At 40.8% G+C, this 66,904-nt stretch overlaps 1 protein-coding gene across 2 annotated transcripts; it reads left to right on the forward strand.

The window, feature by feature from the left end:
• Positions 1 to 39,734: 39,734 nt before the first annotated feature.
• Positions 39,735 to 58,394, forward strand: LOC138851003 (uncharacterized). Of its 2 annotated transcripts, none has more exons than XR_011391409.1 (5): positions 39,735 to 39,782; positions 41,986 to 42,115; positions 47,076 to 48,637; positions 52,748 to 52,889; positions 57,619 to 57,657. XR_011391409.1 is itself a non-coding variant. In XM_070081276.1 (5 exons), exons 3-5 carry the CDS (start codon positions 47,107 to 47,109, stop codon positions 57,818 to 57,820), a joined length of 1,167 nt encoding a protein of 388 aa, XP_069937377.1. In that variant the 5' UTR covers positions 39,735 to 39,782; positions 41,986 to 42,115; positions 47,076 to 47,106; the 3' UTR covers positions 57,821 to 58,394. The 2 variants fall into 2 exon arrangements, 1 of the variants encoding a protein (XP_069937377.1); XM_070081276.1 differs by having other exon boundaries at positions 47,076 to 47,929; positions 57,619 to 58,394.
• The last annotated feature ends 8,510 nt before the right edge of the window (positions 58,395 to 66,904 follow it).

The raw sequence follows: 66,904 nt of genomic DNA on the forward strand, positions 1-66,904 counted from the left end.
CCTGGTCCTCATCAGATTTAATTCTCCTCATCAACTTCACATCATCTGCAAACAGGGACACTTCTGAGTCTAACCCTTCCGTCATGTCGTTCACATATACCAAAAATAGCACTGGTCCTAGGACCGACCCCTGTGGGACCCCGCTCGTCACAGGTGCCCACTGTGATACATCATTACGTACCATGACTCGTTGTTGCCTCCCTGTCAGGTATTCTCTGATCCATTGCAGTGCCCTTCCTGTTATATGCGCCTGATGCTCTAGCTTCTGCACTAATCTCTTGTGAGGAACTGTGTCAAAGGCCTTCTTGCAGTCCAAGAAGATGCAATCAACCCACCCCTCTCTCTCTTGTCTTACTTCTGTTATTTTATCATAAAACTCCAGAAGGTTTGTGACACAGGATTTGCCTTCCGTGAATCCGTGCTGGTTGGCATTTATACTCCTGTTCCGTTCCAGGTGCTCCACCACTCTCCTCCTGATAATCTTCTCCATAATTTTGCATACTATACACGTCAATGACACAGGTCTATAGTTTAGTGCCTCTTTTCTGTCTCCTTTTTTGAAAATGGGAACTACATTTGCTGTCTTCCATACCTCAGGTAGTTGCCCAGTTTCCAGGGATGTGTTGAAGATTGTGGTAAGTGGTACGCACAACATATCTGCTCCCTCTCTAAGGACCCATGGAGAGATGTTGTCCGGTCCCATTGCCTTTGAGGTATCGATGTCCCTTAGCAGTTTCTTCACCTCCTCCTCATCTGTATGTATGTCGTCCAACACTTGTTGGTGTATTCCTTGTTGGTGTCCCCATCTGGTCTGTCCCCCCAGAGTCCTTCCTGTCTCTACTGTAAATACTTCCTTAAATCTCGTGTTGAGCTCCTCACATACCTCTTGATCGTTTCTTGTGAGTTCTCCACCTTCTTTCCTCAGCCTTATCACCTGGTCCTTGACTGTTGTCTTCTTCCTAATGTGGCTATACAGCAGTTTCGGGTCAGATTTGACTTTCGATGCTATGTCGTTTTCATACTGTCGCTGGGCCTCCCTCCTTATCTGCGCATACTCGTTTCTGGCTCTTCTACTAATCTCCTTGTTTTCCTGGGTCCTATGCCTCCTGTACCTTTTCCATTCTCTGTTGCACTTAGTTTTTGCCTCCCTACACCTTCGGGTAAACCAAGGACTCGTCTTGGTCTTCCTATTATTTCTGTTTCCCTTGGGAACAAAACTTTCCTCTGCCTCCTTGCACTTTGTTGCCACATATTCCATCATCTCGTTTACTGATTTTCCTACCATTTCTCTGTCCCACTGAACCTCCTGCAGGAAGTTTCTCATGCCTGTGTAGTCCCCCCTTTTATAGTTTGGCCTGTCCCCTTCAGTTCCTGTTACCTTCTCCACTTGTAACTCTACTATATAGTCAAAACTCAGAACCACATGATCGCTAGCTCCAAGGGGCCTCTCGTAAGTGATGTCCTCGATGTCTGAACTGCTCAGGGTGAACACAAGATCCAGTCTTGCTGTGTGTGTGTGTGTGTGTGTGTGTGTGTGTGTGTGTGTGTGTGTGTGTGTGTGTGTGTGTGTGTGTTGTGTGTGTGTGTGTGTGTGTGTGTGTGTGTGTGTGTGTGTGTGTGTGTGTGTGTGTGTGTGTGTGTGTGTGTGTGTGTGTGTGTGCGTCTGTACTCACCTAGTTGTGGTTACAGGGGTAGAGTCACAGCTCCTGGCCCCACCTCTTCACTGGTCACTACTAGGTCCACTCTCTCCCTGCTCCATGAGCTTTATCATACCTCTTCTTAAAGCTATGTATGGATCCTGCCTCCACTACATCACTCCAGATTGTTCCACTTCCTGACAACTCTGTGACTGAAGAAATACTTCCTAACATCCCTGTGGCTCATCTGAGTCTTCAACTTCCAATTGTGACCCCTTGTTGCTGTGTCACATCTCTGGAACATCTTGTCTCTGTCCACCTTGTCTATTCCACGCAGTATTTTATATGTCGTTATCATGTCTCCCCTATCCCTCCTGTCCTCCAGTGTCGTCAGTCCGATTTCCCTCAACCTTACCTCGTAGGACATTCCCCTGAGCTCTGGAACTAACCTTGTCGCAAACCTTTGTACTTTCTCTAGTTTCTTGGCGTGCTTTATCAAGTGCGGGTTCCAAACAGGTGTTGCATACTCTAGTATGGGCCTGACATACACGGTGTACAGTGTCTTGAACGATTCCTTACTACGGTATCGGAATGCTGTTCTCAGGTTTGCCAGGCGCCCATATGCTGCAGCAGTTATCTGATTGATGTGTGCTTCCGGAGACATGCTTGGTGTTATACTCACCCCAAGATCTTTCTCCTTGAGTGAGGTTTGCAGTCTTTGGCCACCTAGCCTATACTCTGTCTGTGGTCTTCTGTGCCCTTCCCCTATCTTCATGACTTTGCATTTGGCAGGATTAAATTCGAGAAGCCATTTGCTGGACCAGGTGTCCAGTCTGTCCAGGTCTCTTTGAAGTCCTGCCTGGTCCTCATCTGATTTAATTCTCCTCATTAACTTCACATCATCTGCAAACAGGGACACTTCTGAGTCTAACCCTTCCGTCATGTCGTTCACATATACCAAAAATAGCACTGGTCCTAGGACCGACCCCTGTGGGACCCCGCTCGTCACAGGTGCCCACTGTGATACATCATTACGTACCATGACTCGTTGTTGCCTCCCTGTCAGGTATTCTCTGATCCATTGCAGTGCCCTTCCTGTTATATGCGCCTGATGCTCTAGCTTCTGCACTAATCTCTTGTGAGGAACTGTGTCAAAGGCCTTCGTATGTGTGTGTGTGTGTGTGTGTGTGTGTGTGTGTGTGTGTGTGTGTGTGTGTGTGTGTGTGTGTGTGTGTGTGTGTGTGTGGTGTGTGTATGTGTGTATGTGTGTGTGTGTGTGTGTGTGTGTGTGTGTGTGTGTGTGTATGTGTGTATGTATGCATAGTCACCTACATTTGGTTACAGCTCCTGGCCCCGCCTCTTAACTGGTCACTACTAGATCCACTCCTTTCTCCAAAAGCCTTCTCATACCTCTTCTTAAAGCTATGTAAGCATCATATATACTCACCTATTTGTGGTTGCAGGGGTCGATTCATAGCTCCCGTGTATGTATACACCAACTTAACCTCCCACACACACAATATACACCCAGATATACACAGTATACATATCACCTAACATCACCACACACACACACTCACAATTTACGACAATATAACCCGTAAATACCCGAATATTTATCAAATATTCTTCTCCACATATACATTATTTTCCGTTAAATATATTTTATTGTTCAAAAAAAACTTGTGATTTTAACTTAAATAGCAACACTCTTCTTGCCGAATAAATCAAGCAAAAATTTGTGTATGCCATAATTTCCCCAAAAAAACCATTCTGAACCTAACCAAAAAAAATATATATTATCTTTATTGATTACTAAAATATTATAAACTTACCTAAAATAGATTTACACGGATTAAACTAAATTACGCGTGTTATAATAAGGTCAGGTAAGTTTCCTAAGGTGCTTTTGGTACAAAATTAATAATAATATAGACGAGTTCTTAATAAATAATCAGTTTTACCTATCCGGCACGACATACATACATATATATATATATATATATATATATATATATATATACACACATATATATATATATATATATATATATATATATATATATATATATATATATATATATATATATATATATATTGTTTCTGTTCCTTGAACAAAGACATAATATTTTTAGGAGGATTTAGGTCAGGTCAAGTGACCTTTAGAGTCGTACCATCTTCTCTGTGACCTTCAGGAAGGTCATAAATTTTGATTTCTCGTCTTATGTGGCCAGAATTTGCCTTTTGTCAGGCGGGAAGCTCTCTTCTGGAGCTCTATGTGTGTGTGTGTGTGTATTCAGCTCTCTTTAGAGCTCTGTATGCTGTCACTCCTCTTATAAAGATCCTTGATATAGAGTCAGCTGTCTTATGAAGCTTTATATGGCGTCACGAGAGAGCTTTATAACAGAGCTGACTCTATCAAGAGCTTTATAAGGAAGCTGACTCTATAAAGAACTTTATAAGAAAGCTGACTCTATCTAGAGCTTTATAAGAAAGCTGACTCTATCTAGAGCTTTATAAGAAAGCTGACTCTATCTAGAGCTTTATAACAAAGCTGACTCTATCTAGAGCTTTATAAGAAAGCTGACTCTATCTAGAGCTTTATAAGAAAGCTGACTCTATCTAGAGCTTTATAAGAGAACTAACTCTATCTAAGAACATAAGAACATAAGAAAGGAGGAACACTGCAGGAGGCCTGCTGGCCCATACTAGGCAGGTCCTTTACAATTCATCCCACTAACAAAACATTTACCCAACCCAATTTTCAATGTTACCCAAGAAATAAGCTCTGATGTGCAAGTCCCACTCAAATCCAACCCCTCCCACTCATAAGAACATAAGAACATAAGAAAGGAGGAACACTGCAGAAGGCCTGTTGGCCCATACTAGGCAGGTCCTTTACAATTCATCCCACTAACAAAACATTTGCCCAACCCAATTTTCAATGCCACCCAAGAAACAAGCTCCGATGTGCAAGTCCCACTCAAATCCAACCCCTCCCACTCATGTACTTATCCAACCTAAATTTGAAACTACCCAAAGTCCTAGCCTCAATAACCCAACTAGGTAGACTGTTCCACTCATCAACTACCCTTTTTCCAAACCAATACTTTCCTATGTCCTTTCTAAATCTAAACTTATCTAATTTAAATCCATTACTGCGGGTTCTCTCTTGGAGAGATATTCTCAAGACCTTGTTAATATCCCCTTTATTAATACCTATCTTCCACTTATACACTTCGATCAGGTCTCCCCTCATTCTTCGTCTAACAAGTGAATGTAACTTAAGAGTCTTCAATCTTTCTTCATAAGGAAGATTTCTAATGCTATGTATTAATTTAGTCATCCTACGCTGAATGTTTTCTAACGAATTTATGTCCATTCTGTAATATGGAGACCAGAACTGAGCTGCATAATCTAGGTGAGGCCTTACTAATGATGTATAAAGCTGCAGTATGACCTCTGGACTTCTGTTGCTTACACTTCTTGATATAAATCCCAGTAATCTATTTGCCTTATTACGTACGCTTAGGCATTGCTGTCTTGGTTTAAGGTTGCTGCTTACCATAACCCCCAAGTCCTTTTCGCAATCTGTATGGCTAAGTTCTACATTGTTAGGTAAGACACATATGCAACAGTTAGGTATCTTTATTTTGAAACGTTTCGCCTACACAGTAGGCTTCTTCAGTCGAGTACAGAAAAGTTGATAGAAGCAGAAGATACTTGAAGACGATGTAATCAGTCCATCACCCTTAAAGTTTTGAGGTGGTCAGTCCCTCAGTCTGGAGAAGAGCATTGTTCCGTTGTCTGAAACAATATGAAGTTGAAGTGACAGAATCGGGCCTTATATAGTGCCAGGAGGTGAGACGTAGGTTGATTTGGGAGGGCAGGTCCTTCTCAAACCCAGCCGTTCTCACTAGTAGAGGTTGTCGAAGTAGATGGTCTGTACCAAGATACCCTTGTGTTGCAGTGTCTGACAGGATGAACATTAAAATGGTATAAAATACCGACAGATTGTTAGGTAAGACACATATGCAACAGTTAGGTATCTTTATTTTGAAACGTTTCGCCTACACAGTAGGCTTCTTCAGTCGAGTACAGAAAAGTTGATAGAAGCAGAAGATACTTGAAGACGATGTAATCAGTCCATCACCCTTAAAGTTTTGAGGTGGTCAGTCCCTCAGTCTGGAGAAGAGCATTGTTCCGTTGTCTGAAACAATATGAAGTTGAAGTGACAGAATCGGGCCTTATATAGTGCCAGGAGGTGAGACGTAGGTTGATTTGGGAGGGCAGGTCCTTCTCAAACCCAGCCGTTCTCACTAGTAGAGGTTGTCGAAGTAGATGGTCTGTACCAAGATACCCTTGTGTTGCAGTGTCTGACAGGATGAACATTAAAATGGTATAAAATACCGACAGATTGTTAGGTAAGACACATATGCAACAGTTAGGTATCTTTATTTTGAAACGTTTCGCCTACACAGTAGGCTTCTTCAGTCGAGTACAGAAAAGTTGATAGAAGCAGAAGATACTTGAAGACGATGTAATCAGTCCATCACCCTTAAAGTTTTGAGGTGGTCAGTCCCTCAGTCTGGAGAAGAGCATTGTTCCGTTGTCTGAAACAATATGAAGTTGAAGTGACAGAATCGGGCCTTATATAGTGCCAGGAGGTGAGACGTAGGTTGATTTGGGAGGGCAGGTCCTTCTCAAACCCAGCCGTTCTCACTAGTAGAGGTTGTCGAAGTAGATGGTCTGTACCAAGATACCCTTGTGTTGCAGTGTCTGACAGGATGAACATTAAAATGGTATAAAATACCGACAGATTGTTAGGTAAGACACATATGCAACAGTTAAGTATCTTTATTTTGAAACGTTTCGCCTACACAGTAGGCTTCTTCAGTCGAGTACAGAAAAGTTGATAGAAGCAGAAGATACTTGAAGACGATGTAATCAGTCCATCACCCTTAAAGTTTTGAGGTGGTCAGTCCCTCAGTCTGGAGAAGAGCATTGTTCCGTTGTCTGAAACAATATGAAGTTGAAGTGACAGAATCGGGCCTTATATAGTGCCAGGAGGTGAGACGTATTGTTTCAGACAACGGAACAATGCTCTTCTCCAGACTGAGGGACTGACCACCTCAAAACTTTAAGGGTGATGGACTGATTACATCGTCTTCAAGTATCTTCTGCTTCTATCAACTTTTCTGTACTCGACTGAAGAAGCCTACTGTGTAGGCGAAACGTTTCAAAATAAAGATACCTAACTGTTGCATATGTGTCTTACCTAACAATCTGTCGGTATTTTATACCATTTTAATGTTCATCCTGTCAGACACTGCAACACAAGGGTATCTTGGTACAGACCATCTACTTCGACAACCTCTACTAGTGAGAACGGCTGGGTTTGAGAAGGACCTGCCCTCCCAAATCAACCTACGTCTCACCTCCTGGCACTATATAAGGCCCGATTCTGTCACTTCAACTTCATATTGTTTCAGACAACGGAACAATGCTCTTCTCCAGACTGAGGGACTGACCACCTCAAAACTTTAAGGGTGATGGACTGATTACATCGTCTTCAAGTATCTTCTGCTTCTATCAACTTTTCTGTACTCGACTGAAGAAGCCTACTGTGTAGGCGAAACGTTTCAAAATAAAGATACCTAACTGTTGCATATGTGTCTTACCTAACAATCTGTCGGTATTTTATACCATTTTAATGTTCATCCTGTCAGACACTGCAACACAAGGGTATCTTGGTACAGACCATCTACTTCGACAACCTCTACTAGTGAGAACGGCTGGGTTTGAGAAGGACCTGCCCTCCCAAATCAACCTACGTCTCACCTCCTGGCACTATATAAGGCCCGATTCTGTCACTTCAACTTCATATTGTTTCAGACAACGGAACAATGCTCTTCTCCAGACTGAGGGACTGACCACCTCAAAACTTTAAGGGTGATGGACTGATTACATCGTCTTCAAGTATCTTCTGCTTCTATCAACTTTTCTGTACTCGACTGAAGAAGCCTACTGTGTAGGCGAAAAGTTTCAAAATAAAGATACCTAACTGTTGCATATGTGTCTTACCTAACAATCTGTCGGTATTTTATACCATTTTAATGTTCATCCTGTCAGACACTGCAACACAAGGGTATCTTGGTACAGACCATCTACTTCGACAACCTCTACTAGTGAGAACGGCTGGGTTTGAGAAGGACCTGCCCTCCCAAATCAACCTACGTCTCACCTCCTGGCACTATATAAGGCCCGATTCTGTCACTTCAACTTCATATTGTTTCAGACAACGGAACAATGCTCTTCTCCAGACTGAGGGACTGACCACCTCAAAACTTTAAGGGTGATGGACTGATTACATCGTCTTCAAGTATCTTCTGCTTCTATCAACTTTTCTGTACTCGACTGAAGAAGCCTACTGTGTAGGCGAAACGTTTCAAAATAAAGATACCTAACTGTTGCATATGTGTCTTACCTAACAATCTGTCGGTATTTTATACCATTTTAATGTTCATCCTGTCAGACACTGCAACACAAGGGTATCTTGGTACAGACCATCTACTTCGACAACCTCTACTAGTGAGAACGGCTGGGTTTGAGAAGGACCTGCCCTCCCAAATCAACCTACGTCTCACCTCCTGGCACTATATAAGGCCCGATTCTGTCACTTCAACTTCATATTGTTTCAGACAACGGAACAATGCTCTTCTCCAGACTGAGGGACTGACCACCTCAAAACTTTAAGGGTGATGGACTGATTACATCGTCTTCAAGTATCTTCTGCTTCTATCAACTTTTCTGTACTCGACTGAAGAAGCCTACTGTGTAGGCGAAACGTTTCAAAATAAAGATACCTAACTGTTGCATATGTGTCTTACCTAACAATCTGTCGGTATTTTATACCATTTTAATGTTCATTAAGTTCTACATTATTTAACTTATAAGTTCTAGGGTTATGGGCACTCCCAAGCTTCAGAACCTTGCACTTATCTACATTGAACTGCATCTGCCACTTTTCTGACCAAGAGTAGAGTTTGTCTAAATCCTCCTGAAGTTCCCTAACATCTACGTTTGAATCAATTATCCTACCTATCTTCGTGTCATCGGCGAATTTGCTCATATCACTAGCAATTCCTTCATCAAGATCATTGATATATATTATAAACAACAACGGGCCCAAGACTGATCCCTGTGGAACGCCACTTGTTACTGATCCCCACTCGGATTTAACCCCATTTATGGACACTCTCTGCTTCCTGTCTGTGAGCCATGACTCGATCCACGAGAGCACCCTTCCCCCAATGCCATGAGCTGCTACTTTCTTCAACAGTCTTTGGTGCGGAACTCTATCAAATGCCTTACTAAAATCTAAGTAAACAATATCAAATTCTTTATCGTGGTCAACAGCCTCAAAAGCTTTACTGAAGAAAGTTAATAAATTAGTTAGACAAGACCGGCCTCTTGTGAATCCATGCTGAGTATCATTAATCAAGCTATGCTTATCGAGATGGCTTCTTATAATCTCAGCTATAATTGACTCTAGTAATTTGCCTACAATTGAGGTCAGGCTTATTGGGCGGTAATTTGACGGTAACGACTTGTCCCCTGTTTTAAAAATAGGAATTACATTAGCCATCTTCCACATATCAGACACTGCACCTGTTTGAAGAGATAAATTAAAAATATTAGTTAATGGTTCACAGACTTCCATTTTGCATTCCTTAAGAACCCTTGAAAAAACCTCATCAGGACCCGGCGACTTATTTTGCTTCAGTCTGTCTATCTGCTTCACAACCATTTCACTAGTGACTATGATGTTACATAATTTATCTTCTTCTAGCCCACTGTAAAAATTAATTACTGGAATATTGTTAGTGTCTTCCTGTGTAAAAACTGAGAGAAAATAATTATTTAAAATCGAGCACATTTCATTCTCTTTGTCAGTAAGATGCCCATAGTTATTTTTAAGGGGACCTATCTTATCTCTGACTTTTGTTCTATATACCTGGAAAAAACTTTTTGGGTTAGTTTTAGAATCCCTAGCAACTTTAATTTCATCGTCCCTTTTAGCTTTTCTTATCCCCTTTTTAATGTCCCTCTTAATGTCAATATACTGATTCATAAGATGACCCTCGCCTCTTTTGATACGCCTATAAATTCCTTTCTTATGCCCTAGTAGATATTTCAGCCTATTATTCATCCATTTTGGGTCATTTCTATTTGATCTAATTTCCTTATAAGGGATAAACGTTCTTTGAGCAGCATGTATTGTGTTCAGAAAACTGTCATATTGATAGCTCTCTTCGTTACTCCAGTCAACAGATGATAAGTGTTCTCTAAGCCCATCGTAATCTGCTAAGCGAAAATCTGGGACTGTTACTGAGTTATCCCTACTATCATACTTCCATTCAATTCTAAATGTAATTGATTTGTGGTCGCTAGCACCCAGTTCCTCTGAAACTTCTAAATTATTAACAAGGGATTCATTGAAGATTGAGACACTTATGCAGCATATGGGAATCTTTATTCAGGAAACGTTTCGCCACACAGTGGCTTCATCAGTCCAATACAAAGAGGAAGGCGTAAGGAGAGTAGGAGAATGAGGTAATCAGTCCCTCAACCTGGAGTCGATGTGTTCAGTCCATCAATCTTGTAGAATGTACATTCTACAAGATTGATGGACTGAACACATCGACTCCAGGTTGAGGGACTGATTACCTCATTCTCCTACTCTCCTTACGCCTTCCTCTTTGTATTGGACTGATGAAGCCACTGTGTGGCGAAACGTTTCCTGAATAAAGATTCCCATATGCTGCATAAGTGTCTCAATCTTCAACTTGTCGGTTTTTCAAACCATTCATCACAAGGGATTCATTGTTTGCCAGAACTAAGTCAAGCAGGTTATTACCCCTTGTAGGTTCTGTCACAAACTGCTTCAAAAAACAATCCTGAACTACTTCTAAGAAATCGTATGATTCTAAATTCCCAGTCAAGAAATTCCAATCAATATGACTAAAGTTAAAGTCTCCTAGAATTACTACATTATCGTGCCTTGTGGCCCTAACAATTTCCTCCAATAGTTGTCTCCCTTGGTCCCTATCTAAGTTTGGGGGACGGTATATCACACCTAAAATTAATTTTTCATGCCCCTCTGAAAATTCTATCCAAACAGACTCTGTATGTGTTACTTCAGACTTAATACCCGTTTTTATGCAACAGTTCAAGCGATCTCGGACATACAATGCCACCCCACCCCCCTTCCCGATACTTCTATCTACTTGGAACAATTTAAAACCCTGAATGTGACATTCTGCAGGCATGTCCCGACTTTTTGAATTAAACCACGTCTCAGTAATGGCAAATACATCTATGTCACCTGCACTAGCAACTAGTCTCAACTCGCCCATCTTATTCCTAGCACTGCGACTATTTGTGTAATAAACTTTTAATGACCCTCCTCTCTCTTTACCCTTCCTGCTTTTTTCTATTATTCCACTAAACCTATTACTGTCCTTGTCAATTAGTGCCACTGGCTTTCCAATATCCACCTCATTTTGCCTATTACTAGTTCTCCTAGTACTCATATTACTATCCTGCGACTTCACAGTTTTCCTGCAAAAACCCATACCTCTAACTAATCCTAGTTTAAAGTCCTAACAACCCCCTCAACTGAGTTAGCAAGAAAACCCACACCTGCCCTGGATAAGTGAACCCCATCCCTGGCATACATGTCATTTCGGCCATAGAAGTTGTCCCAGTTGTCAATGAATGGTACTGCATTATCCTTACAGTGTTTATCCAGCCAACAATTAATACCAATTGCTCTGGACAACCATTCATTACCAACACCTCTTCTTGGCAAAATGCCACATATAACAGGGCGCCCCCCCTTCTTCCTAATCATGTCTATAGCTGTCCTGAACTTTCTAACTAAATCCTCACTTCTACGCTTGCCAACATCATTGCCTCCAGCACTGAGGCAAATAATAGGATTGATCCCATTACCGTTCATGATGTTGTCAAGCCGGCTAACAATGTCCTCCATCCCAGCCCCAGGAAAGCATACCCTTTGTCTCCTACTCCTGTCCTTCAAGCAGAATGCCCTATCCATGTATCTAACCTGGCTATCCCCAACAACAACAATATTCTTACCTTCCTTGTTGTCGTTCGTCGTGACGATCCCAGTAGTAGACTCACATTCGTCGGGTAGCACCGAGAATGCGTTGGAGGTTTCCACGGGAGTTTCCACAGCAGTCTCTTTCTTCTTCATCGTTTCTGGCTTTCCATTCGTCTTCTTGATCGTCAACTTCGTCGTCCCCTGCTGTCCAGCCACTGACCACGATCCCTTCTTGACCTGAGGACTCGAAACAGGAGGACTACTACGAATCCTCTTGTTTTCTTCGGTCAGTCGCCGTATCTCCATCTTCGCTGCCCTCAATTCTTCCTTAAGTTGCTGGTAAAGTTGCTCGATGGAGGGCATCTTGGTTCAGTCCACGGGAGCAAACAAGACACTTCTTCACAGAGTTAAGTATAGGTCAGCACTCAATGTACAGGTCACCACTCAAGAGCACACAAACAGGTCTTCACAGAGCTAAGTACACGTCTTATGTATTTATCCAACCTAAATTTCAAACTACCCAAGGTTTTAGCCTCAATAACCCAATTAGGTAGACTGTTCCACTCATCGACTACCCTATTTCCAAACCAATACTTTCCTATGTCCTTTCTAAGTAAGTACTGGTTTTCTAACAGAGTTGTAGATGCGTGGAACAGTCTTCCCAGTGGGGTGATAGAGGCTAGGACCTTAGGTAGCTTTAAGAAGAGACTGGACAAATATATGAGCGGGAGGGGCTGGGTTTGATTGGTGTTGGGGGGTGCAGGAGTTGTTTCTTCAGTAGCTTTAGGTAGATGTCGTTTTGATAAGGACCTGCCTCGTATGGGCCAGTAGGCCTTCTGCAGTGTTCCTACATTCTTATGTTCTTATGTTCTTATTACTGCGGGTTCTCTCTTGGAGAGACATCCTCAAGACCTTATTAATATCCCCTTTATTAATACCTATCTTCCACTTATACACTTCGATCAGGTCTCCCCTCATTCTTCGTCTAACAAGTGAATGTAACTTAAGAGTCTTCAATCTTTCTTCATAAGGAAGATTTCTGATGCTATGTATTAATTTAGTCATCCTACGCTGAATGTTTTCTAACGAATTTATGTCCATTTTGTAATACGGAGACCAAAACTGAGCTGCATAATCAAGGTGAGGCCTTACTAATGATGTATAAAGCTGCAGTATGACCTCTGGACTTCTGTTGCTTACACTTCTTGATATAAATCCCAGTAATCTATTTGCCTTATTACGTACGCTTAGGCATTGCTGTCTTGGTTTAAGGTTGCTGCTCACCATAACCCCCAAGTCCTTTTCGCAATCTGTATGGCTAAGTTCTACATCATTTAATTTATAAGTACTAGGGTTATGGGCACTCCCAAGCTTCAGAACCTTGCACTTATCTACATTGAACTGCATCTGCCACTTTTTTGACCAAGAATAGAGTTTGTTTAAATCCTCCTGAAGTTCCCTAACATCTACGTTTGAATCAATTATCCTACCTATCTTTGTGTCATCGGCGAATTTGCTCATATCACTAGTAATTCCCTCATCAAGATCATTGATATATATTATAAACAACAACGGGCCCAAGACTGATCCCTGTGGAACGCCACTTGTTACAGATCCCCACTCGGATTTAACCCCATTTATGGACACTCTGCTTCCTGTCAGTGAGCCATGACTCGATCCACGAGAGCACTTTTCCCCCAATGCCATGAGCTGCCACTTTCTTTAACAGTCTATGGTGCGGAACTCTATCAAAAGCCTTACTAAAATCTAAGTAAATAATATCAAATTCTTTATTGTGGTCAACAGCCTCAAAAGCTTTACTGAAGAAAGTTAATAAATTAGTTAGACAAGACCGGCCTCTTGTGAATCCATGCTGAGTATCATTAATCAAGCTATGCTTATCGAGATGGCTTCTTATAATCTCAGCTATAATTGACTCTAGTAATTTGCCTACAATTGAGGTCAGGCTTATTGGGCGGTAATTTGACGGTAACGACTTGTCCCCTGTTTTAAAAATAGGAGTTACATTAGCCATCTTCCACATATCAGACATTACACCTGTTTGAAGAGATAAATTAAAAATATTAGTTAATGGTTCACAGAGTTCCATTTTGCATTCCTTAAGAACCCTTGAAAAAACCTCATCAGGACCCGGTGACTTATTTTGCTTCAGTCTGTCTATCTGCCTCACAACCATCTCACTAGTGACTGTGATGTTACATAATTTATCTTCTTCTAGCCCACTGTAAAAATTAATTACTGGAATATTGTTAGTGTCTTCCTGTGTAAAAACTGAGAGAAAATAATTATTTAAAATCGAGCACATTTCATTCTCATTGTCAGTAAGGTGCCCATAGTTATTTTTAAGGGGACCTATCTCTGTGAAGACCTGTTCGTGTGCTCTTGAGTGGTGACCTGTACTTTGAGTGCTGACCTGTACTTAACTCTGTGAAGAAGTGTCTTGTTTGCTCCCGTGGACTGAACCAAGATGCCCTCCATCGAGCAACTTTACCAGCAACTTAAGGAAGAACTGAAGGCAGCGAAGATGGAGATACGGCGACTGACCGAAGAAAACAAGAGGATTCGTAGTAGTCCTCCTGTTTCGAGTCCTCAGGTCAAGAAGGGATCGTGGTCAGTGGCTGGACAGCAGGGGACGACGAAGTTGACGATCAAGAAGACGAATGGAAAGCCAGAAACGATGAAGAAGAAAGAGACTGCTGTGGAAACTCCCGTGGAAACCTCCAACGCATTCTCGGTGCTACCCGACGAATGTGAGTCTACTACTGGGATCGTCACGACGAACGACAACAAGGAAGGTAAGAATATTGTTGTTGTTGGGGATAGCCAGGTTAGATACATGGATAGGGCATTCTGCTTGAAGGACAGGAGTAGGAGACAAAGGGTATGCTTTCCTGGGGCTGGGATGGAGGACATTGTTAGCCGGCTTGACAACATCATGAACGGTAATGGGATCAATCCTATTATTTGCCTCAGTGCTGGAGGCAATGATGTTGGCAAGCGTAGAAGTGAGGATTTAGTTAGAAAGTTCAGGACAGCTATAGACATGATTAGGAAGAAGGGGGGGCGCCCTGTTATATGTGGCATTTTGCCAAGAAGAGGTGTTGGTAATGAATGGTTGTCCAGAGCAATTGGTATTAATTGTTGGCTGGATAAACACTGTAAGGATAATGCAGTACCATTCATTGACAACTGGGACAACTTCTATGGCCGAAATGACATGTATGCCAGGGATGGGGTTCACTTATCCAGGGCAGGTGTGGGTTTTCTTGCTAACTCAGTTGAGGGGGTTGTTAGGACTTTAAACTAGGATTAGTTAGAGGTATGGGTTTAGAAATGATTAATAATGAGTATGGATATATTGACTTATGCTCTGATATTAAGAATCTTAATAGTAACTGTCATGGAGTAACTCTGGGTAATGATAATTTCAGAAATTGTGTAAAAACAAAGATGAATAGGAAAAATGTGCAGAAGAAAAAACATATGATGGTATTTTATGCTAACAGTAGAAGTGCAAGAAATAAAATTAATGAACTACGTTTGGTAGCATGTGCTGGGAACTTTGATATCATTGCATTAACTGAAACGTGGTATGATTTAAAGAGTCGGGATATGACTGCTGAGTGTAATATTCAGGGATTTAAGTTATTCAATGTGGATAGATGTAATGGGAAGGGGGGAGGAGTTGCATTGTATGTTCGAGAAAATATTAATTGTTGCATAAAAAAAGGTATAAAAATAGATTGTTAGGTAAGACACATATGCATATGTTGCATATGTGTCTTACCTAACAATCTGTCGGTATTTTATACCATTTTAATGTTCATAAAAATAGATGGAGCAGTAACAGAGTCTGTTTGGGTAGAGTTCGTGGAGGGTCAAGAAAAACTAATTTTTTTTTTTTTTTATTATCACACTGGCCGATTCCCACCAAGGCAGGGTGGCCCGAAAAAGAAAAACTTTCACCATCATTCACTCCATCACTGTCTTGCCAGAAGGGTGCTTTACACTACAGTTTTTAAACTGCAACATTAACACCACTCCTTCAGAGTGCAGGCACTGTACTTCCCATCTCCAGGACTCAAGTCCGGCCTGCCGGTTTCCCTGAATCCCTTCATAAATGTTACTTTGCTCACACTCCAACAGCACGTCAAGTATTAAAAACCATTTGTCTCCATTCACTCCTATCAAACACGCTCACGCATGCCTGCTGGAAGTCCAAGCCCCTCGCACACAAAACCTCCTTTACCCCCTCCCTCCAACCCTTCCTAGGCCGACCCCTACCCCGCCTTCCTTCCACTACAGACTGATACACTCTTGAAGTCATTCTGTTTCGCTCCATTCTCTCTACATGTCCGAACCACCTCAACAACCCTTCCTCAGCCCTCTGGACAACAGTTTTGGTAATCCCGCACCTCCTCCTAACTTCCAAACTACGAATTCTCTGCATTATATTCACACCACACATTGCCCTCAGACACGACATCTCCACTGCCTCCAGCCTTCTCCTCGCTGCAACATTCATCACCCACGCTTCACACCCATATAAGAGCGTTGGTAAAACTATACTCTCATACATTCCCCTCTTTGCCTCCAAGGACAAAGTTCTTTGTCTCCACAGACTCCTAAGTGCACCACTCACTTTTTTTCCCTCATCAATTCTATGATTCACCTCATCTTTCATAGACCCATCCGCTGACACGTCCACTCCCAAATATCTGAATACGTTCACCTCCTCCATACTCTCTCCCTCCAATCTGATATTCAATCTTTCATCACCTAATCTTTTTGTTATCCTCATAACCTTACTCTTTCCTGTATTCACCTTTAATTTTCTTCTTTTGCACACCCTACCAAATTCATCCACCAATCTCTGCAACTTCTCTTCAGAATCTCCCAAGAGCACAGTGTCATCAGCAAAGAGCAGCTGTGACAACTCCCACTTTGTGTGTGATTCTTTATCTTTTAACTCCACGCCTCTTGCCAAGACCCTCGCATTTACTTCTCTTACAACCCCATCTATAAATATATTAAACAACCACGGTGACATCACACATCCTTGTCTAAGGCCTACTTTTACTGGGAAATAATTTCCCTCTTTCCTACATACTCTAACTTGAGCCTCACTATCCTCGTAAAAACTCTTCACTGCTTTCAGTAACCTACCTCCTACACCATACACTTGCAACATCTGCCACATTGCCCCCCTATCCACCCTGTCATACGCCTTTTCCAAATCCATAAATGCCACAAAGACCTCTTTAGCCTTATCTAAATACTGTTCACTTATATGTTTCACTGTAAACACCTGGTCCACACACCCCCTACCTTTCCTAAAGCCTCCTTGTTCATCTGCTATCCTATTCTCCGTCTTACTCTTAATTCTTTCAATTATAACTCTACCATACACTTTACCAGGTACACTCAACAGACTTATCCCCCTATAATTTTTGCACTAATTCTAGGTGTAATATACCGACCTCCAGGCTTGGATCACGATAGAGGGAGACTTCTTTGGGACGAAATTGTTAGGGCTTCTGGACACAGTAACGTAGTCATAGTAGGGGATTTTAACTTTAGCCAAATTGACTGGAATTCTTTGACAGGTAATCTAGAGTCCAGTGACTTCATGGAAACAGTTCAGGACTGTTTTCTGAAACAGAGTGTAACTGAACCTACCAGGGGTAATAATTTGCTAGACCTAGTCTTGTCAAATAAGGAAACACTAGTGAATAATCTGGAGATCACTGAAGAGCTTGGCGCAAGTGATCACAAATCCATCACCTTTAGCATTAATTGGGAATGCAAGAATAATGATAATACAGTAAAAATCCCCGATTTTCGTTCTGCCGATTATAATGGACTTAGGGAACATCTGTCTAATCTTGATTGGGGTTATCTAGCTAATGATTTTATTGACGATAATCATACTTATGAATATGAAGGGATCTGCTTTTATGATTGTTTTCTTAATAATGTACACAGTGCCCAGAGTATATACATTCCCCAGAGAGAAATTAGGTCTAATAATAACGATCCCAAATGGGTTAACAGGAGGTTAAAGCATCTATTAGGGGAGAAAAGGGGAATTTATAGGCGCATCAGAAGAGGAGAGGTTAACCTTACTGACCAATATGTTCAGCTTAAAAGAGAAGTAAAAAAGGCGATTAGAAAGGCTAAACGTGACTATGAAATTAGAGTCGCTAATGAATCAAAGACTAATCCAAAGGGGTTCTTTCAAGTGTATAGGACGAAGGTGAAGGAAAAAGTAGGACCTCTGAAATCTGGGAATGAACATAAGAACATAAGAAAGGAGGAACACTGCAGCAGGCCTGTTGGCCCATACTAGGCAGGTCCTTTAGAATTCATCCCACTAACAAAAATTTGACCAACCCAATTTTCAATGCTACCCAAGAAATAAGCTCTGATGTGCAAGTCCCTCTCAAATCCAACCCTTCCCACTCATGTATTTATCCAACCTAAATTTGAAACTACACAAAGTCCTAGCCTCAATAACCCAACTAGGTAGACTGTTCCACTCATCAACTACCCTATTTCCAAACCAATACTTTCCTATGTCCTTTCTAAATCTAAACTTATCTAATTTAAATCCATTACTGCGGGTTCTCTCTTGGAGAGATATCCTCAAGACCTTGTTAATATCCCCTTTATTAATACCTATCTTCCACTTATACACTTCGATCAGGTCTCCCCTCATTCTTCGTCTAACAAGTGAATGTAACTTAAGAGTCTTCAATCTTTCTTCATAAGGAAGATTTCTAATGCTATGTATTAATTTAGTCATCCTACGCTGAATGTTTTCTAACGAATTTATGTCCATTCTGTAATATGGAGACCAGAACTGAGCTGCATAATCTAGGTGAGGCCTTACTAATGATGTATAAAGCTGCAGTATGACCTCTGGACTTCTGTTGCTTACACTTCTTGATATAAATCCCAGTAATCTATTTGCCTTATTACGTACGCTTAGGCATTGCTGTCTTGGTTTAAGGTTGCCGCTTACCATAACCCCCAAGTCCTTTTCGCAATCTGTATGGCTAAGTTCTACATTATTTAACTTATAAGTGCTAGGGTTATGGACACTTCCGAGCTTCAGAACCTTGCATTTATCTACATTGAACTGCATCTGCCACTTTTCTGACCAAGAGTAGAGTTTGTCTAAATCCTCCTGAAGTTCCCTAACATCTACTTTTGAATCAATTATCCTACCTATCTTCGTGTCATCGGCGAATTTGCTCATATCACTAGTAATTCCTTCATCAAGATCATTGATATATATTATAAACAACAACGGGCCCAAGACTGATCCCTGTGGAACGCCACTTGTTACTGATCCCCACTCGGATTTAACCCCATTTATGGACACTCTCTGCTTCCTGTCTGTGAGCCATGATTCGATCCACGAGAGCACTCTTCCCCCAATGCCATGGGCTGCTACTTTCTTCAACAGTCTTTGGTGCGGAACTCTATCAAATGCCTTACTAAAATCTGGATAATGAACTGGAAATGTGTTCCTTATTTAATGACTATTTTTTGTCAGTTTTTACACAGGAAGATGTAAATGAGATTCCAGTAATTAACAATTATTTAGTTCCTGATGAATTTAAGTTAACTAATATTACTGTCGCGAGGGACATGGTTACTAAACAGATAGACAAACTGAAACAAAATAAGTCCCCGGGACCCGATGAGTTGTTTTCAAGGGTACTTAAGGAATGCAAGATGGAGCTTAGTCAGCCATTAACGAGTGTATTCAATGCGTCCATCCTTACCAGTGTTGTTCCAGAGATGTGGAAGATGGCTAATGTGGTTCCTATATTCAAATCAGGGGATAAGTCCACTCCTTCAAATTACCGTCCAATAAGCCTGACATCTATAGTGGGCAAGTTATTAGAATCAATTATAGCTGACATTATCAGAAGTCACCTTGAAGAGCATAACTTGATAAATGAATCTCAGCATGGATTCACGAGAGGTCGTTCCTGCCTGACAAACTTACTGACGTTCTTCAATAGAACATTTGAGGCAGTTGACAGTGATAAGGAATATGATATTGTTTATTTGGATTTTAGTAAAGCCTTCGACAGAGTACCTCACAAGAGACTCTTAAGAAAAGTGGCAGCTCATGGTATAGGAGGTAAAGTTCTAGCATGGATTGAGGCATGGCTTACCAATAGAAAGCAGAGAGTTACCATTAATGGAGTGAAATCTGAATGGGGATTAGTCACTAGTGGCGTTCCACAAGGATCAGTTTTAGGCCCTCTCTTGTTCATAATTTACATTAATGACCTTGATGAAGGGATTACTAGTGACATGAGTAAGTTTGCTGATGATACAAAGATAGGCCGTATAATTCACTCTGAGGAGGATATCAATGAACTCCAGGACGATTTGAACAAATTAATGTCTTGGTCTGAGAAATGGCAGATGAAGTTTAATGTGGATAAGTGTAAGGTACTTGCCCTTGGTAATGAAAATAACCCTCGAAGCTATAATCTAGGTGAAGTAGAGCTTGGTCATACAGAATGTGAAAAGGACTTGGGAGTCATGGTAAGCAGAAATCTAAAGCCAAGACAGCAGTGCCTCAGTGTGCGCAACAAGGCCAACAGATTACTTGGATTTATCTCAAGAAGTATAAGTAACAGAAGTCCAAAAGTTATTTTACAGCTCTATACATCACTAGTGAGGCCTCATTTAGATTATGCTGCTCAGTTTTGGTCCCCTTACTACAGGATGGACATAGACTCATTAGAGAACATACAGAGAAGAATGACTAAAATGATTTACTGTGTAAGGAACCTCCCGTATGAAGATAGACTTAAAGCCTTAAATCTGCACTCTCTGGAGAGGCGTAGAATGAGGGGAGATATCATTGAAGTGTATAAGTGGATGACGGGCATAAACAAGGGAGACATTAATAAGGTACTGAGGGTGTCGAACCAGGTAAGAACCAGGAATAATGGATTTAAGTTGGATAAATTTAGATTTAGAAAGGACATAGGTAAGTACTGGTTTTCTAACAGAGTTGTAGATGCGTGGAACAGTCTTCCCAGTGGGGTGATAGAGGCTAGGACCTTGGGTAGCTTTAAGAAGAGACTGGACAAATATATGAGTGGGAAGGGCTGGGTTTGATTGGTGTTGGGGGGTGCGGGAGTTGTTTCTTGAGTAGCTTTAGGTAGATGTCGTTTTCATAAGGACCTGCCTCGTATGGGCCAGTAGGCCTTCTGCAGTGTTCCTACATTCTTATGTTCTTATGTTCTTATAAGAACATAAGAATGTAGGAACACTGCAGAAGGCCTACTGGCCCATACGAGGCAGGTCCTTATCAAAACGACATCTACCTAAAGCTACTCAAGAAACAACTCCCGCACCCCCCAACACCAATCAAACCCAGCCCCTCCCACTCATATATTTGTCCAGTCTCTTCTTAAAGCTACCCAAGGTCCTAGCCTCTATCACCCCACTGGGAAGACTGTTCCACGCATCTACAACTCTGTTAGAAAACCAGTACTTACCTATGTCCTTTCTAACTTTTGTTCTATATACCTGGAAAAAACTTTTTGGGTTAGTTTTAGAATCCCTAGCAACTTTAATTTCATAGTCCCTTTTAGCTTTTCTTATCCCCTTTTTAATGTCCCTCTTAATGTCAATATACTGATTCATAAGATGACCCTCACCTCTTTTGATACGCCTATAAATTCCTTTCTTATGCCCTAGTAGATATTTGAGCCTATTATTCATCCATTTTGGGTCATTTCTATTTGATCTAATTTCTTTATATGGGATAAACGCTCTTTGAGCAGCATGTATAGTGTTCAGAAAACTGTCATATTGATAGCTCTCTTCGTTACCCCAGTCAACAGATGATAAGTGTTCTCTAAGAACATAAGAACATAAGAAAGGAGGAACACTGCAGCAGGCCTGTTGGCCCATACTAGGCAGGTCCTTAACAATTCATCCCACTAACAAACATTTGACCTACCCAATTTTCAATGCTACCCAAGAAATAAGCTCTGATGTGCAAGTCCCACTCAAATCCAACCCATCCCACTCATGTATTTATCCAACCTAAATTTGAAACTACCCAAAGTCCTAGCCTCAATAACCCAACTAGGTAGACTGTTCCACTCATCTACTACCCTATTTCCAAACCAATACTTTCCTATGTCCTTTCTAAATCTAAACTTATCTAATTTAAATCCATTACTGCGGGTTCTCTCTTGGAGAGATATTCTCAAGACCTTGTTAATATCCCCTTTATTAATACCTATCTTCCACTTATACACTTCGATCAGGTCTCCCCTCATTCTTCGTCTAACAAGTGAATGTAACTTAAGAGTCTTCAATCTTTCTTCATAAGGAAGATTTCTAATGCTATGTATTAATTTAGTCATCCTACGCTGAATGTTTTCTAACGAATTTATGTCCATTCTGTAATATGGAGACCAGAATTGAACTGCATAATCTAGGTGAGGCCTTACTAATGATGTATAAAGCTGCAGTATGACCTCTGGACTTCTGTTGCTTACACTTCTTGATATAAATCCCAGTAATCTATTTGCCTTATTACGTACGCTTAGGCATTGCTGTCTTGGTTTAAGGTTGCTGCTTACCATAACCCCCAAGTCCTTTTCGCAATCTGTATGGTTAAGTTCTACATTATTTAACTTATAAGTGCTAGGGTTATGGACACTCCCGAGCTTCAGAACCTTGCATTTATCTACATTGAACTGCATCTGCCACTTTTCTGACCAAGAGTAGAGTTTGTCTAAATCCTCCTGAAGTTCCCTAACATCTACGTTTGAATCAATTATCCTACCTATCTTCGTGTCATCGGCGAATTTGCTCATATCACTAGTAATTCCTTCATCAAGATCATTGATATATATTATAAACAACAACGGGCCCAAGACTGATCCCTGTGGAACGCCACTTGTTACTGATCCCCACTCGGATTTAACCCCATTTATGGACACTCTTTGCTTCCTGTCTGTGAGCCATGATTCGATCCACGAGAGCACCCTTCCCCTAATGCCATGAGCTGCTACTTTCTTCAACAGTCTTTGGTGCGGAACTCTATCAAATGCCTTACTAAAATCTAAGTAAATAATATCAAATTCTTTATCGTGGTCAACAGCCTCAAAAGCTTTACTGAAGAAAGTCAATAAATTAGTTAGACAAGACCGGCCTCTTGTGAATCCATGCTGAGTATCATTAATCAAGCTATGCTTATCGAGATGGCTTCTTATAATCTCAGCTATAATTGACTCTAGTAATTTGCCTACAATTGAGGTCAGGCTTATTGGGCGGTAATTTGACGGTAACGACTTGTCCCCTGTTTTAAAAATAGGAATTACATTAGCCATCTTCCACATATCAGACACTGCACCTGTTTGAAGAGATAAATTAAAAATATTAGTTAATGGTTCACAGACTTCCATTTTGCATTCCTTTAGAACCCTTGAAAAAACCTCATCAGGACCCGGTGACTTATTTTGCTTCAGTCTGTCTATCTGCTTCACAACCATTTCACTAGTGACTGTGATGTTACATAATTTATCTTCTTCTGATCCACTATAAAAATTAATTACCGGAATATTATTAGTGTCTTCCTGTGGCAATATAAACACAAATGCAGTATAATGTGATCCTTTATTGACTACGTTTCGCCCACACAGTGGGCTTTTTCAAGTCACAAACAGAACTACCTGGGGTGGAAGGAAAGCGAGTATTTATAGTCCGGCTGAGGTCAGGTGAAGAATGCTGCATCTGATGATGTACCGAGTTGGGTTGTAGAGTCTAAAAACTTGGGTAGCTTGGAAAGGAGACTGGACAAGTTTGTGAGCAGACCTTCTACAGTGTTCTTATGTGGGATAGCGATGAAGAAGTTTCTTGGCAAGTGGTTCAGCTATGTTATAGAAGCCACTATTCTGGTTGAAGTTGTCGGATATAGAAATAAGTGATGATTCCAGGATTCTTCGGTATTGGGTGTTGTCTTCTGTGGCGATAAGTCTTGAGTTTCTGTAGTTTATCAAGTGGTTGTGTGAATTACGGTGTTGTACGCATGCATTCCTTGTGTCGTCAGACCTGCTTGCGTATTGGTGTTCTGAAATACGTGTTTGGAGGTCCCTTGATGTTTCGCCCACGTATAACTTGTTGCAGTCATTACAAGGGATTATGTATACCCCTGCAGAGGATGGAGGCTTGTCCTGCCTACTACTGGTGATGTCCTTGATGGTCGTGGTTGTGGAGGTAGATACTTGGAATGATGTTTTGGCAAAGATGTTGGAAACATGTTTGGCAATGGAGTTGGTGGGAAGGACTATGTATCTCTTCTCGGCAGTGTCTTCTCTGGGTGTGTTGAAGATGTTTAGTGCTCGCCGTCTGCAGTCTCTGATGAAGTGACGAGGATAGTGGAGTTTGGAAAATACCTGTTCAATTATAGTGCATTCTTCCTCAAGGAACTCGTTGCTGCAGATTCTGAGTGCACGCAGGAAGAAGCCTATAATTACACCACGTTTGGTTTTGGTGTCGTGGTGAGAGTAGAAGTGGAGAAGATCGTTTTGGTTGGTGGGTTTTCGATAGACTTTAAAACGAAGTTCGTGGTCAGCTTTGCAGAGTAGAACATCAAGGAAAGGAAGAGTGTTGTCGACCTCTTCTTCAAGTGTGAACTGGATTGAAGGCTCGACCTGGTTGAGCTTGTCTTGGAGAGCTTGAACGTTGAAGCGTTTAGGAGTTATGAGGAGAATGTCGTCAACATAACGGAGCCAGGTGACAGACGAAGGAATAATGGTGGAGAAACGTTCGGCTTCTAGATGTTCCATGTATAGGTTCGCTAGGACTGCACTGAGTGGCGAACCCATGGGTAGTCCAAAAGTCTGCTGAAAGAGGTGATTTTCAAAAGAGAAACACGTAAAGCCAACACATAGTTCAACCAGGTCGATGAAGTCGCTGGCTGGAATGGGAAGATCAAGTGAATCGTCAATTTTCTTGCGCAAGAGATCGATGGCTTGTTTAGTAGGTACTTTAGTGAATAGGGAAGTCACGTCAAGGCTGGAAAGTTTCTTGTTCCTGATGTTGATGTTGCGAATGCGATTGAGAAGATCACCTGAGTGTTTGAGATGTGCTGGACTGATAGTGCCCAAGAGTTTCGAGAGGTGTTTGGCGAGAATTCCTGAGAGCTTGTGGGGAGCACTGCCTATTCCCGAGGATATGGGCCTCAGTGGGATACCAGGCTTGTGAGTCTTTGGCAGGCCGTACATTCTGGCAGGTCTGGGGTTGCTGGGCATGGTGTGCAGAAGTTTCTTCCCTTGTTCTGAGCTCCTCAGAATGCGGCGAGTCCTTTGAAGAAAAGTTTTAGTAAGGTTGTCCACTTGGTTAGTTGTGAGAGGTTTGTAGGTATCTGGGTCATTAAGTAGATTGAGCATTTTGTTCCTGTAATCGTCAGTGTTCATGATGACAACACCACCTCCTTTATCAGCGGTGGTGACCCTGATGGTCGTGTCTTCTGCTAAACCTTTGAGTGCATTGATGTAACGTCGGGGTATGACTGGGGAGCTGCGTGTTGAGATGGCTGCTGAGATGATGCCTTGAAGATAGCCTTTTTGGAAGTCGGAGTCATTGTGTCTGTAGTTTTTGGCGATGAAATTGAGGTCTTGTTTTGGTTTCGTAATTCCTGTTGCGAATTTGAGGCCTAAGCTGAGGGCTTCAGTTTCTGTGGTTGACAGTGGACGAGATGAAAGATTTTGAATAATTTCAGGTCTTCCTAAACTTTTCCAATTACTATTATCGCAGAGTGTTTGTAGTTTCCTAGTAAGTCTGATCTTCTGTTGAACATTCGCTGTGGTAACTCTGCTGCGAATGATTTCGGCGGTGCGTCTGTTCATGTTGCCCCGGAGTGTTGTGCCTAGTGTTCTGGCTTGGAGAAAAGCTTCCTTTGTAGCATTGTTTAAGTCATCTGCACACTCTTCAAGGTAGGTCCGAGCTGTAGCGGAGAAAGGTGGTTTGATGTTGGCAATTTGAGGAGGAGTAGATCTTGGTAAGACCATTTCTTGGATGCAGTCACGAAGAAAATTGTGTCTGTTGCGATCTTCTCCACTTCTACTCTCACCACGACACCAAAACCAAACGTGGTGTAATTATAGGCTTCTTCCTGCGTGCACTCAGAATCTGCAGCAACGAGTTCCTTGAGGAAGAATGCACTATAATTGAACAGGTATTTTCCAAACTCCACTATCCTCGTCACTTCATCAGAGACTGCAGACGGCGAGCACTAAACATCTTCAACACACCCAGAGAAGACACTGCCGAGAAGAGATACATAGTCCTTCCCACCAACTCCATTGCCAAACATGTTTCCAACATCTTTGCCAAAACATCATTCCAAGTATCTACCTCCACAACCACGACCATCAAGGACATCACCAGTAGTAGGCAGGACAAGCCTCCATCCTCTGCAGGGGTATACATAATCCCTTGTAATGATTGCAACAAGTTATACGTGGGCGAAACATCAAGGGACCTCCAAACACGTATTTCAGAACACCAATACGCAAGCAGGTCTGACGACACAAGGAATGCCTGCGTACAACACCGTAATTCACACAACCACTTGATAAACTACAGAAACTCAAGACTTATCGCCACAGAAGACAACACCCAATACCGAAGAATCCTGGAATCATCACTTATTTCTATATCCGACAACTTCAACCAGAATAATGGCTTCTATAACATAGCTGAACCACTTGCCAAGAAACTTCTTCATCGCTATCCCACATAAGAACACTGTAGAAGGTCTGCTCACAAACTTGTCCAGTCTCCTTTCCAAGCTACCCAAGTTTTTAGACTCTACAACCCAACTCGGTACATCATCAGATGCAGCATTCTTCACCTGACCTCAGCCGGACTATAAATACTCGCTTTCCTTCCACCCCAGGTAGTTCTGTTTGTGACTTGAAAAAGCCCACTGTGTGGGCGAAACGTAGTCAATAAAGGATCACATTATACTGCATTTGTGTTTATATTGCCATTGTGTCGGTATTTTATACCATTTATTTCCATAGTGTCTTCCTGTGTAAAAACCGAGAGAAAATATTTATTTAAAATCGAGCACATTTCATTCTCTTTGTCAGTAAGATGTCCATAGTTATTTTTTAGGGGACCTATCTTATCTCTGACTTTTGTTCTATAGACCTGGAAAAAACTTTTTGGGTTAGTTTTAGAATCCCTAGCAACTTTAATTTCATAGTCCCTTTTAGCTTTCCTTATCCCCTTTTTAATGTCCCTCTTAATGTCAATATACTGATTCATAAGATGACCCTCGCCTCTTTTGATACGCCTATAAATTCCTTTCTTATGCCCTAGTAGATATTTCAGCCTATTATTCATCCATTTTGGGTCATTTCTATTTGATCTAATTTCCTTATAAGGGATAAACGTTCTTTGAGCAGCATGTATTGTGTTCAGAAAACTGTCATATTGATAGCTCTCTTCGTTACTCCAGTCAACAGATGATAAGTGTTCTCTAAGCCCATCGTAATCTGCTAAGCGAAAATCTGGGACTGTTACTGAGTTATCCCTACTATCATACTTCCATTCAATTCTACATGTAATTGATTTGTGGTCGCTGGCACCCAGTTCCTCTGAAACTTCTAAATTATTAACAAGGGATTCATTGTTTGCCAGAACTAAGTCAAGCAGGTTATTACCCCTTGTAGGTTCTGTCACAAACTGCTTCAAAAAACAATCCTGAACTACTTCTAAGAAATCGTATGATTCTAAATTCCCAGTTAAGAAATTCCAATCAATATGACTAAAGTTAAAGTCTCCTAGAATTACTACATTATCGTGCCTTGTGGCCCTAACAATTTCGTCCCATAGTAGTCTCCCCTGGTCCCTATCTAAATTTGGGGGACGGTATATCACACCTAAAATTAATTTTTCATGCCCCTCTGAAAATTCTATCCAAACAGACTCTGTATGTGTTACTTCAGACTTAATACCTGTTTTTATGCAACAGTTCAAGCGATCTCGGACATACAATGCCACCCCACCCCCCTTCCCGATACTTCTATCTACTTGGAACAATTTAAAACCCTGAATGTGACATTCTGCAGGCATGTCCCGACTTTTTGAATTAAACCACGTCTCAGTAATGGCAAATACATCTATGTTACCTGCACTAGCAACTAGTCTCAACTCGTCCATCTTATTCCTAGCACTGCGACTATTTGTGTAATAAATATTTAATGACCCTCCTATCTCTTTACCCTTCCTGCTCCTTTCTGTTATTCCACTAAACCTATTACTGTCATTGTCAATTAGTGCCACTGGCTTTCCAATATCCTCCTCATTTTGCCTATTACTAGTTCTCCTAGTACTCATGTTACTACCCTGCGACTTCACAGTTTTCCCGCCAAAACCCATACCACTAACTATTCCTAGTTTAAAGACCTAACAGCTCCCTCCACTGCGTTGGCCAGTGCTCCCACCCCACACCTAGACAAGTGAACCCCATCCCTGGCATACATGTCATTTCTGCCATAGAAGAGGTCCCAGTTGTCAATGAATGTTACCGCATTTTCCTTACAGTATTTGTCCAGCCAGCAATTGACACCAATTGCTCTGGACAACCATTCATTTCCAACTCCTCTCCTTGGCAAAATGCCACATATGACAGGTTTGCCACCCTTCTTCCTAATTATCTCTATTGCTGACCTATACCTGCTAATCAGGTCCTCACTCCTACGTCTGCCAACATCGTTGCCTCCAGCACTGAGACAGATAATAGGATTGCTCCCATTACCTCTCATGATGTCATCCAGACGGCTAACAATATCCTTCATCCCAGCCCCAGGAAAACATACTCTCTGCCTCCTACTCCTATCCTTCAAACAGAATGCCCTATCCATGTACCTAATCTGGCTATCCCCAACAACAACAATGTTTTTACCTTCCTTGGCATCGTCCGTAGTGATGCTCCGAGTAGTCGACTCACATTCGCCAGGTAGCATTACACCACTTGTAGAATTCGTCATGACGTTCTCGATGGTCTTCGTTGGGGTTTCTAGGGATGTCTCACTCACGTCTGCCAATGCTTCCTTGGTGCTCGTTGTGGCATTCCCAGTAGAACACTCACATTCGTCAGGTAGCACCGAGAATGAGTTGGAAGTTTCCACGGCAGTCTTCTGGTTTCTCGTTGTTTCTGCCTCTCCAACCGTTTTCTTAATCTTCAGCTTGGTTCCATGTTGCCCGGCCACTGACCAAGCTCCCTTCTTAACCTGGGGACTCACAACAGGTGGATTACTACGAATCCTCTTGTTCTCCTCCGTTAATCGCCGTATCTCCAGTTTAGCAACTCTGAGTTCTTCTCTCAGCTGCTGGTAAAGCTGCTCAAGAGAGGGCATCCTGGTTCAGATTCACAGAGAGCACACAAACAGGTCTTCACAGGACACACAAACAGGTCTTCACAGGCACACAAACAGGTCTTCACATCGTAATCTGCTAAGCGAAAATCTGGGACTGTTACTGAGTTATTGCTACTATCGTACTTCCATTCAATGCTAGAGCTTTATAAGAGAACTGGCTGTATCTAGAGCTTTATAAGAGAGCTGACTCTATCTAGAGTTTTATAAGAGAGCTGACTCTATCTAGAGCTTTATAAGAGAGCTGACTCTATCTAGAGCTTTATAAGAAAGCTGACTCTATCTAGAGCTTTATAAGAGAGCTGACTCTATCTAGAGCTTTATAAGAAAGCTGACTCTATCTAGAGCTTTATAAGAGAGCTGACTCTATCTAGAGCTTCATAAGAAAGCTGACTCTATCTAGAGCTTTATAAGAGAGCTGACTCTATCTAGACCTTTATAAGAGAACTGACTCTATCTAGAGCTTCATAAGAAAGCTGACTCTATCTAGAGCTTTATAAGAGAGCTGACTCTATCTAGACCTTTATAAGAGAACTGACTGTATCTAGAGCTTTATAAGAAAGCTGACTCTATCTAGAGCTTTATAAGAAAGCTGACTCTATCTAGAGCTTTATAAGAGAGCTGACTCTATCTAGAGCTTTATAAGAGAGCTGACTATCTAGAGCTTTATAAGCTGACTCTATCTAGAGCTTTATAAGAGAGCTGACTATATCTAGAGCTTTATAAGAGAGCTGACTCTATCTAGAGCTTTATAAGAGAGCTGACTCTATCTAGAGCTTTATAAGAGAGCTGACTCTATCTGAAGCTTTATAAGAAAGCTGACTCTATCTAGAGCTTTATAAGAGAGCTGACTCTATCTAGAGCTTTATAAGAGAATTGACTGTATCTAGAGCTTTATAAGAGAGCTGACTCTATCTAGAGCTTTATAAGAGAGCTGACTCTATCTAGAGCTTTATAAGAAAACTGACTCTATCTAGAGCTTTATAAGAAAGCTGACTGTATATAGAGCTTCATAAGAAAGCTGACTCTAGAGCTTTATAAGAGAGCTTTACCGCTCTTCAAGGCAGGGATTCTCAGAGTCATCTAATGAAGCAACGTTACCACAGGCACATAGAGCTTTGATCTAATACGCAGCTTCGAGTCTGGAGGATATGATAACGGGGCGGGAAGCGCAGCAGTTGAAGGTGCAGCCATATGTGGGCGGGGACTGACCCCCCTCTCCTCTCGCATCAATAGTAAGGGAATGATCACCTTGTATCTACTACCTAAAGTGTTGCATTCACCTAGACATTATTATTATTATTATTATTATTATTATTATTATTATTATTATTATTATTATTATTATTATTATTATTATTTGTTCGTTATCCTCTGGATATTTATTTCACGGTTTTAAGTGTAGGCCGGTTATGTACTCAGGTTAAGTGTGTATTCACCTATATGTGTTTGCAGGGGTTGATTCACAGCTCCTGGCACCGCTCTGCTGGGTGCTTGGCGAGGCTATCTATCCCATCTACTCTGGGAAATTCTTGTTCTTGTTACTGTTGTAAAGGAAAATCCAATTTTTTTCCATTTATCTCCCCTGTCCAGCTTTGGGGAATTTTGTGACCTTTTTGCTGGGTTGAGAAATTTGGGATCTGGATTATTATAATATTAATAATATTAATGTTTATTACTACCAGTACATGATATAACTTATACAGACCATTGAAATAAATATTGATGATAACTAACTAAATATTGATGATAACTAACTAAATATTGATGATAATAACTAAATATTGATGATAATAACTAAATATTGATGATACCTAACTAAATATTGATGATAACTAACTAAATATTGATGATACCTAACTAAATATTGATGATACCTAACTAAATATTGATGATAACTAACTAAATATTGATGATAACTAACTAAATATTGATGATAATAACTAAATATTGATGATAACTACCTGGAGTTTACCTGGAGAGAGTTTCGGGGGTCAACGCCCCCGCGGCCCGGTCTGAGACCAGGCCTCCTGGTGGATCAGAGCCTGATCAACTAGGCTGCTGCTGCTGGCTGCACACAAACCAACGTATGAGCCACAGCCCGGCTGATCAGAAACCGACTTTAGGTGCTTGTCCAGTGCCAGCTTGAAGACTGCCAGGGGTCTGTTGGTAATCCCCCTTATGTATGCTGGGAGGCAGTTGAACAGTCTTGGGCCCCTGACACTTATTGTATGGTCTCTTAACGTGCTAGTGACACCCCTGCTTTTCATTGGGGGGATGGTGCATCGTCTGCCAAGTCTTTTGCTTTCGTAGTGAGTGATTTTCGTGTGCAAGTTCGGTACTAGTCCCTCTAGGATTTTCCAGGTGTATATAATCATGTATCTCTCCCTCCTGCGTTCCAGGGAATACAGGTTTAGGAACCTCAAGCGCTCCCAATAATTGAGGTGTTTTATCTCCGTTATGCGCGCCGTGAAAGTTCTCTGTACATTTTCTAGGTCGGCAATTTCACCTGCCTTGAAAGGTGCTGTTAGTGTGCAGCAATATTCCAGCCTAGATAGAACAAGTGACCTGAAGAGTGTCATCATGGGCTTGGCCTCCCTAGTTTTGAAGGTTCTCATTATCCATCCTGTCATTTTTCTAGCAGATGCGATTGATACTAACTAAATATTGATGATACCTAACTAAATATTGATGATAATAACTAAATATTGATGATAATAACTAAATATTGATGATAACTAACTAAATATTGATGATAATAACTAAATATTGATGATAACTAACTAAATATTGATGATAACTAACTAAATATTGATGATAACTAACTAAATATTGATGATAACTAAATATTGTAATAAAGTTGGTAGAATTACCGACAATATGTAAAGTAAAAGGACACAAGTGCAACTAATGTGACATTTATTGTGGCAACGTTTCGCTCTCCAGGAGCTTTATCAAGCCATTACAAACAATACATGGACACAGAGGGTATATAAAGGCTCAGAGTGAGGTGAATACTAGTGAGGTACCATTTCGATGTTCACTAGTAGTAGTAGTAGTAGTAGTAGTAGTAGTGGTAGTGACAAAAGTAATACAATATGGTAGAGCAATTAATTCGTACATGAGTAAAAGGATATAAAAGCTATTACTTGGGTAACATAAAAATAGGTTGGACAAATATAAACTGGAATGAGGCAGCTTGTTTCAGTGTTCACTCTCTGTGCTTTGTGTAGTATAACAGGAGAGACTATGTGATGGCAGGGTTTACTGTTTTCAGGAGGATTCTTGCTAAGACTTCGGAGATGGTGAAGCTGCCGCTGTTTTGTTTAATTGTATTCGAAACAGCGATCAGTGCTGATTCAAGGCACTTGCGTGTGCGGAAATTAGTTTCTTTGATCACTAATTGGGCGTCTCTGAATTTCATAAGATGATTGGTGGAATTTCGGTGTTGTACACAGGCGTTTTTTAAGTTGTCGTTCCTACATGCGTATATGTGTTCATTGAGGCGGGTGTCGAGGTTTCTTGCTGTTTCACCTACGTAGATCTTGTCACAGCCTCCACAGGGTATAGTGTAAACTCCTGCATTGACTGGTTCGTGGTGCTTGGGTTTTGTCCTGGTTAGATCCTTTATTGAAGTGGTAGAAGCGATGGCGACTCTGGTGTTAGCTTGTGAAAGTACTTTTGAGACGTTTAGTGCAACCTGGCTGTTGGGAAGAATTATAACTTTGTTGGGAGCGGTGTTGATGCGTGGAGAATTGATGATCTGAAGAGCTCTTTTCTTGCAGTCTTTGATGAAAAATGAAGGAAATTGTAACTCAGTGAATGTTTGGTGAATGTAAGTACATTCTTCGTCAAGAAACTCAGGACTACAAATTCGGTATGCTCTTAGGAAAAACCCGATGATGATGCCTCTTTTGGTCTTGGTATCTTGACTGGAATAGAAGTGTGTGAGATCATTTTTATTGGTGGGTTTCCGATAAACTTGAAATCTTAGGTTGTTGTCTACTTTGTGAATGAGGACGTCGAGGAAAGGTAGCTTGTCATTGGACTCTTCTTCTAGTGTAAACTGAATCGCTGGTTCAACTGCGTTGAGCCTTGCTTGAAGATCCCGTACATCAAAACGTTTTGGAGTTATTACGAGGACATCGTCCACGTAACGTAACCAAGTGACGCTTGAAGGGATGATGTTGGCGAAGTGTTCGGACTCTAGGTGTTCCATGTATAAGTTGGCTAGGACGGCACTTATTGGGGACCCCATTCTCATGCCGTAGGTTTGTTTGTAGAGCTTGTTATTGAATAGGAACAGGAATAGGCAGTGCTCCACACAAACTAGCCGGAGTTCTTGCCAAACATCTTTCCTGCCTTCTGGGGACCATCAGCCACGCTCATCTTAAACACTCAGGCTACCTTCTCAACCGCATCCGTAACCTCTCCATCCGTAACAAGAAACTAAGCAGTTTGGATGTGACTTCCCTCTTCACAAAAGTACCTACCAAAAAAGCCATCGAGGTTCTACGACGTAAAGTCAACCAGGACCTTAATCTTCCTTTACCTCCCGGAGATTTTGTTGACTTGATTGAACTCTGTGTTAACTTCAACTGTTTTTCCTTCAATAACAAGCTCTACAAACAAACCTACGGCATGGGAATGGGGTCCCCAATAAGTGCCGTCCTAGCCAACTTATACATGGAACACCTAGAGTCCGAACACTTCGCCAACATCATCCCTTCAAGCGTCACTTGGTTACGTTACGTGGACGATGTCCTCGTAATAACTCCAAAACGTTTTGATGTACGGGATCTTCAGGCAAGGCTCAACGCAGTTGAACCAGCGATTCAGTTTACACTAGAAGAAGAGTCCAATGACAAGCTACCTTTCCTCGACGTCCTCATTCACAAAGTAGACAACAACCTAAGATTTCAAGTTTATCGGAAACCCACCAATAAAAATGATCTCACACACTTCTATTCCAGTCAAGATACCAAGACCAAAAGAGGCATCATCATCGGGTTTTTCCTAAGAGCATACCGAATTTGTAGTCCTGAGTTTCTTGACGAAGAATGTACTTACATTCACCAAACATTCACTGAGTTACAATTTCCTTCTTTTTTCATCAAAGACTGCAAGAAAAGAGCTCTTCAGATCATCAATTCTCCACGCATCAACACCGCTCCCAACAAAGTTATAATTCTTCCCAACAGCCAGGTTGCACTAAACGTCTCAAAAGTACTTTCACAAGCTAACACCAGAGTCGCCATCGCTTCTACCACTTCAATAAAGGATCTAACCAGGACAAAACCCAAGCACCACAAACCAGTCAATGCAGGAGTTTACACTATACCCTGTGGAGGCTGTGACAAGATCTACGTAGGTGAAACAGCAAGAAACCTCGACACCCGCCTCAATGAACACATATACGCATGTAGGAACGACAACTTAAACAACGCCTGTGTACAACACCGAAATTCCACCAATCATCTTATGAAATTCAGAGACGCCCAATTAGTGATCAAAGAAACTAATTTCCGCACACGCAAGTGCCTTGAATCAGCACTGATCGCTGTTTCGAATACAATTAAACAAAACAGCGGCAGCTTCACCATCTCCGAAGTCTTAGCAAGAATCCTCCTGAAAACAGTAAACCCTGCCATCACATAGTCTCTCCTGTTATACTACACAAAGCACAGAGAGTGAACACTGAAACAAGCTGCCTCATTCCAGTTTATATTTGTCCAACCTATTTTTATGTTACCCAAGTAATAGCTTTTATATCCTTTTACTCATGTACGAATTAATTGCTCTACCATATTGTATTACTTTTGTCACTACCACTACTACTACTACTACTACTACTACTACCACTAGTGAACATCGAAATGGTACCTCACTAGTATTCACCTCACTCTGAGCCTTTATATACCCTCTGTGTCCATGTATTGTTTGTAATGGCTTGATAAAGCTCCTGGAGAGCGAAACGTTGCCACAATAAATGTCACATTAGTTGCACTTGTGTCCTTTTACTTTACATAACTAAATATTGATGATAATAACTAAATATTGATGACTAAATAACTAAATATTGATGATAACTAAATATTGATGATAACTAACTAAATATTGATGATAACTAACTAAATATTGATGATAATAACTAAATATTGATGACTAAATAACTAAATATTGATGATAACTAAATATTGATGATAACTAACTAAATATTGATGATTACTAACTAAATATTGATGATAACTAACTAAATATTGATGATTACTAACTAAATATTGATGATTACTAACTAAATATTGATGATAATAACTAAATATTGATGATAACTAACTAAATATTGATGATAACTAACTAAATATTGATGATAATAACTAAATATTGATGACTAAATAACTAAATATTGATGATAACTAACTAAATATTGATGATAACTAACTAAATATTGATGATAACTAAATATTGATAACTAACTGAATATTGATAATAAATATTGATAATAACTACCTATATATTGATAATAACTAAATATTGATGATAACTAACTAAATATTGATGATAACTAACTAAATATTGATGATAACTAAATATTGATGATAACTAACTGAATATTGATAATAACTACCTATATATTGATAATAACTAAATATTGATGATAACTAACTAAATATTGATGATAATAACTAAATATTGATGATAACTAACTAAATATTGATGATAACTAACTAAATATTGATGATAATAACTAAATATTGATGATAACTAACTAAATATTGATGATTACTAACTAAATATTGATGATAACTAACTAAATATTGATGATTACTAACTAAATATTGATGATTACTAACTAAATATTGATGATAATAACTAAATATTGATGATAACTAACTAAATATTGATGATAACTAACTAAATATTGATGATAATAACTAAATATTGATGATAACTAACTAAATATTGATGATAACTAACTAAATATTGATGATAACTAAATATTGATAACTAACTGAATATTGATAATAAATATTGATAATAACTACCTACTTTTCTCATAACATAACTACCCTACTTTTCTCATAACAACTCTTGGAAAATTACCCCAAGACACTACTAAAGTCACCTTCAGACTTCACAATGAGGCAGCCATTAATAACTTCACAACAGCAGTAGCAAACATTGACTGGCACACTGAGCTAGAAATCTATACAGATATTGACGAATGTATTAATAATTTTCTAAAAAAGACCCAATACCTCTATAACAAGCACTGCCCTAAAAAAACTAAACAGATGACAGCAAAGAGACTGAACAGTCCCTGGCTAACACCCAGCATTCTCAAATCCATAAATACAAAACACCAATATGAAAAACAGTACAGAATGGGTCACATAACCAGAGACCAAACAAAACGTTACTCGTCAATCCTAACCAGCCTGATAAGAAGGGCAAAAAAATTGTATTATGAGAACAGATTATCCAACTTAAGAGGTGATATAAAAAAGACCTGGAAAACCCTATCAGAAATTCTAGGAACAAAAAAGATATCACGAAATAGCGAAATAAAATTAGCAAAATCAGATGAACCTCAACTCCCACCAACAGAAACAGCAAACAGACTCAATGACTTCTTCTCCACTATAGGACAAAACCTTGCCAATAAAATCCCAAGCTCAGATACCCCACCAAATGACTACCTCACTGGCAACTACCCGAACACTCTGTTCCTAGCTCCGACTAACCCATACGAAGTCTCCCTTATTATCAACACGCTAAAAAACAGGCAGGAGATTTAAATACCTTACCACCCTTTATATACAAAAAAGTGTCACAAGTGCTATCACCAATCATTGCAACACTCTTTAACAAATCCATTGAATCCTCCACCTTCCCTACAGTACTCAAAATAGCAAGGGTCACCCCGATCCACAAAGGAGGAGACCAAACAGAGTTGAATAACTATAGGCCAATATCCAACTTACACCCTCTCTCAAAAATCTTCGAAAAATTAATTCATAAACGAATCTACTCCTACCTTATCTCCCAAAACATACTCAACCCCTGCCAATTTGGATTCAGGCCAAATAAAAATACTAATGATGCTATTATACACATGCTAGAACATATATACACTGCAATAGAGAAAAAAGAAGTCCCACTGTGGATCTTCATTGACTTACGTAAAGCTTTTGATACAGTTGACCATGACTTGCTCCACGTAAAATTGTCACACTATGGTATAAGAGGGCACTCCCTCAACTACCTCAAGTCATACCTCAGCAACAGAAGCCAATATGTGTATGCAAATGGGGCAAACTCTTCTGCACAACCAATTACAGTTGGTGTCCCACAGGGAAGTGTCCTTGGCCCTCTTCTCTTTCTCCTATACATAAATGACCTACCAAATGCTTCGCAATTACTCAAACCCACACTATTTGCTGATGACACAACATACGTCTTCTCCCACCCGAGCCCAGTCACGCTAGCCAATACTGTAAATACCGAATTACAGAAAATATCTACCTGGATGAGGACTAACAAACTTACAATAAACATTGACAAAACCTACTTCATTCAGTTTGGTAACAGAGCTACAGATGTCCCTCTTAACATAATGATAAACGGATCACCTATCACAAAGCTAACAGAGGGAAAATTCTTAGGAATCCACCTTGATAATAGACTCAAATTTCATACACATATACAACAAATTTCTAAGAAAATTTCCAAGACTGTAGGCATACTATCGAAGATACGGTACTATGTTCCACAGTCAGCCCTCCTGGCCCTATATCACTCTCTTATTTACCCCTATCTCACCTATGGAATTTGTGCATGGGGCTCAACAACAATTAACCATCTCAGACCACTAATTACCCAACAAAAGGCTGCAGTTAGAATGATAATAAATTCTCACTATAGGCAGCACACTCCACCAATATTCAATACACTAAACCTACTCACCATACAAAACATCCATACTTATTACTGCACCTACTACATACATAGAACACTTAACTCTGATATTAACCCTCCCCTCAAACATCTCCTTGCCAACCTCAACAGAACACATGACCATAACACAAGGCACAGATCACTCTTTGATGTTCCTCGTGTCCATCTCACACTATGCAAAAACTCAATGCACATAAAAGGCCCTAAAATCTGGAACTCATTACCTGTAAATATAAAAGAAACACTACCTGTTTATAAATTCAAGTCTCTTCTCAAAGATCACTTACTCACCCAAAACCAAATAAATACTGAATAACTGAACCTTATAAATTGTATATCTTAAATGTTTCTCACAATTATATCACATAAATGTTAAACCTAAAACCCAATCTAACTTTATTATTTTTTAAATACACTACCTAACAGAATACTCCATTCTACTGAATGTACAACAATGCATACAACCATATGACCTGTCTTTGTAATACTCACTTGTGCTTTATAGTAATCTGTTTACATTAATGTTTTATCACTGATTTCATCATTACTTAGTTAATCTTAAGTTAATTTTAAGCCAGCCCGTAATGCTATGTATAGTATAAGTGGCTTTGGCATGCTGCTCTTATCTGTATTTTTTGTACCTCTGTATGTGTGCTCAAATTTTTAAATAAATAAATAAATAAATAAATAAATAAATAAATAACTAAATATTGATGATAACTAACTGAATATTGATAATAAATATTGATAATAACTACCTATATATTGATAATAACTAAATATTGATGATAACTAACTAAATATTGATGATAACTAAATATTGATGATAACTAACTGAATATTGATAATAACTACCTATATATTGATAATAACTAAATATTGATGATAACTAACTAAATATTGACAATAACTAACTAAATATTGATAATAACTACCTAAATATTGACAATAACTACCTAAATATTGACAATAACTAACTAAATATTGACAATAGCTACCTAAATATTGATAATAACTACCTAAATATTGACAATAACTACCTAAATATTGACAATAACTACCTAAATATTGACAATAACTCCCTAAATATTGACAATAACTACCTAAATATTGACAATAACTCCCTAAATATTGACAATAACTACCTAAATATTGACAATAACTACCTAAATATTGACAATAACTCCCTAAATATTGATAATAACTCCCTAAATATTGACAATAACTACCTAAATATTGACAATAACTACCTAAATATTGACAATAACTACCTAAATATTGATAATAACTCCCTAAATATTGATAATAACTACCTAAATATTGACAATAACTACCTAAATATTGACAAAAACTACCTAAATATTGACAATAACTACCTAAATATTGATAATAACTCCCTAAATATTGATAATAACTACCTAAATATTGACAATAACTACCTAAATATTGACAATAACTACCTAAATATTGATAATAACTACCTAAATATTGATAATAACTACCTAAATATTAATAATAACTTCCTAAATAAGGCAGGAGAGAGTGAGTCGTCACTCGCCCTTAAAAACCCCAACAACAACAAATTTCGAAGTAACTCTCATATTTTGCAAATTTTACCCTATTTATGGCGCATTTTAGGACGTCATCTTATTTCAGGGTGTATATAAGGGTGTCCTCTCACCCAAGTGTGTCCTCTCTAGGGTGTCCTCTCGCCCTAGGGTGTCCTCTCTAGGGTGTCCTCGCCCTAGGGTGTCCTCACTCAGGTGTCCTCGCCCTAGGGTGTCCTCTCGCCCTAGGGTGTCCTCTCGCCCTAGGGTGTCCTCTCACCCTAGGGTGTCCTCTCACCCTAGGGTGTCCTCTCGCCCTAGGGTGTCCTCTCACTCGGGTGCCCTCTCGCCCTAGTGTCCTCTCACCCTAGGGTATCCTCTCACTCGGGTGTCCTCTCACCCTAGTGTCCTCTCACCCTAGGGTGCCCTCTCGCCCTAGTGTCCTCTCACCCTAGGGTGTCCTCTCACCCTAGGGTGTCCTCTCACCCTAGGGTGTCCTCACTCGGGTGTCCTCTCACCCTAGTGTCCTCTCACCCTAGGGTGTCCTCTCACCCTAGGGTGTCCTCTCACCCTAGTGTCCTCTCACCCTAGGGTGTCCTCTCACCCTAGTGTTCTCTCACCCTAGGGTGTCCTCTCACTCGGGTGTCCTCTCACCCTAGTGTCCTCTCACCCTAGGGTGTCCTCTCACCCTAGGGTGTCCTCTCTAGGGTGTCCTCTCACCCTAGTGTCCTCTCACCCTAGGGTGTCCTCTCTAGGGTGTCCTCACCCTAGGGTGTCCTTTCGCCCTAGGGTGTCCTCTCGCCCTAGGGTGTCCTCTCGCCCTAGGGTGTCCTCTCACCCTAGGGTGTCCTCTCTAGGGTGTCCTCACCCTAGGGTGTCCTTTCGCCCTAGGGTGTCCTCTCGCCCTAGGGTGTCCTCTCGCCCTAGGGTGTCCTCTCACCCTAGGGTGTCCTCTCACCCTTGGGTGTCTTACTGTGTAGGGGGACCCTTTTTAAAGGGGGATTTAGGGGGGAGATACTAGGGGGGGGAGATACTAGGGGGGGAGATACTAGGGGGGGAGATACTAGGGGGGAGATACTAGGGGGGGAGATACTAGGGGGGGAGATACTAGGGGGGGGGAGATACTAGGGGAGATACTAGGGGGTGTCAGGGATTGCTAAACTAGTGAAGAAATTTGTAATTAAATGTAATTATGTAATTTTTAAATTATTATTATTATCTTCCATGAAAATATGTTGTGTAAATTACCTTATATTGTGTAAATTATCTTATTATTTATGTGTGTATATTACCTATGTGTGTATATTGACTTCCCATATGTGTATGTTACTGGTGTGTACATATATGTATTTTACCAGGTCACGAGGCCTGGTCTGAGACTGATCCATGGGGGCGTTGACCCCCAAAACTCTCTCCAGGTATCCACGGTTTTTATATCCACGGCAGATCCTTGGAACATATCCCCCACGGGTACGGGGCTCCTACTGTCTTGTATGGGTACAGACGCTCCTTGACTTACAACGGTGTGACTTACAATATTTCTACATTACGATGGTGCGGCAGCAATTACTTTGGAGATGAACCTTAAGATAATTACCCAACATGAAGGCTGTTAGTCTGTAACTTGTATTCATTTATTGACTTGTCATTGTTGGTATTTAGTTAGTTACAGTAATTATTTGTTAATGTACTTATTCAGTGGCAGTAGTTATTTGACTCACGAAGTCGTAATGACACAACTGCCAGCAAACCATACCACAGGTGGGGTTAGAAACCGCGAACAGAGAGTCGCAAAACTCTAGACCGATGCGTTAGCCATAGTAGTTATTTGTTTACTTGTTTAGCATATCATATTCATATTGGACATACAGTACAGTGGACCCCCGGTTTACGATATTATTTCATTCCAGAAGTATGTTCAGGTGCCAGTACTGAACGAATTTGTTCCCGTAAGGAATATTGTGAATTAGATTAGTCCATTTCAGACCCCCAAACATACACATACAAACGCACTTACATAAATACACTTACATAATTGGTCGCATTGGGAGCTGATCGTAAACCGGGGGTCCACTGTAATTTCAACTTACGATATTAACAACTTATGATATTTTCAGCTTACAATATTAACAACCTGTGATGGGGTCATGGGAAGGCAACCCCATTGCAAGTGGAGCACCATAGTCATGAATTACATTCCTATAACACCATAGAAATATTTTTATCTGTGATTTCTAACATTCCAGAGTGCAGCGAGAGAGAAGATTTAACCCAGACGGGGGGATTGTCTTCCATTTCAAGTCTTGTAGGAAGCCGTGTAGGGCCGGCAAGATCTGGAAAATATGCCTCTTGCTTGTCTCTCTCAGGATTAATAAGGTAACTGCAATAAGGGACAGGGGGGGGAGGTAAAGGAGGTTTTTGTGAGTGAGGGGCTTGGACTTCCAGCAAGCGTGTGTGTGTGTGTACTCACCTATTTGTACTCACCTATTTGTGGCCCCGCTTCTTCGCTGATTGCTACTAGGTCCTCTCTCTCCCTGCCCCATGAGCTTTATCATACCTCGCCTTAAAACTATGTATGGTTCCCGCCTCCACTACTTCACTTTCTAGGCTATTCCACGGCCTGACCACTCTATGACTGAAGAAATACTTTCTAACATCCCTTTGATTCATCTGAGTCTTCAACTTCCAATTGTGACCTCTTGTGTCTGTGTCCCATCTCTGGAACATCCCATCTTTGTCCACCTTGTCTATTCCGCGCAGTATTTTATATGTCGTTATCATGTCTCCCCTGACCCTCCTGTCCTCCAGTGTCGTCAGGCCGATTTCCCTCAACCTTTCTTCGTAGGACAATCCCCGTAGCTCTGGGACTAGTCTTGTTGCAAACCTTTGCACCTTCTCTAATTTCTTGACGTGCTTGACTAGGTGTGGGTTCCAAACTGGTGCTGCGTACTCCAGTATGGGCCTGACGTAAATGGTATACAGAGTCTTAAACGAATCCTTGCTGAGGTATCGGAACGCTATCCGTAGGTTTGCCAGGCACCCGTATGCTCCAGCAGTTATCTGATTGATGTGCACCTCAGGAGATATGCTCGGTGTGTGTGTGTGTGTGTGTGTGTGTGTGTGTGTGTGTGTGTGTGTGTGTGTGTGTGTGTGTGTGTGTGTGTGTTGTGTGAGTGTGTGTGTTGTGTGTGTGTGTTGTGTGTGTGTTATGTGTGTGTGTGTGTGTGTGTGTGTGTGTGTGTGTTAGGATTGAGTGGAGGCAGCCCATCAGGGGAGGTTCCTTGATGCTGGTGAGGGGCTTTTGATCTAGGGAATTGGATCTGTGCTCCAGTTTCCTGAATTAAGCCTGAATACCTTCCACATCCCCCCACAGGCACTGTATAATCCTATGGGTTTAGCCCTTCCCCATGCTCATAATACTAACAATGAGTGGAGGCAAATGGTTTTTATGACTTGATGTGCTGTTGGAGTGCAAGTAAGGTAACATGAAGGGATCCAGGGAAACCGGTTAGTCAGACTTGAGTCCTGGAGGTGGGAAGTACAGTACCTGGACTCTGAAGGTGTGGGGATATATTACAGTTTTTTTAACTATAGTGTAGGTATGCCTCTGGCAAGACAGTGATGGAGTGAGTGATGATGAAAGTGTTTCTTCTTCATCGGGTCACCCTGCCTTGGTGGGAAACAGCCGATGTGTTAATAAAAACCATCAATAAAGTCACTGACTTTATTTTTATTGGGGTTTGGCAACTGATTCACACCCACCTCAGGAGACATTATTATAGGGGGAAGTGCTGAACCCGTAGGGGCCACAAAGCACCTAGGGACATGGGAAGTAATCAGGGTTGATCCAAGGAAGGGGAATATTAGGTCCAGTTCTCCACTGTAAACCAACACTGGCGTTCTTGACAAATTAAACATCACCGACCCTCACAGTGCCCTAGAGCAATAAGTTTGATCCCATGGGAAAGGAGGCCTCCACTCCCTTGGATCAAGAGACCCTCACCAGCATGCCTTCCCAAATTCCTCCACCAACCTTTGCAACTTCTCTTCAGAATCTCCCAAGAGATCCATCCCTGTCATTATCACAGAACAAGTGTGACAACTTTCACTCTTGTATAAGATTCATTATCTTCTAATTCACACAGGCTTAAAAACTTAATAATAATAATCATAATTAATAATAATAATGATAATATTGGCAGACGATGAACCATCCCCCCAATGAAAAGCAGGGGTGTCACTAGCACGTTAAGAGACCATACAATAAGTGTCAGGGGCCCGAGACTGTTCAACTGCCTCCCAGCACACATAAGGGGGATTACCAACAGACCCCTGGCAGTCTTCAAGCTGGCACTGGACAAGCACCTAAAGTCAGTTCCTGATCAGCCGGGCTGTGGCTCGTACGTTGGTTTGCGTGCAGCCAGCAGCAACAGCCTGGTTGATCAGGCGCTGATCCACCAGGAGGCCTGGTCACAGACCGGGCCGCAGGGGCGTTGACCCCCGAAACTCTCTCCAGGTAAACTCCAGGTAAACAATATTTGTACAGTGACGGGTGACATTTAGTTATACGTCCAGAAAGCCCATAGTTATTTAGAGTATTTTCTTGATGGGAGAGAAAGCAATACGAAGTGTTTCCTTAGATGATGTTTGAAGTCTCACCCTACATTTGAAGTCTCACCCTACATTTGAAGTCTCACCCTACATTTGAAGTCTCACCCTAAATTTGAAGTCTCACCCTAAATTTGAAGTCTCACCCTACATTTGAAGTCTCACCCTACATTTGAAGTCTCACCCTACATTTGAAGTCTCACCCTACATTTGAAGTCTCACCCTACATTTGAAGTCTCACCCTAAATTTGAAGTCTCACCCTAAATTTGAAGTCTCACCCTAAATTTGAAGTCTCACCCTAAATTTGAAGTCTCACCCTAAATTTGAAGTCTCACCCTACATTTGAAGTCTCACCCTACATTTGAAGTCTCACCCTACACTGATACGCTTATGTTTAATAATAATCAGAGAGAGACAGGTTTACTTCTGCCTTGTCGCTTCCTAATTTTTTTGAGGTAGCAAGTGTGTTGAAAAAATAAACACATCGGTTGTTTCTCACCCAGGCAGGATGACTGAAAGAAGAAAAAAACGCTTTCATCATTATTTGCTCCGTCACTGTTTTGCCAGAGGTATACCAACACTACAGTTCAAGAACCGCAACAATAACACCCCTCCTAAAGAGTGCAGGCACTGTACTTTCCACCTCCAGGACTCAAGTCCAGCTAACCAGTTTCCCTGAATGCCTTCATGTTACCTTACACTCCAACAGTACATCAAGTCATAAAAACCATTTGTCTCCACTCGCTCCTATCTAACACTCACACGTGCTTGCTGGAAGTCCAAGCCCCTCGCACACAAAACCTCCTTTACCAACCCCTATCCCTGCTTCCTTCTGCTATAGATTTATATGCCTTCCATGTCACTGTATTTTGTTAGATCATCTCTAAATGTCTGGACCACCTCAACAAACCTTTCTCAACCCTCTAGATAATACCTTTAGAAACCCTGCACCTCCTTCTAATGGAAATATAAACACATAAGCAGTATAATGTGATCCTTTATTGCCAATAAAGGATCACATTATGTTAGGGGTGTTAATGTTGCAGTTTAAAAACTGTAGTGTAAAGCACCCTTCTGGCAAGACAGTGATGGAGTGAATGATGGTGAAAGCTTTTCTTTTTCGGGCCACCCTGCCTTGGTGGGAATCGGTCAGTGTGTTAATTAATAAATAATAATAAATTACACTGTTTACGTGTTTATATTTCCACTGTGTCGGTATTTTATACCATTTATTTCCACCTTCTAATATCCAAACTACAGACTCTCTGCATTATATTCACACCACACATTGCCCTCAGACATGACATCTCCACTGCCTCCAGCCTCCTCCACTCCACTGCCTCCAGCTTCCTCCACCCCACTGGCTCCAGCTTCCTCCACTCCACTGCCTCCTGCTTCCTCCACTCCACTGCCTCCAACCTCCTCCACTCCACTGCCTCCAACCTCCTCCACTCCACTGCCTCCAGCTTCCTCCACCCCACTGCCTCCAACCTCCTCCACCCCACTGCCTTCAACCTCCTCCACTCCACTGCCTCCAGCCTCCTCCACCCCACTGCCTCCAACCTCCTCCACTCCACTGCCTTCAACCTCCTCCACTCCACTGCCTCCAGCCTCCTCCACCCCACTGCCTCCAACCTCCTCCACTCCACTGCCTTCAACCTCCTCCACTCCACTGCCTCCAGCCTCCTCCACTCCACTGCCTCCAGCCTCCTCCACTCCACTGCCTCCAGCCTCCTCCACTCCACTGCCTCCAACCTCCTCCACTCCACTGCCTCCAACCTCCTCCACTCCACTGCCTCCAACCTCCTCCACTCCACTGCCTCCAGCTTCCTCCACTCCACTGCCTCCAACCTCCTCCACTCCACTGCCTTCAGCTTCCTCCACTCCACTGCCTCCAGCCTCCTCCTCCACCACTGCCTCCAGCCTCCTCCACCACTGCTTCCAGCCTCCTGCACTACTACCTCCAGCCTCCTGCACTACTACCTCCAGCCTCCTCCACCACTACCTCCAGCCTCCTCCACCACTACCTCTGGCCTCCTCTACCACTGCCTCCAGCCTTCTCCTTGTTACAACATTCACCACCCATGCTTCACACCCATATAAGAGCCTTGGTATAACTATACTCTCATACATTCCCATCTTTGCTCCCATGGATAAAGCTCTGTATCTCCACAGACTCCTCAGTGCATCACTCACCTTTTTCCCCTCATTACTTCTATGATTCACATAGTCTTTCGTAGATCCATCTGCTGATAAGCATGTTAAAAAAATGACAAAATATCGTAGATGCTCTACGTTAATGTGATATTTCTTCACTTTTGGAAATTCCCTCTCCCCCCCTTTTTTTTTTAAATAAACTTTTATGTGTGTATGATACTTTTTTCAGTATATTTGCTGTAAAGTATTTTTTTCAGTAATTTTCCTACTGTACTGGTATTTTAAAAAAGGTTATCAGAGTATTTTGTCATGTGATTTTATTTTTTTGTGTAAAATTATTAAAAAATTTTGCCATTTAAATTTTTCTTCATAGGACGTGAGAAAATTTGCAGTTAGGACATTCACCAAAGTAACAAAATACGATGAATGTTTTGGTGAAAGTCAGTCACCATTGTGACCGATTGTATTTTATGACTTTAATAAATGGACTCGGAAATTGTAAGTTTTTTCACCTGCTATGAAGTAGTATTCTTTAAGGTCTTTTAGTATTAATTTCAATACATTTTGCAGGAAGAGTTGTGCAGAGAGGAACTTGTGAAGTATGAAGGTACTTGCGTTACAGAAGCTGTCGTGGGATGTCGTCATTGAGTGGTTGCACTCGTTCCAGCTGGAAGACAAGGCTAAGGTCCTCGCAGTGTATCAGTACCTGTTGCCAGCTGCCCCACTCTTGGCAAAGTTGGCCGCTTCCTGCCAGTACTACGATAACCCTCACCTCACCCAGCTCTTTCTACCGATCCTAGTACTCAAGGGGAAAATCCACGTCACTACTTACAACATTAAACAGGTTCTGAGCTACTGGGAGGATTCCCTACATAACAGTGGTGTGTCTCATATTACTCACCTCAAGGTGGAAGATATTACCAGTCAACAGTACTTATCATTCCTGCCTTTATTGGGGCACTTAACCAACCTACAAGTGTTGGTTATTGGATCTTTTGTGGGAGATGACCTCCTAGCTGTTTTAGGAATGAACTGTCACCATCTGGTGATTTTCGATGTCCGGGAGGAGGATATGGGAAATCTTATTACTGACGTGGGGCTGGCTTTTCTGGCTCACTGCAGGAAGCTGAGGCGGGTGTACTTCTCGGAATTTGCCGACGAATACGATTGCAGTGATGAACAGTTGAGGTTTACGGGAAAGGGAGTGTCCCTGTTGCTCTTGTTACCAGAGATAGAGCACATTCAGTGTTCTGAGTATATTCTGCGGGACGCTCTGCACTTCCTCTATCAAGCCACCTACAATAAGCAGACTATTGCTGTCCAACACTTGATGCTTGATCACGAAGAGGTTACTGTCAACACTCTGCAGACACTGCCAATTCTCTGCCCTAAGTTGGAAGTGCTGGCACTGCGCTCAGACCCAGGTAACGAAACAACCATTGGAAGGTCGCTTAAACTGCTCCCGCATTTGAAAATGCTCATCATGACAGTGGGAAGCGTGTGCAGGTTTCAAGATTTGATGTTCTCTAGCTATGGACCCCAGTTGACATTCCTGTACCTTACCAGTTACCTTCTGGAGAGTCAGGACTTGATAATTCTCAGCCAATCCTGTACTCAACTCAAAACGTTCGTTTTGAAGATGCACAGCTTTGGTTTTGATATATCCAATTCCAACAGTATAGATTCTTTATTCCCAACAGTTGAAAAGTTGGAACTCATGCAAAACATTTCTGTTCGGCTCTTCAAGATTTTAAACGCTAAAATGAAAAATTTGCAAGAGGTTCACTGCATGTGGGCTACAATATACAACTTGAATGAAGCCTTGGAGGTGGTAATTGAAGGTGGTGGCTGGAGAAACGTACAATTACTTGTGCTTCCAGTGTCTTGTGAAATCAAACTCCAGACTGCACAGATGGTCGCCACTGCTCTTCCGAACCTCAAAAGTTTGGCCGTCAGTGTGCACCAGCCCGATGAACGCAAATTCTGGAACTTTGTCGAAAAGAATTTTCCCAACCTGGAGCGCATCAACCTCTATCCCGTATTGCCGCCCAGCTCAACTGGAATATTCTCACAGGATCCCTGGAACTCATCTTGGGTTGATAATATCGGCAAGAGGAGCTGAAGGCGTTCTTGTATGTTCAGATTCAAAACTCATTTTATACATAATATACAATGTGTGATTTACATATTATAAAGTATTGCTAAGCACAAAGAACTCCATGGGGAATTTGGAACAGAATTCTTCCTTTGTAAGCCATGCGTGTTGTAAGAGGCGACTAAAATGGCAGGAGCAATGGGCTAGAAATCCCTTCTCCTGTATACATTACTAAATTTAAAGAGAGAAACTTTAGTTTTCCTTTTTGGGTCACCCTGCCTTGGTGGGATATGGCCAGTTTGTTACAAAAAAAAAAAAAAGCCACTAACATGGCTGAGCATTTCAGGTAGACTAATATTACTGCTTATACATTAAAACTAGACAGGTTATGGAGGAGCAAATTTTAATTTTTCATTATTGTACATTATTACCTTGTCTTCAATACTGTATACAGTACAGCTCCTCTATATATTGTGATTTTTTTGTAAATATAATATGTAAAAGGAGAAACTTTTGTTTTTCCTTTTGGGCCGCCCCGCCTCGGTGGGCCACCCCGCCTCGGTGGGCCACCCCGCCTCGGTGGGATACGGCCGGTGTGTTGAAAGAAAGGAAAGAATAATAATAATGATAATTTCATCACGATACAATGTTTGTATGGGGACGGGTGACATATAGTTGTACATACATAAAGCCCATACTTATTCACAGCATTTTGGGCAAACGTAAGCCTAACTTCAGACTACAATGACAATAACTAATTGCTTATATTTAAAAACATTAAGGGCTGATAAACAGTAAATTTAGAAGTTACAAGGAGAACAAACAAGCAGACAGTTATTATAGAATTATGGTTACAAGTAATGAGAATAAGAATGTATTGTTCCTCACTTGTTTGTGATTGAGACAATTGTTTAGCATATTTAATACATTTAAAGTATTTACCCCGTAAACGGTCCAAACGTATATACAGTGGACCCCCGCTTTACGATCACCTCCTAATGCGACCAATTATGTAAGTGTATTTATGTAAGTACGTTTGTATGTGTATGTTTGGGGGTCTGAAATGGACTAATCTACTTCACAATATTCCTTATGGGAACAAATTCGGTCAGTACTGGCACCTGAACATACTTCTGGAGTGAAAAAATATCGTAAACCGGGGGTCCACTTTATACGTTTTTTCAACATTTGAAAGTACAGTGGACCCCCGGTTAACGATATTTTTTCACTCCAGAAGTATGTTCAGGTGCCAGTACTGACCGAATTTGTTCCCATAAGGAATATTGTGAAGTAGATTAGTCCATTTCAGACCCCCAAACATACACGTACAAACGCACTTACATAAATACACTTACATAATTGGTCACATTCGGAGGTAATCGTTATGCGCGGGTCCACTGTATGTAAAAAAAAAGTAGATTTTTTTTTTTTTTACATTTGAAAACGTGTAAAAAACTTTGATCTCCGTTTTTTGTTGTATTTGAAAATATGTAAAAAAAAACGTAGATCTACTTTTGTAGCACTACACATGTGAACGTAGATCTGCTTGGACCGTTTACGGGTTAATTGTTTGTTAGGATATATTACGAAAAGGAGATGTTTTCTGCAGTAGTATTGAGGACACTGGCAGATACTGAGTCTCTGGAGATTTCTAGCAGAGAGTTCCAGATTTTTGGGTCCTTTATGCACATTGAGTTTTTACATATGTTAAGTCAGACACTGGGTACGTCATAGAGATTTTTATTTCTAGTACAGTGGACCCCCGGTTTACGATATTTTTTCATTCCGAATTTGTTCCCATAAGGAATATTGTGAATTAGATTAGTCTATTTCAGACCCCCAAACATACACGTACAAGCGCACTTACATAAATACACTTACATAATTCGTCGCATTGGGAGGTGATCGTAAAGCGGGGGTCCACTGTACTATGTCTATGGGTTCTGTTGCAACTGTCAGGGAAGCACTTCAGGTCAGGATTAATATTAGAATTTATTGTTCTGTAAATGAAGGTTGCACGGTAGAAGAGTGAATGTTTGATATAGTAAGTAGATTTAGGTCTTTGAAGAGTGGGGGCGTGTGTTGTCTAGCAGTGGACTGTGTGATTACTCGTACTGTAGCGTCTTGTTGAGTTATTAATGGCTTAATTTGCTGTTGTAGATCTCCAGGTACATTCAGCATAGGTGAAGTAATGGTAGATCACTTGGCATGCTGCTCTTACCTGTATTTTTTGTACCTCTGTTTGTATGCTTAAATTACTAAATAAATAAATAGTACATGTATAGTGTAAGTAGTGCTGTTTGTGGTATATAATAATGTATGTTTGAAAGGATGTCAGCTGTTTTGGACACTTTTTTTGTTATGTGGTGGATATTGGTGTTGAATTTCAAGTTGTTGTCAAGGTGCAGAGCCAGAAATTTTTCCTGGTTATGTTTAGCAATAAGAGTACAGTGGACCCCCACTTTATGATCACCTCCCAATGCGACTAATTATGTAAGTGTATTTATGTAAGTGCATTTGTAAGTGTATGTTTGGGGGTCTGAAATGGACTAATCTGATTCACAATATTCCTTATGGGAACAAATTCGTTCAGTACTGGCACCTGAACGTACTTCTGGAATGAAATAATATCGTAAACCGGGGGTCCACTGTATTGTTAATCACAGTGTTTAGTTGGACATCACTTGCTGTGTTCACAAACATAATATAGAAGGTTTGTCACTGTTAAGTGTAAGTTTATTGGTAGTCATCCAGGCTGGTATTTTCATGAGCTCTTCATAAACAATGTTGTTGAGTGATGCTAGATTTGGGTGGGAGATGACGAAAGATGGGTCATCAGCAAATAGAATAGGTCTAAGGTGTGATACATTTGGAAGGTCATTGATGTATAAAAGGAGAAGCAGAGGGCCAAGGACGCTTTCCTGTGGAACGCCAATGTTCAGAGGTCTTGTTGAGGAGGTTGTGTCTTTAATAGAGACGTATTGCTGTCTATTATTAAGGTAAGACTTTATACACCTACCATCCGACTTACGACCGAGTTCGGTTCCGAGAAACCGGTCGTAAGTCGAAATGGTTGTAAGTCGAACTTTACTACTGAATATCAGCAAAACATTTTTGTAATGACTTTATTTTATTGTTTTATTTTGGTATTTCATGTTTTACTTTACTTTTTATGTTGTTAGTACTGTGTTTTATACTGTAAGGTTTAGGATAAACACTGTGTACAACACAAATACTGGTTTATTTCCCAGAAATTTGGCATAAAAAATACGGTCGTAAGTCGAGTGGTTGTAAGTCAGATGGTAGGTGTATATGCAAGTGCATGGCCTCTGATACCATAATGATCAACTTTATGAAGTAGGATACTGTGATCTGCTGTATCAAAATCTTTCCTTGGTTGACAAAGAGGCCTAGTCAATATTCATTATTTTCAAGAGCTATGTAAAGGAAGTCTATTATTTTTATGATTGCATCATTTGTGTTTTTGTTTGATCTGAAGCCGAACTGGCAGAAGTTGAGAATATTTTGTGATGTTATAAAGGAGTATATCTTGCGTATTAGTTTTTCAAATTTTTTAGATATCATTGGTAAGTTTGATATTGGCCTATAATTACTTACATCAGTTGGGTCTCCACCTTTGTGTGTTGGTGTAACTCTTGCCGTCTTGACTAATGTCAGCAAAGTGCTGGTTTCTAGTGATTTCTTAAAAAGTAATGTGGTGGTGGGCGAGAGGACATACCTGGAGTGTACCTGGAGGGTGTTTTGGGGGTCAACGCTTTCATGGCCCAGTCCATGACCAGGCTTTGTGGTGGATCAGGACCTGATCAATCAAGCTGTTATTGCTGGCTGCATGTAAACCAAAGTAGGAACCACAGCCCAGCTTGTCAGGTACCGACTTTAGGTGTCGAGCTCGTAACATAGATGTACATGAGCGACACTGGCGTCAATGATGTAGAGAGAAAGTGAAAGGGGTTAACCAGTGTGGGGTAGTAATAAGACCATTTTGCAGTTTTTTAAACGGAGTCCCACATTTCTGCTTTATGTATATGATGGCATTTTGCTTGTATGGGTTAGCCCTTGGCCCCTTGATGAGTTTGTGTATTCACTCATCTGTATTCACTCCATTAATACCGAAAATATATTTCAGATTGGAAACTGCTGGAGAACATGGTGACCTTTGTGTGTGACTCGTGTGGAGCATGTCTGAAGAAGAACCAAATGGATACTCGCTGGAATAGAAGATGCTTCAATAGAACCGTCTCACGTATGGACTGTGGCAAAACATTTAGGTTAGTAGTGTTAATTTTTTGCTCTATACACAAAATATGCTAATCATACATGGGATGTTTAATGTTTATTTTAATAATGTTAAACAAGTATTTTGTTTACAGCTTTTAATGTGGTGTAGCATCGCTAAGCTATCTTAAGTATGTATAAGTGCTGTATTTCGTGGCTTTTAAGATGCGGCTTATAAAATGTAGCTTATAAGACACGCTGCTTATAAGACTTGTTTAGTTTTAATGGCTCAGCATTGATCGTAACTTGGAGAGCTGCAACCCACGTCACACCCCAAACTTATAGCTCCCGTCACTGACCTTCAGTTTATAGGACGCAGGCTGGTTTTTGGAGACATTTTATAGAAAAAAAAATATGTCTTATAAGCCGCAAAATACGGTAATTATTTTGGGTATACAGTGGACCCCCGGTTAACGATATTTTTTCATTCCAGAAGTATGCTCAGATGCCAGTACTGACCGAATTTGTTCCCATAAGGAATATTGTGACGTAGATTAGTCCATTTCAGACCCCCAAACATACACGTACAAATGCACTTACATAAATACACTTACATAATTGGTCGCATTGGGAGCTGATCGTTATGCGGGGGTCCACTGTATTGCCGAGTGACATTTTCATCTTATAGTAGTTAAAATGTTGTTGTTCAGTTTTACATTTTATGTTTATGATATATGATATATGATATATGATATATGATATATTGTATTGCATCTGTTTACAACTTTTAGATGCTAGGCAGCTAACAAGTGATCATAACTCATCCTACACCACAAGAATAGAGGTAATCCAAGCTATTATCTTAATTTCAAGATGCCTATAATATCCTTAAAATTTTGAAATAGAAATGAAACCTAGAATCAACATGTACGTGTATTGTTTTCTTGCGAGAATTTATACGCTATATAATACGTTTGTATATGCTTCATAGTGCTATGCTTTCCAGCCTTATTATGTTGGCCCTTTATTATAAATGCCATTATTCCATTGACTGGGTGTTTAGAAGGGTCAGTTGTCCAGAAAATTAGTACAGTATAAGCAGTAATCTGGTAAATGGTCAGCTCTTTAAATTTCCTGATACAGTGGACCCCCGGTTAACGAACTTTTTTCACTCCAGAAGTATGTTCAGGTGCCAGTACTGACCGAATTTGTTCCCATAAGGAATACAGTGGACCCCCGGTTAACGATATTTTTTCACTCCAGAAGTATGTTCAGGTGCCAGTACTGACCGAATTTGTTCCCTTAAGGAATATTGTGAAGTAGATTAGTCCATTTCAGACCCCCAAACATACACGTACAAACGCACTTACATAAATACACTTACATAATTGGTCGCATTTGGAGGTGATCGTTAAGCGGGGGTCCATTGTACTTTTAACCCATAAACGGTCCCAGCAGATCTACGTTCACATGTGTAGAGCTACAAAAGTAGATCTACGTTTTTTTTACATATTTTCAAATATAACAAAAAAAAAAGTAGATCAAAGTTTTTTTTACACATTTTCAAATGTAAAAAAACAAAAAAAAGATCTACTTTTTTACATACTTTCAAATGTTGAAAAAACGTATATATACGTTTGGACCGTTTACGGGTTAAATAACTGAGTCTTTTGTCTATGTCCATGTTAGTACATTGTACTTAGAAAGTGCAGATATCCAACATTATTTGTCAAACAAATCTTGTACTGTGTTTATTGTTTAGATACAGTGTTTATCTGTACTGCTGTGGTACCGCTACATGTATATTAGTAATGATAAGTACAATAATAATAATACAGTGGACCCCCGCATAACGATCAGCTCCCAATGCGACCAATTATGTAAGTGTATTTATGTAAGTGCGTTTGTACGTGTATGTTTGGGGGTCTGAAATGGACTAATCTACTTCACAATATTCCTTATGGGAACAAATTCGGTCAGTACTGGCACCTGAACATACTGCTGGAGTGAAAAAATATCGTTAACCGGGGGTCCACTGTATAATATCTTTATTTACTTCAAGTACATGTACAAGGTATACAGACCATAGTTGACATCAGTGACATACTGCTATATAGAAAGTACCTTGTTATGCTGAGTATTTCCTGCAAATCAGGTCCTTGTCTCAGGATGTGAACCACACCAGTTCACTAACACCCAGGATGTGACCCACACCAGTTCACTAACACCCAGGATGTGAACCACACTAGTTCACTAACACCCAGGATGTGAACCACACTAGTTCACTAACACCCAGGATGTGACCCACACCAGTTCACTAACACCCAGGATGTGAACCACACCAGTTCACTAACACCCAGGATGTGAACCACACCAGTTCACTAACACTCAGGATGTGACCCACACCAGTTCACTAACACTCAGGATTTGAACCACACCAGTTCACTAACACTCAGGATGTGACCCACACCAGTTCACTAACACCCAGGATGTGACCCACACCAGTTCACTAACACCCAGGATGTGAACCACACCAGTTCACTAACACCCAGGATGTGAACCACACCAGTTCACTAACACCCAGGATGTGAACCTCACCAGTTCACTAACACCCAGGATGTGAACCACACCAGTTCACTAACACCCAGGATGTGACCCACACCAGTTCACTAACACCCAGGATGTGACCCACACCAGTCCACTAACACCCAGGATGTGACCCACACCAGTTCACTAACACCCAGGATGTGAACCACACCAGTTCACTAACACCCAGGATGTGACCCACACCAGTTCACTAACACCCAGGATGTGACCCACACCAGTTCACTAACACCCAGGATGTGACCCACACCAGTCCACTAACACCCAGGATGTGACCCACACCAGTCCACTAACACCCAGCATGTGACCCACACCAGTCCACTAACACCCAGGATGTGACCCACACCAGTCCACTAACACCCAGGATGTGACCCACACCAGTTCACTAACACCCAGGATGTGAACCACACCAGTTCACTAACACCCAGGATGTGACCCACACCAGTTCACTAACACCCAGGATGTGACCCACACCAGTTCACTAACACCCAGGATGTGACCCACACCAGTCCACTAACACCCAGGATGTGACCCACACCAGTCCACTAACACCCAGCATGTGACCCACACCAGTCCACTAACACCCAGGATGTGACCCACACCAGTTCACTAACACCCAGGATGTGACCCACACCAGTTCACTAACACCCAGGATGTGACCCACACCAGTTCACTAACACCCAGGATGTGAACCACACCAGTTCACTAACACCCAGGATGTGACCCACACCAGTTCACTAACACCCAGGATGTGACCCACACCAGTTCACTAACACCCAGGATGTGACCCACACCAGTCCACTAACACCCAGGATGCCACCCACACCAGTTCACTAACACCCAGGTACTCATTTTACTGATGGGTTAACATAGACAACTGGTGTGAAGAAACATGCCCAATGTTTCTACCCACGCTGAGAATCGAATGCAGACCCATGTGAAGCGAGAGGTTTAGTGACCAGCCCACAGGGCACCGTGGGGATGTGTTGTTATATGTTAAAAAAAAGGGAGACTGTATGATGGTAGTAACATATTTGTAAAGTGTGAAGCATAAGTGGAGGCCGGTGGTAGTGGAAATGTTATGTCTGAGATCAGTGTGTAATGTGAATACAGTGGACCCCCGGTTTACGATATTATTTCATTCCAGAAGTATGTTCAGGTGCCATTACTGACCGAATTTGTTCCCATAAGGAATATTGTGAATTAGATTAGTCCATTTCAGACCCCCAAACATACACGTACAAACACACTTACATAAATACACTTACATAATTGGTCGCATTGGGAGGTGATCATAAAGTGGGGGTCCACTGTATTGTACTGAGAATAAATTAGGAGATTAGAAGACTTGTGGTAGTATACAAGGTATAATTCAAAGAGCATAGAAAGGGTTGTTAAGAAAGTTTGGTCATTTAAGATGATGTGTGAAGGGATTTAGGGAAACTGGTTGGCCAGAATAGAGTTTTGGGAGTGATTACAGAGCCTGTACTCTGAAAGATGGGTGGGAATGGTGATGTCTGCATATTTGTGGCAAAGCAGCTTTTGAGTGAACGATGGGCTCTGGTGGCCTGGTGGCTAAACCTCCCGCTTCACACACGGAGGGCCCGGGTTCGATTCCCAGCCAGGGTAGAAACATTGGGCATCTTTCTTTACACCAGTTGTCTATGTTCCCTATCAGTAAAATGGGTACCTGGGGGTTAGTGGGCTGGTGTGGGTCGCATCCTGGGACAAAATGACCTAATTTGTAGGAAATGTTCAGCATAATAAGTGACTTTCTATATAGTAGTATGTCATAGATGTCAGCCATGGTCTGTATACTTTATACATGTTTTTTTTTTTTTTCAACAAGTCGGCCGTCTCCCTCCGAGGCAGGGTGACCCAAAAAAGAAAGAAAATCCCCAAAAAGAAAATACTTTCATCATCATTCAACACTTTCACCACACTCACACATTATCACTGTTTTTGCAGAGGTGCTCAGAATACAACAGTTTAGAAGCATATACGTATAAAGATACACAACATTTACATGTACTTGTAGTAAATAAAGATACGTATTAATATGTTTCCTGTTTTGACTCTTCCTATCTTGGTGGGAAATGACCGATGTTGTGAAAAAGAATTAGTCAGCAAATTTTTGCCATTGTCTTCATTTAAAATGTCATATATTTATGCCCATAGGGGACAGGAGTATGCAAGTCATTTGAAAGGTATAACTGAAGCTGAGAAATGTGGTGGGAGCCGGTATATGGCCAAAGAGATGAAGGACAAGAAGAAACAAGAAACCTGGATAGCAAAAGTCAGAGAGAAAGTGACCAAAACTCACAACATGGAGCCACATCTGAAGGAACTCCTCGACCATATCACTACCTTTAACCCTTAAACTGTCCAAACGTAGATCTACGTTTGCGCACGTAGCGCTCCGACATTAATTTTCTCCATAAGAAACAATGTAAAAAAAACATAGATCTACGTTTGGAGTGCTACGCGAGCAAACGTAGATCTACGTTTGGACAGTTTAAGGGTCAAAATATTCCTCACAAGAAGCCAGAATTCAGGGTAAGAAACGGACGAAAGTCTTTCCATTATAAACCCTGGACGGAGTATTCCTGAAGGGTGTTTCGGGGGTCAGCGCCCCAGTTGCCTGGTCCATGACCAGCCCTACAGTATTTCTATAGATAACTCCTAAACACTCATCAGCATGGTCAAAGTCCCACTTGTACAAGACAATATGTATGAGAAATGACTCACAAAATCATATAACACAATTGTAAACAAACCATGGTACAGGTGGGGGTTAGAATCCATGGCAAGTGAGTCATATAACTACAGGCCAGTGTGTAAGCAACTAGGCCAGCTGGCTATAGTAAGTTTCATCCAGCTAGGGAGGTTAGCATGGCCCACCACTGTAACCACAAATAAGGAATAAATTTATTGTGTATATACACTGTTAAATACATTTTGGTTTAGATTTACCATCTTTATACATGTAGTTTGAAAACAAAGAAAGATGGAGATGAATGGTACAAAATACAAACACAATGGAAAAGTAGACATAAATACAGTGGACCCCCGCTTTACGATCAGCTTCCAATGCGACCAATTATGTAAGTGTATTTATGTAAGTGCTTTTGTTCGTCTATTTTTGGGGGTCTGAAATGGACTAATCTAATTCACAATGTTCCTTATGGGAACAAATTCGTTTGGTAACGGCACCTGAACATACTTCTGGAATGAAATTATATCGTAAGGCGGGGGTCCACTGTACAGTCACAACCAGATCTGTTTAAAACTGACAGGTTGAAGATTGAGACACTTATGCAACATATGGGAATCTTTATTAAAGAAATGCTTTGCCACACAGTGGCTTCATCAGTCCAATACAAAGTAGAAAGGTGTAAGGAGTTTGAGGTAATCAATCCCTCAGCCTGGAGTCGAGTGATGGACTGAACACATCGACTCCAGGCTAAGGGACTGATTACTTCAAACTCCTCCTCTCCTTACATCTTTCTGCTTTGTATCAGACTGATGAAGCCACTGTGTGGTTTATCTGGAGTTTATCTGGAGAGAGTTCCGGGGGTCAACGCCCCCGCGGCCCGGTCTGTGACCAGGCCTCCTTAGGTCAGTGTCCCAGGATGCGACCCACACCAGTCGACTAACACCCAGGTACCCATTTTACTGATGGGGAACATAGACAACAGGTGGAAAGAAACACGTCCAATGTTTCTACTCTGGCTGGGAATCGAAACCAGGCCCTCACCGTGTGAAGCGAGAGCGTTAACCACCAGGCCACCAGAGCCTTTGGTGGTGAAACGTTTCTTCAATAAAGATTCCCATATGTTGCATAAGTGTCCCAATCTTCAACAAACAGATGTGTTTGTGACTTGACAAAGCCCACTGTGTGAGGCGGAACATTGTTAATAAAGACTCGCATTATACTGCATTTGTGTCTACGAAAAGAGATAAATAAGTAATGAAACACTGTAAGCCGTTTATACTAGGATAATGTGGCCAGTACTAATGGCTAAATACAGTGGACCCTCGCCTAACGAACGCATCGCATAACGTTAAATTCGCCTAACGATACATTTTAACGCTAACATTTTGCCTCGGCTAACGCTAAAAAACTCGCCTAACGATATTCGTTCTCAGGTACCAATTAATATCGTTAGGTGAGGGTCCACTGTATTGTAGTATTTAAAACTCCTTTATAGTGAAGACTGTCAAATGAAAGATAAAAATATTCTTGACATTTTTTAGTTAACATTGAATTATTTTTTCATCATCTAACATTAGAGCTTTGATTCACAAAATCATAATAACACTATTGTGAAGAGCTCACTGAATGAACAAGATTCAAATCCGTGGCAAGCTTGTCCTAAAATTGACAGGCCACCACTATAACGACTCCACTGTGCTGGCCTATTAAGGTTCATCCTAAGATAAGATAAGATAAGAATTGATGAGGGAAAAAGGGTGAGTGGTGCACTTAGGAGTCTGTGGAGACAAAGAACTTTGTCCTTGGAGGCAAAGAGGGGAATGTATGAGAGTATAGTTTTACCAACGCTCTTATATGGGTGTGAAGCATGGGTGATGAATATTGCAGCGAGGAGAAGGCTGGAGGCAGTGGAGATGTCATGTCTGAGAGCAATGTGTGGTGTGAATATAATGCAGAGAATTCGTAGTTTGGAAGTTAGGAGGAGGTGCGGGATTACCAAAACTGTTGTCCAGAGGGCTGAGGAAGGGTTGTTGAGGTGGTTCGGACATGTAGAGAGAATGGAGCGAAACAGAATGACTTCAAGAGTGTATCAGTCTGTAGTGGAAGGAAAGCGGGGTAGGGGTCGGCCTAGGAAAGGTTGGAGAGAGGGGGTAAAGGAGGTTTTATGTGCGAGGGGCTTGGACTTCCAGCAGGTATGCGTGAGCGTGTTTGATAGGAGTGAATGGAGACAAATGGTTTTTAATACTTGACGTGCTGTTGGAGTGTGAGCAAAGTAACATTTATGAAGGGGTTCAGGGAAACCGGCAGGCCGGACTTGAGTCCTGGAGATGGGAAGTACAGTGCCTGCACTCTGAAGGAGGGGTGTTAATGTTGCAGTTTAAAAACTGTAGTGTAAAGCACCCTTCTGGCAAGACAGTGATGGAGTGAATGATGGTGAAAGTTTTTCTTTTTCGGGCCACCCTGCCTTGGTGGGAATCGGCCAGTGTGATAATAATAAAATAATAAGATTTCGTTCAGATTTTTAACCCTGGAGGGTTAGCCACCCAGGATAACCCAAGAAAGTCAGTGCGTCATCGAGGACTGTCTAACCTATTTCCATTGGGGTCCTTAATCTTGTCCCCCAGGATGCGACCCACACCAGTCGACTAACACCCAGGTACCTATTTGCTGCTAGGTGAACAGGACAACAGGTGTAAGGAAACGTGTCGAAATGTTTCCACCCGCCGGGAATCGAACCCGGGCCCTCCATGTGTGAAGCGGCAGCTTTAGCCACCGGGCCACCGGGCCACACTTAGGTCACTTGAGTGCTAATTTTAGGTCTAGCTCGCCATGGGTTAGAATCCTGTCCATTTCATTAGAACTTAATATTATTCTTTGGTTGAGCTACAGCTACAGGATATAAACTAGTGCACTCCCACTATCTTAAATTTAGTGAGATAAAAAATGCATTACTTTTGTGGATATAAAATTATATAACACCTATACAGTGGACCCCTGGTTTACGATCACCTCCCAATGTGACCAATTATGTAAGTGTATTTATGTAAGTGCATTTTTACGTGTATGTTTGGGGGTCTGAAATGGACTAATCTAATTCACAATATTCCTTATGGGAACAGATTCGGTCAGTACTGGCAACTGAACATACTTCTGGAATGAAATAATATTGTAAACTGGGGGTCCACTGTATTAAGTTATTCTGCATGTGTATTTTGTTCATCATAATTTAATACGGAACTTCAATTTTTGTTTCACCTACCAGCTACAGTATAAAGGATTAATATTTTCCAAAGTATTTTTTATATAGATATACACCAGGACCCAGTTTTCTTTTCTGTGATAATACTTTTAATTTTGGTGTTCAAGAAGTTCCTGTTCAACAGCGCCAAGATCCATAGTGGCGTCCTTGTGGATAAAACTTGGGAAGTATTCCAGTCTGTGAACGACACCTGGAGTTGGAATGCTAAGAACCAGGAAGCTGAGGAACCTTCTACAACTGCACCACAGAACAGCGATAACCCTGAACCCTGTACAGTGGATTGCAATGTTTAAGTTAGTTTAATATGTTTATTATGCACCCCATACCCATCCTGTGGGCGGTAGTCAAAAGATTACAGAGGTACATAATTGGTCCAGGGACTGGACTTCAGAGTTTTGATAGCTGAGCAAGTTACAGAGGTAATGAACTCACAATTTACAAAGGTAATGAACTCCAGGTAGGTCTGGTCACAATCATGACAAGTGGCAACAGCAAGATAAACAAGAGAGAGAAAAAGACAGAAAGGCAAAAAAAGCAGAAAAAAAAGAAAGGATAAATCTGTAGAGAGTACCGGAGAAGCAAGTAAACCACCTGAAAGGAAATCCGAGGAAGATGAAGTTATGGAAGAAGGAGAAGACAGAAAAAGAGAATTGCAAAGGTGTCAGCATCTCAAGATATTCAAAAAAAGATGAAAAATGAGGTTTCCAGCTCACTGGAGATCACATTCAAAATGGAGAAGATAAAAATTATAAATTAGAGAGTACAGTGGACCCCCGGTTAACGAACTTTTTTCATTCCAGCAGTATGTTCAGGTGCCAGTACTGACCGAATTTGTTCCCATAAGGAATATTGTGAAGTAGATTAGTCCATTTCAGACCCCCAAACATACACGTACAAACGCACTTACATAAATACACTTACATAATTGGTCGCATTTGGAGGTGATCGTAAACCGGGGGTCCACTGTATAGCAAAGCCTTCAGGTGTTTTCAAGTGGAAGTTGGCAATCTCGCAGGTATTGGAAGATGCCGCAGAAAAGGGCATGAAAATCACAAAATTGCAGAGGACAGTACCGTCTCTTTTATACAGCCAATAGTGACACAACTCGTGTGAAATTGGAAAATGAAGTAGCTGCTATACTGAAAAAAAAAATGGAAACAAGAAATGACAGATATATAGTTTGTAATGATTGAGGCACTCCGAGGACTGTGACTTAGAGCATTGTCTTGATGTTTTTATCATGAAATGTATAATATTACTCTGAATAAAACTATACAGTAGTCAATTTAAGGACTACCATCAAGGACGTTGCAGTCCTCCTGCAATAGATAATGGCTTTGCATTTTCAAATTAAACGAGTTAATGGTTTTGAGTGGTCAAATAATGGCTTCTATAAATTTACACAATTTATGAGGTTTTTTAAGATGAATTTATTTGCTTTCAAATATGGTAATGTATTTTTTGTAATAAACCTTAAAACTTTACAAGTTTCACAGTTAATGATTTCGGCAGCGTCACAACCACTCCTGGGTGAACGAGTATGTCCATATATACTGATAAGGTATATATAGGTTTTTGATCATATACATATCTGCTACATAAAGGATAAAGGGATGGCTACCCCCTCCCCTTCTCTGATAGTCTGGTCATGGACAAAATTTCCTAAATTTGAAAGCAAATTTTACAAGAATAAGAATTTCCTTTTAACACACTGGCCAACTTCTACCAAGGTACAGGAACCTGAAAATAAAGAAACACTATCACCATGTTTCACTCCATCACCATCTTGCCAGAGGGGCATCGACATCACAGTTCTGATGACCCTCCAGACTGCAATATCTCCAGCCTTCCTTCAGAGTGCAAGCACTGCTTCCCACCTCTAGCACTCAGGTCTAGCTAGCCGGTTTCCCTGAATCTCTTAATAAACTAATCCAAAAATTTGGAATGGAAAGTCGGTGACATTATGGCTTCATTCTGGACGATTGTCCAGATGCAAGTGAAAAAGAAATGGGAAGAGAGCAAATACAGTGGACCCCCGGTTAACGATATTTTTTCACTCCAGAAGTATGTTCAGGTGCCAGTACTGACCGAATTTGTTCCCATAAGGAATATTGTGAAGTAGATTAGTCCATTTCAGACCCCCAAACATACACGTACAAACGCACTTACATAAATACACTTACATAATTGGTCGCATTGGGAGGTGATCGTTATTCGGGGGTCCACTGTAATTCAGGTCTGGACAGAAAGATGAGGCAGTTAAGATAAGTAAAGTTACACGTTCTTAAGAAAAGAGCATTTTACTGTGTATTTTACTGGTAGTAGTAAGCATCTACAGAAACAAAATTGGAGCCAAAATTCAGAGATATGTTGTGTATAAGGTCCAATTCAACAAGACAGTATCTGTGAAGGCTTGGGAAGGATAATTAATTTTGGAAAAGGATCAGCTGTTGCATGACATTGGCCGTTAAAATGACAAATTTGTTCCAGCCATGGTATTGCAACTTGTCTTGATGCTAAGGTACATTTTCATTTTCATTTTAAGCTCATTTCTCTAATTTGTTATTCAGTTTAGATTATCTGCTAACAAAACCAAATCAGTTATAAAAATACAATGATACAAATATAGTGGACCCCGGTTTACGATCACCTCCGAATGCGACCAATTATGTAAGTGTATTTATGTAAGTGCGTTTGTACGTGTATGTTTGGGGGTCTGAAATGGACTAATCTAATTCACAATATTCCTTATGGGAACAAATTCGTTCAGTACTGGCACCTGAACATACTTCTGGAATGAAATAATATCGTAAACCGGGGCTCCACTATAAATGGGTTAGTACATAACGGCATAAGTGATTACCTGTTTGAATAGACGATCTACCAAGTGAACTGTAAATTGAGGTACATTATTACATTATCACATCTACATTTTAGTGTACAATGTTTACTTTAGAGGATAGGCTGGGTATCGAGGTTTTGCAGTCATGTTACTAAATTGGCTATTTAGTAGTCACTCATATTAAAGACGACTTCATGTGAACATTTATTTATAACATGTAATAAACTCGTGATTTACTGCCCATCAAAACTGAAATGCTGCTTTTCTTGTGATAATTTGCAACTGCTTCATAGAACTGTCTTCACCTGTTAGCGCTGACACCTTGATAATTCAAATTATTACTGGACTGAAAGTTAATATCCTGGAATATTTTAGGATTAATGAACTGCATCTTTACACCAGAAAGAATGTGAAAGCCTACATAAGCCTTGGTACGTGTCAGTATTTTGTGGTGAGTACCAATGCAGGGCTGGTAGGAAAAACATATACTTACAGCAAAAGCCCTTTTATTTAATACAACTCACCTATAAGGAGGCCTGTTATAGGTGGAATGTTGCATTTAAGAAAAGATCTGCTTTTGTTGTGTGTGTTTGCTTTTTTCAGCACTTGTTAGTGTACCGCCTTACTACAACTACCCAGACTCACAAAATCATAATGACACAATTGCAAACAAACCATACCAAATGTGGGAATAGAACCCTCAATCAGTGACTCATAAAACTCCAGACTGATGTGCTAGTCACTGGCCCAGTGGCTAGTGTGTTGGTCTGGAGTTTTATGACTGACCGCGGGTTCTATCCCCGCCTGTAGTATGCTTTTTTTTACAACTACCCAGCACTGCACGATGCTGTCTCATAATTATATATATTTACAAAGTAAAGCACCCACAAGTGTATACACCTGTGAATAATTATCCATCCATACATCACCTGCCTTAACCCTTTCAGGGTCCAAGGCCCAAATCTGGAGTCACTCACCAGTGTCCAAGAATTTTCAAAAAAAAAATTTGTTATTTTTTCTTATGAAATCGTAGAGAATCTTTTTGTGAAGGTAATAAAACAAAAAGTACGAAATTTGGTGGAAAATTGACGAAATTATGCTCTCGCGAATTTTGATGTGTCAGCGATATTTACGAATCGGCGATTTTGCCGACTTTGACTCCCATTTTAGGCCAATTACATTATTCCAATCAACCAAATTCTTAGCTATTTCACTAGTATTACTTCTATCGATTGAGCACAAGAAATCGCCAAGTCAACTGTTTCAACTACAAAATAAAGTGATCGGAAATTGTTAATTTGGCCAATTTAACACAAAGTTCAAAATATTCCAATTTCAAAATAGGGTCCAGAATGAACAATGTAGGCATTCCTGGCACTAAACTAACATTTCCTCTGTTCATTAGTTATGTTTTGAGGCTTTACAAATAAATTCCATTTTGATTTTTTATTCACATAATGAATTTTTATTCACACCAAAAAATAGAAGATTTACTGTTATGCAATACTGTAATAATTGTATAAATATCATCACCATATTTGTGAATGTATATTACACCCACCAGCTGATGTGTATTAGACGTGTGAGGTCGTTTGTTTACTCTTGAATATCGGCAAAAATTTAACATTTCTGCTACTTTGAGCTCAGTTTCAAGTCATTTCCAGTGCTAAAACCAATCAAAATCATCTCTATTTCTGTAATATGTCTTCCATTCTATCAAATGAGACCAAGAAATCGCAAATACAACTATAAAAAACATACGAAAAAACACTGCAGAGTTGCTGTTTTAATCGAAAAATCATGATTTCATTTTTTTTCTCTCATTATACACAGTGTGCTGCAGGATCTGTTTTATGTGGTGCACACATACCACATAGATGTATTCTCTCATATCTAGGCCCAAATGTACCACTCACAGTTTATCAGAGTGAGCTGAGCTCATGGCGTAGATCTACGGTTTGGACCCTGAACGTAAAGCCGTAGATCTACGGGACGGACCCTGAAAGGGTTAAACTACACTTGTTATCAGCATATGATAACTTTATTATAGTTAACATTGTTAAACATTTGCTATTGATACAGCTGTATTCTGTTTTTCATTATTCTTAAATTTGTGGGAAAGTGCGAGACCCATAGGAATGGGAGGTGATCAGGTTTGATCTGAGGAAAGGGAGAGTAGCTCCAAGTCCTTGGATCAATAGCCCTTCATTCCCCCCTCCTTGAAGGGATTATAGATATAAAAAAATGTGATATGTTATCATGATAACCTGGAATATTACTACTGAGAACCTAACTTCTTGTTGTCTCCACTCAGTGTACCAGTGAAGGGCTCTTGATCCAAGGGATTTGTGCTAATCCTCCTGTTCACAGATTTAATCTAATTACCTTTGATTCTGTAAGCACTGTATGGCCCATACAGATTTACCACTTCCTTGTGAATATCACTATTATTATTATACTGCATATCCATATTAAAGTTCTAAATCCACAAGGGTCGTACAGCACCTGGTGAATGGGGGTAATCAGATGTGTTCGGAGGAAAGGAGGAGTAGATCCAAATCTTTGGATCAGAAGCCTTTTATTTATTTATTTATTTTTATTTATTACCAATTTGAGCACACATACAGAGGTACAAAAAAATACAGAT

The sequence above is a fragment of the Cherax quadricarinatus genome, unplaced genomic scaffold (genome assembly GCF_038502225.1).
Source record: "Cherax quadricarinatus isolate ZL_2023a unplaced genomic scaffold, ASM3850222v1 Contig2157, whole genome shotgun sequence".
Lineage (NCBI taxonomy): Eukaryota > Metazoa > Arthropoda > Malacostraca > Decapoda > Parastacidae > Cherax > Cherax quadricarinatus.

Coding starts and splice junctions, on each gene's coding strand:
- LOC138851003 (XM_070081276.1), top strand. CDS start 47,107: ATGAAGGTACTTGCGTTACAGAAGCTGTCGTGGGATGTCGTCATTGAG. Junction 47,930..52,747: donor GGCACTGCGCTCAGACCCAG/GTAACGAAACAA, acceptor AATATATTTCAG/ATTGGAAACTGCTGGAGAAC. Junction 52,890..57,618: donor GACTGTGGCAAAACATTTAG/GTTAGTAGTGTT, acceptor TTATGCCCATAG/GGGACAGGAGTATGCAAGTC.